Below are 72,089 nucleotides of genomic sequence, written 5' to 3' on the forward strand. Positions count from 1 at the left end.
GTGTTCTTTCTTGATTGCTTCTATTTCCATTTTTAATTCATTCACCTGTTTGTGTTTTCTTGGAATTCTTTCAGGGATTTTTGTGATTTCTCTCTATAAACTTCTACTTGTTCATTTATGTTTTCCTGCATTTCTCTAAGGGAGTTCTTTATCTCTTTCTTGAAGTCCTCCATCATCATGTTGAAATGTGATTTTAAATCTAGATCTTGCCTTTCTGGTGTGTTTGGATATTCAGTGTTTGCTTTGGTGGGGGAATTGGACTCTGATGATGCCATGTAGTCTTGATTTCTGTTGCTTGGGTTCCTGCGCTTGCCTCTTGCCATCAGGTTGTCTCTGGTGTTACCTTGTTCTGCCATTTCTGACACTGGTTAGACCGTCTTATGGTCCTGTTTGTCAAGAGTGCTGTAGACCTTTTTTCAGCCAGTTATGGGTACAGAGTGTTCTGCTTTTGGGTGTGTAGTCTTTCCTGTTTCCTGATCTTCAGCTGTTACTGTGGGCCTGTGTCCTGAGTCCAACAGGCAGGTCACTTGGAGCAGAAAAGTTGATCTTACCTCTGCTCCCTTGGCTGAAGTTGCTTGTGGGGGTCTGCTTTTGAGCTCTTTGTGAGTGCAGCAACTAGGAGGACTTGTGCCATCTTTTTCCCGGGCCCCTGTTAGGTGTTTTCCTCTGGAGCCAGAAATGTGGGCAGAGTGTAGTCTCTTCTGGCTTCCTAGGCGTGTCTGCCCCTCTGAAGGTTTACCTCTCCCTCCCACAGGAATTGGGTGCATGGAGCTTTTCATCAGGTCCCTTCAGTTCTGGGCGGTGTCTGAACTGCAGGGGACATGCCCCTTGAGTGCCCCTATCTTCAGGTTCCCAGATGTAGAGGGCCGCAATAACATTCGCCACCACAAGATGGCTCTGGCTTCCACTGCACCCCACGTGGAAGGCCAGGATAGCCTCCACCATTACAAGATGGCGCTGGCCTCCGCCGCGCCAGCCGACTTCCTTTCAGGAAGTTAACTGTGAGCATGTGCAAGAGTCCCTTCGTGCCAGGTCTTTGCCCACTCCGGGGCGTGCCTTATGAGATCATGGGTGAGCAACCAATCAGGTGTGGATGCGCCACGCTAGGGTGTATAAAAGACACACCATGCAGGCGTGCAGGGCTCTCTTTAAGATTTAATAAAAGGTTTTGGCTGCCGCAAGGATTCGTATGTCCCCGCGTGTTTTCTTGCTGGCGAGGTCACGCGTGGGACATTTGGTGCCGAGAACTCGGGACAAAAGCCTCATCATTGCTGGCGCCAAGGGGAGCCTCCATTTCACAGAAGAAATCCAGAAACTGGGATGCGGGTAAGACTCTGAGAGACTATGTTTAGCCTTGATCTCTTCCAACTCACTCCTCTGCCGGATGCGGCAGGAGCCTCGATGGTTGTTCTGGCTGCCCTAGGGTTGTTTCTATTAGCCTTTGGGTTTCTAGTTACCGCCAGACAATGTCAGAGGTCGCGTGGGAACTGCCCAGCTGTAACAGCAAAGCGGAGAGTGTTGGGGGAAGGGCAAGGCAGCGGCGTGTCAGAAACAGAGCAAAGTGAAAGGTTGCAACGAAGAAATGAAACTGATCGATCTCAAGCACCAGGCCCCTCTGCGGTCTTACCACCACCAGAGGCGAAAGGTTGGGGAAAGAACGCCCCGGGTGAGAAGGGAGGAGATAAAAGGAACACAGCATTTTGGGAGAAAAATTTTGTCTTTGTGCCTGTAAAAGGTGTGCTTAAGCTCTGGCACCGGCTCTCGGGACGTCTGTGCGCTGACACGACAGCTTTACAGAGTCATACTGATCAGATTTGATAGAAGCAGACTGCCTGAAAATTTATTCAGGAGAATCAAACAAAAGGACATCTCAATGCCCATGCACAGCTTGATGGAGTTAATGTAATTGGGTTGTGAGTGAAAATACTCAGGACTGTGTTTCACTTCCATACCATTGGCGAATGTCAGTCATGCTGCTCAGATAATATATCTCAGTATCTTATAGGAATTGGGTTTCAACACGTTGATGGACTAGTCCAGGAATTGAGACAATCCATCGTCCATATCGACTCCACTCGAGTGGATAGTCACCGTGAACACCATCTGGTTTTTTTCCCTCTTTGTCTATTGTTTGTCCCTGGTGCACCAGGATGTCCCCATGTCTGTCAGTGTATGTCTGTGGTTTTTGTTTCTCGTTGTTTAAATGTTTTATGTTTCATGTTCAAAAGAAAAAAATGGTAAAAACTTTATCTGCCGGTCGTTTACACCTTGATTTGGTTTTAACTCATTTCAAAAAGGGAACAAATGAATAAAAAACAGTTTCAATCAGGCCTTTAGAGCCCTACACTTGCAGCCAGGAGTCTAGGTTAGCTGGAGAAGCTGCCCAGAGGCTAAGCGTCTGCACGAGCTGATCTTAAAGGCGCCAGCAGCTTCTCAGCTTCTTTGGTACAAGAGCTGAGAGCTGTTTCTCTTAGAGAAATCCCTGACTTATTATTTTACTCAACAAGTGACAAGGTGCTTCTCTTAAAATCATAGCTAAAAAGGTAAAAATGGTGTTTGGTCTAAATATTAAAGATATGTGTAGCCACTTCAATTTTGTTTCTCATTGGTTTAAATGTGTAAATATGCTCTACTTGCCTTGGTTATGGACTATTGGCTTTCAAGTTATTAGATATGGTTGAAAAGGTATAATATTGGTAATAGAAAGTTGACATAAAGCTGGTAATTTCGATGGAGTAATTTCTAGACAACATGTGGCATTAGCCAACCCAGGGAAACAGGTCTAAATTGAGATAATATTTTTATGGAATTCTTATCCTAGAAACCAGGCTTCTAAAAGAATTTAGGACAATGTCTCTTTGTTGAGGTACTAGAGACTATGCCACCGTGCATTCATATATAGGAATTGACAGTCAAACTTTGTACTAGTTTGTTGGAGGTTGAGTTTTGCTCCCTAGTCGTGGTTTTCCCTGAGGCTATCTGTATTTTAATGCTAGTTCCACTGCCCCAAGGACAGCTGCCTAGTCAGGTACTCAGAACTCAGGTGACCTTGTGGCTGTGCTCTGGTGTTACAAAGAGAACTTAAAGATTGTGATTAAGGATTGCCAGTGTTAAATTGACTAACTCAAACTTATTTGTAATTGAGAAAAAATCAAACAGGTAAAATCAAACAGGTAGAGATTGTTACAAGATTCACGAAGGATTGATGAGGTTATGGAATTTGTGAGAACATTACAGCCAGTTTACTTACTCCAACTGCCATTTCAAGATAGATTTAGAGGATTGATTTTGAGTTTTCATTTCGTGAGCCTGCTTATAATTTTAGAGAGCCCATAGAGTGATATCATTAAGAATGGTGAATAGCCTTATATTATGTAATTTTGTTGCTTCTTCAATATAAGAAGTTATAACTTTAAATCTTTCAATGTATATGGAAATTTTTACTACAAACCTTTGCTCTCAAAATGAGCTTTAATATTTGGGGAGTAGCTGTTGCACTACTCCAGAAAAGAATATTTGAAACTAATTTCAAGCTTCTAAGGATATGTTAATTGGCTAAGTACCTCACCTTACCAGAGGACTTAGGTCTTTGTTATGCACATTGGAGATAAAGCTTCACCTGTGTTAATACAGAATTGTAAACTACAGTTATGGAAGTATTTTAAAAAGAAACCTGATGAAACATATCTTATTCCAAACAACAGTTAACTGGTTATTACAAAATACTGATATTTGGCCTATTACATATACAAATTTTTCAGGCAAAATTGATAATTTTACTCTTTGCATGCTTTTGTACTTCCTGTATATTTGTACATGCAACCCATAGGAAATGCGCTTAGTGTATTTATAGGTGGTTCATCTAATGAAAAGGCTACATGTATGATTGGATCACTTGTTTATTCTCTTGAGTTTCTATTGCTTCAACACAGATTATTAAATTCCGTGCTTTAGCCACTATTTTTAAATCAAGCTTTCAATTCATATACTGATAGCCAGTGTGTGGCTTGTGGTTTACAATTGATTTCAATTACTTAATGCTTTATTAGAGGCAAGTTTTCTACATGAAATCAGTGAGTGATGATTTCAGTGTGAATTGTCTGACAACTCACTGTCCTTTCAGTGCTCTGGCTCAGACAACTAAACAAAACCATAGACCCACCTCTTTGAAAATGGTAATGGAGTTGATATGAAAAGAGGAAGACTCCATTTGCTTGCTTTCTATTCCCAGCCTCACCCTGCCAGTTCAGGGATTTCTAGTAAGACTGAAATTGGACGATATTTACAGGATTTGACATTTCTAATTAATGCTTATGTTTAGGTAAATAAAGTTTGTGAGGTGCTAGAGAAATGGCTTAGTGGTTAAGAGCACTAAGTACAGTTCCTTTATAGGACATTTAAGAACTGAAACTGGATTGCCTGGGCTCTTTAGCAAGGGAGGACAATGATACCAGACAGATTATAGTCCTTACATAGGAACAAAAAAATCTCATTCTTTATATATCCAAAACAATAATGCTGGAGACAATAATTTGGTATACAAGTCAATTTATAAATACAAGTGCTCAGTGTCCTCAATTTAATCCTCGAGGAGTTACCTTAATAAATAATATTCTTACTATATCTTAATAAATAAATAGGGGGAGTTATTCCTGTATGCTAAATAATGCTCCTTTTATTTCAATTTTAAAATTTGGATGCCAAAGTTTATGGCACCCTACAACTAGGCATACTTCTGCCTAGGTGAAATAGAAAGATCCACATATTGACATGATCCTGTCTAGATATTTTATATGGGGAAGAGGGAATGTTTGTGTTTTTTCTACAGGATGCTACAAGAGTGTGCCAGCTGCCTGAGTGGTTGCTGAGACTTGCTGATCCTGGTTGCATGAAGATTCAGCTTTCGTGGTTCGGGTCCCTGGAGTCATTCCTCTGCCCTGAGAGGAAGATAGAAGATTCCTCTTCACCTTTTGTCATCACAGAGATTTTGGCGTTGCTTCAGTCAGTGTTACCGCTGCGTGTGTCCCGTCCCACTATGGCCCGCTCTCTGACCCTCTGGGCACTGCTGCTTGCTGGAGAAGACTGGACTCCAGCCGTTGCTGCCCCCTTCATTCCCTGGTGACTCTTGCTGCCTTAACTAGTCATTTTACAGACTGTAGCTTCACAGGAATGCCACCTGCGTAAAGCTGCTGTGGACTGGGGAACTCTGCCCTGGTTGTACAGATCTCAGAAATGGTTCCATTGTCTGCTGGTTGTTCCAGAGAAAAATGACTGATCCTGAACTGTCCTGGAAAAGACCTTGACACTTTCGCTGCTATTGTAGCAGCCATTACTGCTGCAGACATTGTGTCTGCAGTGTCTGGAGTTATCCTCCCCCAATCTATTGTTAGACAAGCACAGTGGGTGAACTTTCTGGAGTAGTTGCTAACAATTGGGAATTCTAAATTTTATTATAAGAGCGGCTTGACTACAGCCCTTGGTGGTAACAGCTGAGGAGAACCAGATGAGGTGCCCACTACTTATCGGGAGTGGCTCTGTTTGGTGCAGCCCTATGCTGTGGATTAGTGTTCATGCTATGGTTGGTTTGCAAACTCAGATCTCAACAGAAACATGACAATGCCGTTATCACTCAAGCACTTCTGGCCATTTGAACAAGGGGCCTCCCCTAAAATTTGGTTATCTATCTTCAAAAATTAGTCGGTATCTGAGTTCTCTGCTCTTGCACCCCATGGATCTGTGGATCCATTGCACTGGGATGAGAGAGACTCAATGATTCTTTGATCAGCCCTTCTACATCGCTGAGGTTTCCTCATTGCACGCGATAGGGTGATCACGATCTCCCCACTAACTCACCTTCTGGCTGGCCTCTTTTTAGAGTTCGCCCTAGGTCATTATCAGTTACTGTCACACAGCACTGTGGTATCCAGAGACGGGCAACTTTCCTCATGCACAGACCAATCTAAGACACGGGGCCCGGTGGTGATAGGGTTACCCTTCGATGGATAAGGCTGTGACATAGAGGAACGACCTAAGACAGGAGCCACAGCGGATGGACGGAACTACAGGGACCTAGACCAGCCTAGACAATACTTTACTGTTATTAATTAATAAAATGATAAGGGGGAGATGTAGAGGGCCACAATAACATTCGCCACCACAAGATGGCGCTGGCTTCCACTGCGCCCCACGTGGAAGGCCAGGATAGCCTCCGCCATTACAAGATGGCGCTGGCCTCCGCCGCGCCAGCCGACTTCCTTTCAGGAAGTTAACTGTGCGCATGTGCAAGAGTGCCTTCGTGCCAGGTCTTTGCCCACTCTGGGGCGTGCCTTATGAGATCATGGGTGAGCAACCAATCAGGTGTGGATGCGCCGTGCAATCATGCGGGCGCGCGGGGCTCTCTTTAAGATTTAATAAAAGGTTTTGGCTGCCACAAGGATTCGTATGTCCCCGCGTGTTTTCTTGCTGGCGAGGTCGCGTGTGGGACACCCAGAGACCCTATACAGATTCCTCTTGGGCCAGAAATGTGGGCAGGGGTGGGCAGTATTGGTGTTCACTCCTGCTCCATAGTCTCAGGAGTGCCCACCTGTCTGTGTGGTGAGAGCTCTCTCCCAAGGGGTTTGGGAGCAGGGAACTGTGGGCCGGGATCAGTGAGATTGGGGCTCAGCCTAAAAACAGGAAGTGTCCAAACCCAGAGGAATTTTGCTTCTGTGTGTCCTGCATCCACCAGGCAGGTTGCGTGGAGCAGAAAAGTTTGCCTTACATGTGGTCCCGCAACTGAAGTTGCTTGTGGGGGCGCTGCTTTTGAGCTCTCCATAAGTGCGGCAACCAGGAGGGCCTGCGCCTCCTTTTCCTGGGTCCCCCATGCACAGGGGTCCCAGATGGTGTTAGGTGTTTTCCTCTGGAGTCAGAAATGTGGGCAGAGTGTAGTCTATTCTGGCTTCCCAGGTGTGTCTGCTCCTCTGAAGGTTTAGCTCACCATCCCACGGGATTTGGGTGCAGGGAGCTTTTGATCAGGTCCCTTAAGATCCAGGTGGTGTCTGTACTGCAGTCCTTGTAGTTCTTAAGGGATTGCAAGCCCCTTCAATCCTTTCTCTAATTACTCCAACAGGGACCCCATTCTCAGTTCAATGGTTTGCTGCTAGTATTCCCCTCTTTAATTGTCATGTTTTGGATCAGGCTCTCAGGAGACATGTATATCAGTCTCCTGTCATCATGTACTTCTTGGCTTCATAGATATTATCTAGTTGTGGTGTGTATATATATTCCCAGGTGCGGCAGGCACTGAAAGGCCATTCCTTCAGTCTCTGCTCCAAACTTTGTCTCCATATCTCCTCCCATGAATATATTTGTTCCCCCTTTTAAGGACTGAAGTATCTGCATTTTGGGTGTCTTTCTTCTTGAGCTTCATGTGGCCTGTAGATTGTAGCTTGGATAACTTGAGCTTTTAGGTTAATACCCACTTATCAATGAGTGCATACCGTGTGTGTGTGTGTGTGTGTGTGTGTGTGTGTGTGTGTGTTTTGTGATTGGGTTACCTCACTCAGAATGGTATTTTCTAGTTCATCCATTTGTCTATGAATTTCATGAAGTCATTGTTTTTGATAGGTAAGTAGTACTCCATTGTGTAGATGTACCACATTTTCTGTATACATTCCTCTGATGAAGGGCACCTGGCTTCTTTCCAGCTTCTGGCTATTATAAATAATGCTGCTATGAACATAGTGCAACATGTGTCTTTGTTGTATGTTGGATCATCTTTTGGGTGTATGCCCAGGAGAGGTATAGCTAGTTCCTCAGGTAGTGCAATGTCCTATTCTCTGAGGAACCTCTAGACTGATTTCCAGAGGGGTTGTACTAGTTTGCAACCACACAAATACTGAAGGAGTGTTCCCCCTTCTCCACATCCTTGCCAGGATCTGTTGTCACCAGAGTTTTTGATCTTAGTCAATCTGACTGGTGTGAGGTTGAATCTCAGGGTTGTTTTGTTTTTCATCTTTGTGATGATTAAGGATGTTGAACATTTCTTTAGGTACTTCTCAGCTATTCGATATTCCTCAGGTGAGAATTTTTCGTTTAGCTCTGTGCCCCACTTTTTAATAGGGTTATTTGATTCTCTTGAGTCTACCTTCTTAATTCCTTTGTGTATTTTGGATATTAGTCCTCTAACAGATGTAGGATTGATAAAGATCTTTCCACAGTCTTTTGATTGCCATTTTGTCCTAATGATAGTGTCCTTTGCATTATAGAAGCTTTGCAGTTTTATGAGGTCCCATTTGTCAATTCTTGATCACAGAGCATAAGACATTGGTGTTCTTTTCAAGAAAATTTTCCCAGTATGTGTGTGTTTGAGGCTCTTCCCCACTTTCCTTCTATTAGTTTGAGTGTATCTGTTATTATGTTAAGGTCCTTGATCTACTTGTTCTTGAGCTTTCTCCAGAGCAATAATAATGGATAAATTTCCATTCTGCTACATGCTAAACTCCAGTACTATCAGCAGCATTTGTTGAAATGCTATCTTATCTTCACTGGATGGTTTTAGCTCCGTTGTCAAAGATGAAATTACCATAGGTGTGTGGGTTCATTTCTGGATCTTCAATTCTATTCTACTAATTTACCTGCCTGTTTCTGTACCAATACCATATGGTTTTTATCACAATTGCTCTGTAATACTGCTTAAGTTCAGGGATGGTTATTTCCCCAGAAGTTCTTTTGTATTTGAGGATAGTGTTTGCTATCCTTGGTTTTTGTGAATCCAAATGAATTAGCAATTTGCTCTTTCTAACTTTATGAAGTGTTGAGTTGGAATTTTGATGGGGATTGCATTGAATCTGTAGATTGCTTTTGGTGAAACGATCATTTTTACTTTATTAATCCTGCAAATCCATGAGCATGTGATGTCTTTCCATCTTCTGAGATCTTCTTCAATTTCTTTCTTCAGAGACTTGGAGTTCCTGTCATTCAGATATTTCACTTGCTTGGTTAGAGTCACCCCAAGATACTTTATGTTATTTGTGATTATTGTGAAGGGTGTCATTTCCATAATTTCATTCTCAGCCTGTTTATCCTTTGAGTAGAGGAAGGCTACTGATTTATTTCAATTAATTTTATACGCAGCCACTTTGCTGAAGTTGTTTATCAGGCTTAGTATTTCTCTGGTCGAACTTTTAGAGTCCCATAATTATACTATCATATCATCTTCAAATACTGATATGTTGACTTCTTCCTTCCCAATTTGTATCCATTTGACCTCCTTTTGTTGTCTGATTGCTCTGGCTAGGACTTTGAATACTATATTGAATAAGTAGGGAGAGAGTGGGCAGCCGTGTCTAGTCCCCGATTTTGGTGGGTTTGCTTTAATTTTTTTTCCATTTAATTTGATGTTGCCTACTGATTTGCTTTATGTTGCTTTTACTATGTTTCGTGTGTGCCTTGAATTCCTGATCATTCCAATTATTTTATCATGAAGGGGTGTTGAATTTTGTGCAATGATTTCTCAGCATCTAATGAAATAATCATGTTTTTTTTTTTCTTTGAGTTTATTTACATAGTGGATTACATTGATGGATTTCCAAATATTGAACCATCCCTGCATCCCTGGGATGAAGCCTACTTTATCATGATAGGTGATTGGTTTGATGTGTTCTTGGATCCAGTTTGCAAGAATTTTATTGTGTATTTTTGCATCAATATTTATAAGGGACATTGGTCTGAAGTTCTACTTCTTTGTTGGCTTTGTATTTTTTACGGATAAGTGTAAATGTGGCTTCATAGAAGAAATTAGACAGTGCTCTTTCTGTTTCTATTTAGAGGAATAATTTGGATAGTGTTGGTACTGGGTCTTTTATGAAGGTCTGATAGAACTCTCCACTAAACGCATCTGGTCCTGGTCTTTTTTTTTTTTGTTTGGAGATTTTTAATAACTGCTTCTATTTCTGTAGGAGTCATGGGTTGTTTAGATGGTTTATTTGTTCCCGATTTAACTTTGGTACCTGGTATCTGTCTAGAAAATTTTCCAGTTCCTCCATTTTCCAGTTTTGTTGAATATAGTGTTTTGTAGTAGGATTTGATGATTTTTTAAAATTTCTTCAGATTCTATTGCTATCTCTTCCATTTCATTTATTATTTTGTTAGTTTAGATACACTCTTTGTGCCCTCAGGTTAGTCTGGCTACGGATTTATCTATCTTGTTGATTTTCTCAAAGAACCAGCTCCTGGTTTTGTTGAATTTTTGTGTAGTCCTTTTTGTTTTTATTTGGTTGATTTCAGCCCTGAGTTTCATTATTTCTTGTCTTCTACTACTCTTGAGTGTATTTGCTTCTTTTTGTTCTATAGCTTTTAGTTATGCTGTCAAGGTGCTAGTGCATGTTCTCTCCAGTTTCTTTTTGGAGGCAGTGAGAGCTATGAGTTTAACTATTAGCACTGCTTATATTTTTGTCCCATAAGTTTGGTTATTATATTTTCCCTTCATTTTCATTAAATACTAAAACGTCTTTAATTTCTTCCTTGACCAAGTTATCATTGAGTAGACCATTGTTCAGCTTCTATGAATATGTTGACTTTCTGTCATTATTGTTATTGAAGACCAAGCATAGTTGGTGGTGGTCTGATAGGATGCATGGGATTATTTCAATCTTCTCGTATCTGCGGAGGCCTGTTTTGTGACCAATTATATGTTCAATTTTGGAGAAGGTAGCATGAGGTGCTGAGAAGAAGCTATATTATTTTGTTTTAGGATTAAATATTCTATAAATATCTGGTAAATCTATTTGGTTCATAACTTCTCTTAGTATTTCTATGTCTCTGTTTATTTCCTGTTTCCATGATATGTTCAATGATGAGAGTGGGGTGTTGACATCTCCTACTATTATCCTGTCAGGTGCAATGTGTACTTTGAGCTTTAGTAAGCTTTCATTTATCAATGTAGGAGACCTTGCATTTGGAGCATAGGTAATTAGGATTGAGAATTTGTCTTGGTAGATTTTTCTTTTGATGAATATGAGGTGTCCTTCCTAATCCTTTTTGATAACTTTGATTGCAAGTCGATTTTATTTGATACTAGAAAAGCTATGCTAGCTTGTTTCTCGGGATCATTTGCTTGGAAAATTGTTTTCCAGGCTTTTACTGTAAGTTAGTGTCGGTCTTTGTCTCTGAGGTGTGTTTCCTATATGCAGCAAAATGCTGGGTCCTCTTTACATATCCAGTGTTAGTCTATGTCTTTTTATTGGGGAATTGAGTGTGTTGATGTCAAGAGATATTAAGGAATAGTGATTGTTGTTTCCTGTTACTTTTGTTGTTAGGTAGAATTATGATTGTGTTGCTATCTTCTTTTGGTTTTGTTGCAAGATTTCTATATTGCTTATTCTAGGATGGAGTTTTCCATATTATCCTTTGTAGGGCTGGAATTGTAGAAAGATAGTGTGTAAATCTGGTTTTGCCATGGAATATCTTGGTTTATCCATCTATGTTAATGAGAGTTTTGCTGGATATAGTAGCCTGGGCTGGCATTTGTGTTCTCTTAGGGACTCTAAGACATCTGCTTAGGATCTCCTGGCTTTCATAGTCTCTTGTGAGATGTTTGGTGTAATTTTGTTAGGTCAGCCTTTATATGTTACATGACCTTTTCCCCTTACTGCTTTTAATATTTTTTCTTTGTTTTGTGTATTTGGTGTTCTGAATATTATGTGACAGGAGGAATTTCTTTTCTGATCCAATCTATTTGTAGTTCTGTAGGCTTCATATATGTTTATGGGCACCTCTTTCTTTTGGTTAGGGAAGTTTTCTTCTATGATTTTGTTGAAGATATTTACTGGCCCTTTACATTGGGAATTTTGACTCTCTTCTATACCTATTATCTTTAGGTTTGATCTTCTCATTGTGTCCTGGATTTCCTGGATATTTTGGGTTAGGAGCTTTTTGTGTTTTATGTTATCTTGGATGGTTGTGTTGATGTTTTCAATGGTATCTTCCACACCTGGGGTTTTCTCTTCTATCTCTTGGATTCTATTGGTGATACTTGCATCTATGTCTCCTGATCTCTTTTCTATTTCCAGGGTTGTCTCCCTTTGTGCTTTCTTTACTGTTTCTCTTTCCATTTTTAAATCCTGGATAATTTTGTTCTATTCCTTCACCTGTTTGTGTTTTCCTGTAATTCATAAAGGGATTTTTTGTTTCCTTTTTAAGAGCTTCTACTCGATTACCTATGTTGTCCTATATTTCTTTAAGGGAATTATTTATGTCTTTCTTAAAGTTCTCTATCATCATCATGTGATTTTAAATTCACATCTTCTTTTTCCTGTGTGTTTAAATATCCAATATTTGCTTTGATGGGAGAACTGGGTTCTGATGACCAAGTAGTCTTGGTTTCTCTTGCTTCGGTCCTGTGTTTGGCTCTCACCATCAGCTTTTCTCTCATGTTAGCTTGTCTTGCTGTCTCTGACAGTGGCTTGACCCGGCTGTAAGCCTGTGTGTCAGTACTCCTGTAGACCTCTTTTCTTTCAGCCGGTTCTGGGAACAGACAGCTGCTCCTGGTTTTGTGTGTCCTAAAGCCTTCAGCTAGGTCACTTTGAGCAGAAGAGCTGGTCTTACCTCTGCTCTCAGGCCTGTCAGCACTCTACGAGATTGGCTTTCAGCTCTGGGTTCAGGCAGAAACTAGAAAGTTCCTGCCAATGACTGCTCCTGTATTCCCATATCCAGAGGGCAGGTTCCTCTTGTGCCAGGAATGTGAGATGTGGAGGTCTTGTCTGAGCTCTCAGAATTGTCCGCACTTCTAGAGTCTAGCTCTCTCCCCCATAGGATTTGGGTAGAGAGGGCTGTTGTATTCAGAGGAGCAATTCTGCTCTTGGTTCAGCCAGAAACCAGAAGTGTCCTGTCTCAGAAGACTCTGTGTGTTTTAAGGCCACCAGGTATATTGCTTGGACCAGGAAAGTTGGTCTTACCTCTGTTCTCAGGTGTGGAGGGGCTCCTGGCGACTGGCTTTTAGCTCTGAGTGCAGGCAGAAACCTGAATGGTCCTACCCCTTGACTGGTCCTAGGTCCTGCCATTTAATTCTTAGTCATCTTATCAGTCCCCAGATTTACATTTCTGGTGCATGACAGAGCCAGTATATAAACTGTAATTTTCTATTTGTTGAAAAATAAAAAATAAAAAATAGTAATTATTTATGCAAACTACAATTCTGTTAGATGATTGAGCTGAAGTAGTGAAGAAGAGGAGAATTTACAAGATTCAAATTTGTTTTCTTTTATTATTTTGGTTTTCAAAATAGAGTGTCCCTGTGTAGTCTTGGTTATTCTTTAACTAGTTAGGTTGACTACACTGGCCTCAAACTCAAAGAAATCTGCCTGCCTCTGCCTGCTGAGTGCTGGCCATTACTTGCCAAAGGCAAGTGCCCTCAGTATCTGTGAGTAAAACAAATGTATTAAGCTGAGTAAAAAGTGAATTAACTCTTCACTAATTTGAATGTATTGTTGCTTAAGAACTTGGCTCAATTTAAAAAAATGAATTGGGCTGGGCAATGATGGTAGTTGTGCTCCCAGGGGCTGTGGAGCTTTGGGAAGGAGGGTCCCTTACCAGTTGCTGTATATGCAGCAAAACTCACAGGATACCTTCTGGCTGTAGTATCTTCAGGAGATCAGACAAGCTGGTCATCTGCCAAGGTAGAAAGCACCAGGCAGAAGGGGAGTGTAATTCAGGAGGTGCAGATTTTGCGGGTCATGGGTCATGAATGCATTGAGATCCCAGTGGCTGTGGGCCTTTGGGAGGGCCTCTTATCAGTTGCCCTTCATTGAGCAGAACTCCTGTGATTGCTTTAAGGCCATGGTGTCCTAAGGAGTCCAGACAAGCTAGTGATCTGCCCGGCAGAAGGCACAGGCCAGAAGGGCTCTATATCACTTTCTTATGCTTCAAAAAACTATTTTTTTTTATTAACTTGAGTATTTCTTATATACATTTCAAGTGTTATTCCCTTTCCCGGTTTCCGGGCAAACAACCCCCTCCCCCCTCCCCTTCCTTATGGGTGTTCCCCTGCCAACCCTCCCCCCATTGCCGCCCTCCCCCCATAGTCTAGTTCACTGGGGGTTCAGTCTTAGCAGGACCCAGGGCTTCCCCTTCCACTGGTGCTCTTACTAGGATATTCATTGCTACCTATGGGGTCAGAGTCCAGGGTCAGTCCATGTATAGTATTTAGGTAGTGGCTTGGTCCCTGGAAGCTCTGGTTGCTTGACATTGTTGTACTTTTGGGGTCTCGAGCCCCTTCAAGCTCGTCCAGTTCTTTCTCTGATTCCTTCAACGGGGGACCTATTCTCAGGTCAGTGGTTTGCTGCTGGCATTCGCCTCTGTATTTGCTGTATTCTGGCTGTGTCTCTCAGGAGCGATCTACATCCGGCTCCTGTCGGTCTGCACTACTTTGCTTCATCCATCTTGTCTAATTGGGTGGCTGTATATGTATGGGCCACATGTGGGGCAGGCTCCGAATGGGTGTTCCTTCAGTCTCTGTTTTAATCTTTGCCTCTCCCTTCCCTGCCAAGGGTATTCTTTTTCCTCATTTAAAGAAGGAGTGAAGCATTCACATTTTGATCATCCGTCTTGAGTTTCGTTTGTTCTAGGGATCTAGGGTAATTCAAGCATTTGGGCTAAAAGCCACTTATCAATGAGTGCATACCATGTATGTCTTTCTGTGATTGGGTTAGCTCACTCAGGATGATATTTTCCAGTTCCAACCATTTGCCTACGAATTTCATAAACTCGTTGTTTTTGATAGCTGAGTAATATTCCATTGTGTAGATGTACCACATTTTCTGTATCCATTCCTCTGTTGAAGGGCATCTGGGTTCTTTCCATTTTCTGGCTATTATAAATAAGGCTGCGATGAACATAGTGGAGCACGTGTCTCTTTTATATGTTGAGGCATCTTTTGGGTATATGCCCAAGAGAGGTATAGCTGGATCCTCAGGCAGTTCAATGTCCAATTTTCTGAGGAACCTCCAGACTGATTTCCAGAGTAGTTGTACCAGTTTGACATCCTACCAACAATGGAGGAGTGTTCCTCTTTCTCCACATCCTCGCCAGCATCTGCTGTCACCTGAGTTTTTGATCTTAGCCATTCTCACTGGTGTGAGGTGAAATCTCAGGGTTGTTTTGATTTGCATTTCCCTTGTGACTAAAGATGTTGAACATTTCTTTAGGTGTTTCTCAGCCATTCGGCATTCCTCAGCTGTGAATTCTTTGTTTAGCTCTGAACCCCATTTTTTAATAGGGTTATTTGTTTCCCTGCGGTCTAACTTCTTGAGTTCTTTGTATATTTTGGATATAAGGCCTCTATCTGTTATAGGATTGGTAAAGATCTTTTCCCAATCTGTTGGTTGCCGTTTTGTCCTAACCACAGTGTCCTTTGCCTTACAGAAGCTTTGCAGTTTTATGAGATCCCATTTGTCGATTCTTGATCTTAGAGCATAAGCCATTGGTGTTTTGTTCAGGAAATTTTTTCCAGTGCCCATGTGTTCCAGATGCTTCCCTAGTTTTTCTTCTATTAGTTTGAGTGTGTCTGGTTTGATGTGGAGGTCCTTGATCCACTTGGACTTAAGCTTTGTACAGGGTGATAAGGATGGATCGATCTGCATTCTTCTACATGTTGCCCTCCAGTTGAACCAGCACCATTTGCTGAAAATGCTATCTTTTTTCCATTGGATGGTTTTGGCTCGTTTGTCAAAAATCAAGTGACCAATGGTGTGTGGGTTCATTTCTGGGTCTTCAATTCTATTCCATTGGTCTATCTGTCTGTCTCTGTACCAATACCATGCAGTTTTTATCACTATTGCTCTGTAATACTGCTTGAGTTCAGGGATAGTGATTCCCCCTGAAGTCCTTTTATTGTTGAGGATAGCTTTAGCTATCCTGGGTTTTTTGTTATTTCAGATGAATTTGCAAATTGTTCTGTCTAACTCTTTGAAGAATTGGATTGGTATTTTGATGGGGATTGCATTGAATCTGTAGATTGCTTTTGGTAAAATGGCCATTTTTACTATATTAATCCTGCCAATCCATGAGCATGGGAGATCTTTCCATCTTCTGAGGTCTTCTTCAATTTCTTTCCTCAGTGTCTTGAAGTTCTTATTGTACAGATCTTTTACTTGCTTGGTTAAAGTCACACTGAGGTACTTTATATTATTTGGGTCTATTATGAAGGGTGTCGTTTCCCTAATTTCTTTCTCGGCTTGTTTCTCTTTTCTATATTGGAAGGCAACTGATTTATTTGCGTTAATTTTATACCCAGCCACTTTGCTGAAGTTGTTTATCAGCTTTAGTAGTTCTCTGGTGGAACTTTTGGGATCACTTAAATATACTATCATGTCATCTGCAAATAGTGATATTTTGACTTCTTCTTTTCCGATCTGTATCCCCTTGATCTCCTTTTGTTGTCTGATTGCTCTGGCTAGAACTTCAAGAACTATATTGAATAAGTAGGGAGAGAGTGGGCAACCTTGTCTAGTCCCTGATTTTAGTGGGATTGCTTCAAGTTTCTCTCCATTTAGTTTAATGTTAGCAACTGGTTTGCTGTATATGGCTTTTACTATGTTTAGGTATGGGCCTTGAACTCCTATTCTTTCCAGGACTTTTATCATGAAGGGGTGTTGAATTTTGTCAAATGCTTTCTCAGCATCTAATGAAATGATCATGTGTTTCTGTTCTTTCAGTTTGTTTATATAATGGATCACGTTGATGGTTTTCCGTATATTAAACCATCCCTGCATGCCTGGGATGAAGCCTACTTGATCATGGTGGATGATTGTTTTGATGTGCTCTTGAATTCGGTTTGCCAGAATTTTGTTGAGTATTTTTGCGTCGATATTCATAAGGGAAATTGGTCTGAAGTTCTCTTTCTTTGTTGTGTCTTTGTGTGGTTTAGGTATAAGAGTAATTGTGGCTTCGTAGAAGGAATTCAGTAGTGCTCCATCTGTTTCAATTTTGTGGAATAGTTTGGATAATATTGGTATGAGGTCTTCTATGAAGGTTTGATAAAATTCTGCACTAAACCCGTCTGGACCTGGGCTCTTTTTGGTTGGGAGACCTTTAATGACTGCTTCTATTTCCTTAGGAGTTATGGGGTTTTTAACTGGTTTATCTGTTCCTCATTTAATTTCGATACCTGGTATCTGTCTAGGAAATTGTCCATTTCCTTAAGATTTTCAAGTTTTGTTGAATATAGGTTTTTATAGTAAGATCTGATGATTTTTTGAATTTCCTCTGAATCTGTTGTTATGTCTCCCTTTTCATTTCTGATTTTGTTAATTTGGACGCACTCTCTGTGTCCTCTCGTTAGTGTGGCTAAGGGTTTATCTATCTTGTTGATTTTCTCAAAGAACCAACTTTTGGTTCTGTTGATTCTTTCTATGGTCCTTTTTGTTTCTACTTGGTTGATTTCAGCTCTGAGTTTGATTATTTCCTGCCTTCTACTCCTCCTGGGTGTATTTGCTTCTTTTTGTTCTAGAGCTTTTAGGTGTGCTGGCAAGCTGCTGAAATATGCTCTTTCCTGTTTCTTTCTGCAGGCACTCAGCGCTATGAGTTTTCCTCTTAGCACAGCTTTCATTGTGTCCCATAAGTTTGGGTATGTTGTATCTTCATTTTCATTAAATTCTAAAAAGTTTTTAATTTCTTTCTTTATTTCTTCCTTGACCAGGTTATCATTGAGTAGAGCATTGTTCAATTGCCACGTATATGTGGGCATTCTTCCCTTATTGTTATTGAAGACCAGTTTTAGGCCGTGGTGGTCCGATAGCACGCATCGGATTATTTCTCTCTTTTTGTAACTGTTGAGGCCCGTTTTTTGACCAATTATATGGTCAATTTTGGAGAAAGTACCATGAGGAGCTGAGAAGAAGGTATATCCTTTTGCTTTAGGATAGAATGTTCTATAAATATCCGTTAAGTCCATTTGGCTCATGACTTCTCTTAGTCTGTCGACATCACTGTTTAATTTCTGTTTCCATGATCTGTCCATTGATGAGAGTGGGGTGTTGAAATCTCCCACTATTATTGTGTGAGGTGCAATGTGTGTTTTGAGCTTTAGTAAGGTTTCTTTTACGTATGTAGGTGCCCTTGTATTTGGGGCATAGATATTTAGGATTGAGTGTTCATCTTGGTGGATTTTTCCTTTGATGAATATGAAGTGTCCTTCCTTATCTTTTTTGATGACTTTTAGTTGGAAATTGATTTTATTTGATATTAGAATGGCTACTCCAGCTTGCTTCTTCTGACCATTTGCTTGGAAAGTTGTTTTCCAGCCTTTCACTCTGAGGTAGTGTCTGTCTTTGTCTCTGAGGTGTGTTTCCTGTAGGCAGCAGAATGCAGGGTCCTCGTTGCGTATCCAGTTTGTTAATCTATGTCTTTTTATTGGGGAGTTGAGGCCATTGATATTGAGAGATATTAAGGAATAGTGATTATTGCTTCCCGTTTTATTCATATTTGGATGTGAGGTTATGTTTGTGTGCTTTCATTCTCTTTGTTTTGTTGCCAAGACGATTAGTTTCTTGCTTCTTCTAGGGTATAGCTTGCCTCCTTATGTTGGGCTTTACTATTTATTATCCTTTGTAGTGCTGGATTTGTAGAAAGATATTGTGTAAATTTGGTTTTGTCATGGAATATCTTGGTTTCTCCATCAATGTTAATTGAGAGTTTTGCTGGATACAGTAACCTGGGCTGGCATTTGTGTTCTCTTAGGGTCTGTATGACATCAGTCCAGGATCTTCTGGCCTTCATAGTTTCTGGCGAAAAGTCTGGTGTGATTCTGATAGGTCTGCCTTTATATGTTACTTGACCTTTTTCCCTTACTGCTTTTAATATTCTTTCTTTATCTTGTGCGTTTGGTGTTTTGACTATTATGTGACGGGAGGTGTTTCTTTTCTGGTCCAATCTATTTGGAGTTCTGTAGGCTTCTTGTATGTCTATGGGTATCTCTTTTTTTAGGTTAGGGAAGTTTTCTTCTATGATTTTGTTGAAGATATTTACTGGTCCTTTGAGCTGGGAGTCTTCACTCTCTTCTATACCTATTATCCTTAGGTTTGATCTTCTCATTGAGTCCTGGATTTCCTGTATGTTTTGGACCAGTAGCTTTTTCCGCTTTACATTATCTTTGACAGTTGAGTCAATGATTTCTATGGAATCTTCTGCTCCTGAGATTCTCTCTTCCATCTCTTGTATTCTGTTGGTGAGGCTTGTATCTACAGCTCCTTGTCTCTTCTTTTGGTTTTCTATATCCAGGGTTGTTTCCATGTGTTCTTTCTTGATTGCTTCTATTTCCATTTTTAATTCCTTCAACTGTTTGATTGTGTTTTCCTGGAATTCTTTCAGGGATTTTTGTGTCTCCTCTCTATGGGCTTCTACTTGTTTATTTATATTTTCCTGGAATTCTTTCAGGGATTTTTGTGTCTCCTCTCTATGGGCTTCTACTTGTTTATTTATGTTTTCCTGGAATTCTTTCAGGGATTTTTGCGATTCTTTCAGGCATTTTTGCGATTCCTCTCTGTAGGCTTCTACTTGTTCTCTAAGGGAGTTCTTCACGTCTTTCTTGAAGTCCTCCAGCATCATGATCAAAAATGATTTTGGAACTAGATCTTGCTTTTCTGGTGTGTTTGGATATTCCATGTTTGTTTTGATGGGAGAATTGGGCTCCGATGGTGCCATGTAGTCTTGGTTTCTGTTGCTTGCATTCCTGTGCTTGCCTCTCGCCATCAGATTATCTCTAGTGTTACTTTGTTCTGCTATTTCTGACAGTGGCTAGACTGTCCTATAAGCCTGTGTGTCAGGAGTGCTGTAGACCTGTTTTCCTCTCTTTCAGTCAGTTATGGGGACAGAGTGTTCTGCTTTCCGGCGTGTGGTTTTTCCTCTCTACAGGTCTTCAGCTGTTCCTGTGGGCCTGTGTCTTGAGTTCACCAGGCAGCTTTCTTGCAGCAGAAAAGTTGGTCTTACCTGTGGTCCCGAGGCTCAAGTTCGCTCGTGGGGTGCTGCTCACGGGCTCTCTGCAGCGGCAGCAACCAGGAAGACTTGTGCCGCTGTTTCCGGGAGCTTCAGTGCACCAGGGTTCCAGATGGTCTGTCTCTTCCGCTCTGCAGCCTCAGGAGTGCCCACCTGGCCAGGCGGTTGGGTCTCTCTCTCACAGGGTCTGGGGGCAGAGAGCTGCTGCGGGCCGGGATCCGAGGGTGTGGGACTTCCGGTAAACACAGAACGTGCCCGGTCCTAGAGGAATTCTGCTTCCCTGTGTCCCAAGCTCACCAGGCAGCTTTCTTGCAGCAGAAAAGTTGGTCTTACCTGTGGTCCCGGGGCTCAAGTTCGCTCGTGGGGTGCTGCCCACGGGCTCTCTGCAGCGGCAGCAACCAGGAAGACCTGTGCCACCCCTTCCGGGAGCTTCAGTGCACCAGGGTTCCAGATGGTCTTTGGCTTTTTCCTCTGGCGTCCGAGATGTGTGTGCAGAGAGCAGTCTCTTCTGGTTTCCCAGGCTTGTCTGCCTCTCTGAAGGTTCAGCTCTCCCTCCCACGTGATTTGGGTGCAGAGAACTCTTTATCCGGTCTGTTTCCTTCAGGTTCTGGTGGTGTCTCAGGCAGGGGTCCTGCCGCTCCTGGGCCCTCCCACACGGGAGCCCAGAGGCCTTATACAGTTTCCTCTTGGGCCAGGGATGTGGGCAGGGGTGAGCAGTGTTGGTGGTCTCTTCCGCTCTGCAGCCTCAGGAGTGCCCACCTGACCAGGCGGTTGGGTCTCTCTCTCACCCAAAAAACTCTTATATAGCCAGACTCACGAGGAGACAAAAAACAGTGTCTCAGTTCTAAGACCACTGAAAATATGTGTTTTCTTATGTTTAAGTAACCCCTGTGAGAATTTCACTCCAGCCTCAAAGGGGTTGCTACCAATAAGTTGACAAACATTGGTAGAATATTCATTTTATGTTACAAGTTTGCAGAAAATATTAATAGGTACAGCACATTTTTTGGGGGGGGGAGTCAGACATTTTCTAGAGAGACGCAACCTACCTGTTCATCTACCCAACCCAAATGAAAATCGAAAACAACCAATTCCAACTTGTTGAACCAATGAGCTTTATTGGAATTATATAGAGGAGTACATGAATGAGTTAGGAAATGAGTCTCAGGGACTCAAAGACAATTGCTATTCTGAAATTTAAAACCAGCATATGATACAGAATATGAGTATTGGACACTAGTAGCAAACTGCCTAGCTCTAGGCATATTTACAGGATAAAGAGCACCCTATCTTTGTGGCTCACTTTGTCAAATCCTCTTTTAAGAAGTATAATGTGTCTGAGTATCTTCATTTGAGTAAAGTATACCGAATGCTGTCAGTTTCATTAGCAAATTTGAGGCATGTATTTCATAGCTTCTCTTCGAAATAGATCATTTTAGTCTCCAAGAAACTTTATACAATTCCATACTCTTCTAGCTTCTCAACTGTGTTTTCATTATGATATAATTGAAAGTGAACAAGTAAAAACTTTTAATGAAATTTTTCCTTCATTGTCATACTTTCAGTTTCTCTCAGTGTAAACTCTGGGTAGTTTCTAAGATTTGAGCAGTAATTAATACCTTCACAAGTTTCATACACACACACACACACACACACACACACATATATATATAAATATATATATATATGTACATATACATATATATATGAATATATATATACTAGTTATCTACTCAAGTGTTGCAAACAATAGCACATGCCACATTTTTCCAGTGGACACATTTTTTTCTGTCTAAATATGTCCAGGTATTTTTTTAGATCTGAGATCTAAGTAAAGACCTTTCCTCATGCATTACATTTCTGTTTTTTTTTCCTGTATGCATTCTTCGATGTATTCTAATCAATGAGTCAACAGTAAAATATTTGTACATTTACTACAATTGTAAGGTCTCTCCTATATGTATTCCTTGATAAATTATAAGATAACCTCCCTTGAGAATGAATTTTTCTCATTTAGTTCATTCATGAAGTTTCATTACTGTATGAATTCTCTGATGTGTGCTAAGATTGTTTCTGGCAAAAGAATTCATCACATTCACTATATTTTTAAGGTTTTTCTCCTGCATAAATTCTCTAATGAATTCTAACACTGCTTTTGCAGGTAAGCACTTGTCTACATTTGTAAGGCTTCTCTCCTGTATGAATTCCCTGATGAGTAAGAAGACTAAATTTTTGGGTAAATCATATGTCACATTCACATTTGTAAGTTTTTTCTCCTACATGAATTCTCTGATGTTTTCTAAGATCGCATTTGTAGGAATAGCATTTTTTACATTCACTACATTTGTAAGGTTTCTCTCCTGTATGAACTCTGTGATGTAAATTAAAACTGCTTTTGTAGGTAAAGCATTTGTCACATTCACTACATTTGTATGGTTTCTCCCCTGTATGAATCCTCTGATGAACTGTAAGACTGCGTTTTTGGGTAAATTGTTTGCCACAATCACTACATTTGTAAGGTTTATTTCCTGTATGTATTCTCTGATGATTTCTAAGACGATGCTCCTTAGTAAAGTATTCGTCACATTCACTGCATTTGTAAAGTTTCTCTCCTGTATGAATTCTCTGATGAACTATAAGACTGCTTTTCCGGATGAAGCATTTGTCACATTCACTACATTTGTAAGGTTTCTCTCCTGCATGAATTCTCTGATGAAAAATAAGACTACATTTTTGGGTAAAGTATTTGCCACATTCACTACATTTGTAAGGTTTCTCTCCTGTATGAATTCGCTGATGAATTGTAAGATTGCTTTTCAGGGTAAAAGATTTGTCACATTCACTACATTTGTAAGGTTTCTCTCCTGAATGTATTCTCTGATGAATTCTAAGACGATATTTCTTGGTAAAGCATTTGTCACATTCACTACATCTGTAAAGTTTTTCTCCTGTATGAATTCTTTGATGAATATTCATATCACTTATGAAGGTAAAGCGTTTGTCACAATCACTGCATTTATAACCTTTCTCTCCTGTATGAATTCTTTGATGAATGATAAGACTGCGTTTCTGGAAAAAGCCTTTGTCACATTCACTACATTTATAAGGATTTTCTCTTGTATGAATGCTCTGATGTCTTCTAAGATCACCTTTACGGGTAAAGCATTTTTCACATTCACTACATTTGTAAGCTTTTTCTCCTGTGTGTATTCTATGATGACTCCTAAGGCCACTTTTGAAGGTAAAACATTTGTCACATTCGCTACATTTGTAAGGTTTTTCTCCTGTATGAATTCTCTGATGTTTTCTAAGATCACCAATTTGGGTGAAGCATTTGTCACATTCAATACATTTGTGAGGTTTCTTTCCTGTATGACGTCTCTGATGTTTTCTAAGATAACTGTTGTGTGTGAAGCATTTGTCACATTCACTACATCTGTAAGGTTTCTTTCCTGTATGATTTCTCTGATGAATAATAAGACTGTATTTTTGGGTAAAGTGTTTGCCACATTCACTACATTTGTATGGTTTCTCCCCTGTATGAATTCTCTGATGAATTGAAAGACTGCCTTTTTGAGTAAAGTGTTTGCCACATTCGCTACATTTATATGGTTTACTTCCTGTATGTATGCTCTGATGATTTCTAAGACGATACTCGTCAGTAAAGCATTTGTCACATTCACTGCATTTGTAAAGTTTCTCTCCTGTATGAATTCTCTGATGAACTATAAGACTGCTTTTCCGGATGAAGCATTTGTCACATTCACTACATTTATAAGGTTTTTCTCCTGCATGAATTCTCTGATGAATAATAAGACTACATTTTTGGGTAAAGTATTTGCCACATTCACTACATTTGTAAGGTTTCTCTCCTGTGTGAATTCGCTGATGAATTCTAAGATTGCCTTTCAGGGTAAAAGATTTGTCACATTCACTACATTTGTAAGGTATCTGTCCTGTGTGAACTGTCTGATGCTGTCTAAGCTTGCATTTCTTGGGAAAGCATTTGGCACATTCACTACATTTGTAAGGTTTCTTTCTATTATAAGTTTGTTTGAGCATGAATTTTTGTTTAGAGTCAAAAACTTTATCAAGCTCTGTACCATTGTATTCTTTCTTTCCTCTGAGGTTTCGCTGAGTTAAGCCCATGGTAGAGCATGAAGTTAAACAGTTTACACAGTTTTTACATTTGCAAGGTTCTCTGTTGTTTCCAGTTTCATTTCTGCTTAGGTTTGATGATTCAACCGATGTATCCCTGAGGTTAGTTTTATAAGGTGTACTTTGGATGGATTCATGAATGATTTTGCCAAGCTCATGACATTTATAAGACTTCCCTTGGATATTTACATGCTTCTGGACAATATGCTGTGTGTCTCGATCCAAGATGTTCTCATATTTTTGACACCTGAAATGATTCTCTAAAAAGAAAGTACAATTAGAGTTGGCAGGAATTAGCGGATAAGTAAGACAATATCCCATGTTCTCTGAAAATTTCTAATGTAAATTAGTGATTCTCAAGGATAGAGCTCTCAAAAGTCGTCTTTCTGGTTTCACAATCACCACATAGATTCTTAGAACAACCTCAAATCTCATCGAATGATAGGAAAACAGTAGCCTTCTATTTCTTATTTAAACACTGTGCTTTGCAGAAGCTAAAGAGTAGGTGATAGAGGAGTAAAGGGCTCTGAGAACGTATCTCTCTAAAGGATCCTGTAAAGAAATGTTTCTCTATTCTCTTGATTATATTTTGTGACAGAGTAGTATAGTGTGCCTTTGGTCAGCTAGGAACTCATTATGAAATCCACATTGGCATGGAACTCATGATACGAAAGCCATGCTGTACCAAATTAAACATAGAAACAATAGGTCAAAATTAAATAAATATGCAAGAAGAAAATTCTCTATTTAGAACCTCCTGCATTTTAAAAATTCATAAGCAATTCAAGACCAATTATCACAGGTATGGCAATATGTTTTCTTGCTCTGAATATTCAATTGTTTTTGAACTTTGAAGTTTGATTAAAAGTCTATATGATATTTTAAGAGAGAACACAGAATACAACACTAGATCCTCTTCCAAAGAATGGAGAGAAATATAAAGGAAACATAATGAAGAACTTATGTTGGTAGCCAGAATTTCCCTTATTCTGGGAGTCTCTAGATATGTCTGAGTGTTTATATAAGCACACAGTAGGTAATTTCAAATAATGAGTCAGGAATTCTTAAAAAAAAATGTTCTTACCCACAAAACCCAGATTTTTGTAATTCTCCAACATCACATCCATGTACAACACCCTCTGAGCATAGTCAAGACGTTCCCATTCTTCCAGTGAGAAGTCCACAGCCACATCCTTGAATGTTATCTGACCCTGTAATGAAAAACTATCCATTTACCATGTGCTTCTGGATGAAAGTGTTTTCCTAGGGAAAAAAGAACTAAAGAGTAGGAGACATGTAATTGAAAGATCCCACGCAGAGAGACCCTTACTCAAGTCTTGGGAAATCGCGGACCCCAGACACAGAGAGACCATTTTGGATGTAATAAGCAAAGGTGAGGTTTATTACGGAGACCTATTACAGAGATCTCCGGGCCGACACATATCCCACGCAGGAGACAGAGGTATCGACCCCGAGAGGCTGGGAAAAAGAGTATTTAAAGGCAGAGGCTGTGAGCACCAGGGGATGGGGGATGTCAAAGGGGAATGCACCACAAGTTACAAGATTGTTTTATGGCTCTAGGAGATAAGGGGACGCCAGAAGGTTTTATGGCCCCCTGGTTCCTGGAACAGAGCTACTAAATCAGGAGAAGGGTAGGGTCTTCAGGTCCTCATTATTTTTAAAAGTTTGTCAAAATTGATGGAGCATTTGTATTTGAAACACCTCTGGTTAGGCTTGGGCTGCCAGGTTTCCTGGAATGCTCTCTGTAGGACACAATGGCTAGAAAGCACAAGTAGGGGCTTATCAGGGTCTGGAGGACATCTGGTTAAAGTATGACTCTGAGTAAGCTGGGGGGATGTCTCTGGATGGTTTATGGGTCAGTCCTCGATAGCCTGAGCTGGTTTTTGCATTCCTTTTCTTTATCTTTATGGCCTGCTCTTCCTGGCGGCAGGGCTTAGCCCTGAGTTTGTGGCTTTTGGGGCTAACTCTTTTAATTTTATATTTCTAAACCTAGAATTCGTATAATTCTCTTTTCATAATAAGTATAAGTCATAGCAAATATTCAAGGACAAACATCTATAGGTGCTATAGAAATGTGTGAGAAGTTAAGCATTGCTGGAGTTATTAGATAGTGCACAGAATGACATACTATATTACGTACATTCCTAAAGTCTCTCTCCATCATGAATTTTCTGACGTTTTCTAAGATCTTAGCAACCAATAAACATGCCACCATCACTTCATTTTAAAAATTTTTGTGGTTTGGATTCTGTAATCCTTAATTATCTACCAGCACCCACATGAATTAAACAATAGAGTTTTATTTCTAGTCCTTTAAAATCTAATTCTCTCTTCTAATTTCTATAGGCTGGAGGAATATACAGCACACATACATACATTCAGGCAAATGTACAAACATATATGAAGAAAAACTGAAATTTAATTTTAATAAAGTATGTTACCTAAAATAGTCATAGTCTTTATTTCCCTTTTCTCTGCAACAGGATTACATAATAGAATCATAAACATCAAACTTTCAGGGAACATAACACACCGTGTAAGGTCTAGATGCAGGAATGTTCCATTATGAAGTATAGGGCTGTTATTAAACAGGATTCTAGTGTCATAGCACAGATGGTCAAGACATAACGAGTAAGACTGTGCTTTAAAATTGTATAGCTGTCAGCCTTGCTCTACTATGGACATGGTATCAATCCTGTCTGCAGCTGGATCTCATCGGAGTCTATCCTAAAATACTTAGTTGACATCCTGAGGCCTATGTACAATGCTGCACCATGTCCAGATCAAAGAGGTAGAATGTGAAATGCAGGATTGTTGGATGAATTAAAACCACAGCTTTTTCTTTAAACAGAAAAAGAGTGCAATATTAATGAACACACTTAACATTCCAAAGGAAACACAATCAAGTACTTTGTAAAGATGTTTTATGAGATTATATTCACACCAGTAAAATGAGTAAACAAAAACTGTATTAAAGAGTATTAAAATTATTTAAAGGTTTTTCAAAGTGGACATATCCAATACACATAATAACAATTCCATAACTTTCATATGGTCTTTTACTACAGAATAATTAGACATGTATGTGTAAATAACTGGTATATGTAACAATGCACTCAGATGAAGTACAACAATTTCCATTGATCAAATTGTGTTTTAAGTTGATGTAATTAAACTAACTTTTTAAAATATATTATTGCTTGTGAGATTGACTTAAGTGAATATTTAAACCTTCTAATTTTAACTTTCTTGTCTTTTCTTTCTATGCCCATCGCTGCTAACTACCAGGCCTGACTTCAGTCCCAAGAGCTTGATGCTGAATTCATGGATTCAGGGGTATAACATGTCATTTATAAAAACATGCAGATGATCACTTATATACTTAATCACAAAATAAAATATATTGTACAAAAAGCAGCACTACGACCCTTCACAGTTTTTCCCTATATAATACATAGCTTACAAGAGAAGAAAAACACAGGAAGGATGGAGCATTCTTCCCATTAAAGAACAGAAGAAACAAATTAAGAGGGACATTCACAAATACTTGAAATTTCATGGCTTATAAAATGCCAGGACAATACTCTCCAGAAGAATTTTACTAATATATTCCATGTGCTTCAGTACAAAGGTCCATATTGCAATGTTTATACTACTTCTAAAAAATTGAACAAAGGACAAAAAGGAAATAATCATCTGCATATTGAGAACTGACGCCACTGAGCACTGGGCAGACTTTTCCAACAAATTTCACGTGTTGACACACCCATGATCACTCTGTGACATAAAATGCCAAAAAGAGATACCAGAATACTGCAATCTGCATCTCCTCACAAACCCATCGATGTTATGGTGAGAAAAAGCCACATATTCTTTACATCATCTATGCCTCAAAGGAACTGAAATAGTTATTTGGATTCAAGACCGGGTGTGTATTCTAATTCTTCTCTTCCATATGCTCTATACTTCCATACATTGCTCAATGATGTCAGTGTCCATGTATTTGCAGATCAACATTCATAAAGTTGTTTCTGCAAACCTGACTATTCCGGAAATGCAATTTATGTGGCATAGGAAACCTTCCTTTCCCACTAATATTAAAGGACACAGGTCCATGCAGTGTAGAAATTAGTCATCAAGATATTATTTGAGCACCATCTACAATACATTCTCTATCAGAACTGCAGCTCTTTAATCCTTGGAAACTCATGTCCTCACAGTATAAAATCCAGTAAAAATACAATAGGACAAGTATGTGCTTATCCCATTTGATGTAAAAGATCTAAAGGATTAAGTTTGATCACTGGAGAAGAAAAGAGATGAATTACAGACACCAAATACTTTCAATAACTTTACCAGAGGTAGACAGCTAAAGTCTCAAATGGTTTAAGTAATAATAGGAATTTCAAAGAAATGTGGACAGGACACTGACCTGAGGAGCATTTTCAAGAGAAGCATTCATTCTTCTTGTTACTTTTCTCTGAAAAATTCAAAGCTAAAATAAATACAACTCTATTATAAATAATACTAAACCACTTAAAAGACAGAAAAATGAAAATGATACCAGAGAACTTCCTACATTCCTACATAAAGGAGAGCATGGAATGATGTATGCAATATGGCAATGAAAATGACTACAATCTGAGGCTTTTTCTAACCTCAACAGGCACCAGGCAGAAACACAGAGCACATACATACCTGTTATAAAACATTACTGCTCAGAATTATTTTTGTAAACTTTTGAAGGTCTAGAGTCGGAGGCAAATGGCTACTGGGGACTCAAATGGATGCCTAGCAGTAAATGGAGGTTCATTAGTCATCAAACTAAAATATAGTATCTGACCCTTAGGGCACATTTCATTTCTTTCTACCTTGCAGACACAGTACCTCTATTTTCCATGTGTGTCCTGCTGTCTTGCTGTACAGACACAGATTCAGTCCACCAAATATATTGATTTTTCAAACTGATAAATCATCACCACGTCAAATTACAGTCATTTTCTTCATCATCTACAAAGGCTTTACATTGTTCCTGAGGTCAAATGTACCTTTTCAATTACTCTTCCTTTCAATGAGGAATTCTTTTCTAAGATGCATGCACACTTTTGTGTGAGAATATTGATCACTAAATCCATGTGAACGCAGTTATAAGTAGAATATTACAATTCAGGACACATCTGTATTTAAATGGAATGTCCATGTGCTAAATGTTCTAAGCCAGTGGTCTAGGCCTTTCTAATGCTGCAACCTTTTAATACAGTACAAGGAACTCATGAATTGATATTTGTACATGTGGCAGACACACATGTAGGTTGATGTAGCAGTGGCGCATCCTAAGACTATTAGAAATACATGATTAACAGTGGTCTTAGGTGACCCCTGTGAAAGAGTCAATTGACCCTCCAAGGGGTCACGATCGTCACGTTGAGAACTGTTCTAGACAATGCCAAGGGAGCATTATCAAGAAGCAGGCATGGTAGAAACTCTCTGATGGTTGCTACTCATAAGAGGATATGCATAGAGATAAAGTGAATCACTTCAGGGTATGTTCTTGGGAGGATTCATTCATTATGTCAGATCTATCAAAATTCTACAATGGATGAAAACATCTTCCTCAATATGCATAAATCTGTATATTAGTATTGTTCTAGGCAGCTCTTAGGTCCTCAATTATTAATTAATAAATATGACTCAATTGAGACCCTTCAGTACCTGGCTGTTAATTCCACATGAAAGCAAAAATGTATGACATAGATCTCCTGTCATGTATACCTATACATATGCATTCACACACAGGCATAAAAATACACGTATAAATACATACATATATACATATGTTTATGTATGTCCCCAAAATAGGAACTCATTCTGAATGTTAAAATATTATTTCAAAAAATGATCATGACCATTATACTAGCATATATGCAACTCTTTTTATGTATTCTTAAGTTTCTCTCATGTCAAATAATTCTCTAGACATTTAACAGACACTTGGATGGTATCTTTCTATGCCAATGCCCAGGTAGTTTAGTGTGACAGTGGTAAAGAGTAGGTGGTTAGCATACTGTGGAAAGTCAAACCATATTAATGAACATTGAGGAGAAAAATGATGATTTTTCTAGGAGCAAGTGGGTATCAATCTTTTATGTCATAAAACTAGGCCAGACAAGAGCAAGTGTTGACACAGCATCTCCACACTAACAATGTTTGAAGACTGTACAAACTGAGAAATGAATTCTCCAATACTTTTGGAAAAATCTATAATTATCTTGCACAGAGGATACTGCAGAACACTGAAAGAAAAGAGATGTTAGACAGCCGTCACACAAAGCTGACTTTACCCTGACTTAAAAAAACCAGATGAATAAAAAAAAACTTATGAAGGAACAAAATCATAGACCAGTTAAAAGGGTGTACACTGACGAAAAAGATTCTCTTTAATGGATAGAGAAAGGGGACAAGTTGATTTCATGCCAATGATGTAAGAGTGTTTCAAGACCAAAAGAAAAAATTCAAGACACAAAATACATATAATCATTGAGAGAAGACAGCCAACCCTGTCAACATATTCATGAAAGACCCAAGGCAAAACGTCACATTGGCTCACTATGAAAGCACTGAAGAATATGAAAACAGAAGGAACAGACCTCAGCATAATTAGATAGTAGCCAACATCCTAACCCATCACTACATAATTTAAAGACAACCTCCATCATTCTTCTGTACTCAAAAGAAAAGAATGTGCAATGCCTTTAAACTAACTCATAACAGTGTATCAGTGTTTATCAAGAGCAAGTAAGACTTAGAACATTTTGCATGAATAAGAAAACAAGGATGCATGTTTTCTGAAATTATAATTTCTGAAACATGATTTTTCAATTCAACAACTACAAACATCCCCCAAGGTATCTCCAATCTGATAATACTCTTTTCTAAATTTTATTTTTCTTGAATATTTTATTTATTTACATTTCAAATGTTATCACCTTTCTTCCCTCTCCCATACACCCTCCCCCTCTCATAATCTCTCCTGCTCCTCCTCCCCCTACTTCTATGAGGATGCTTCCACTCCCACCCACCCACTCTTACTTCAACACCCTGGCATTTCCCTACATTAGGGAAAGAAGCCTTTACAAAGCCAAGGGCTTTTCATCCTATTGATGCTGGACAATGTCATCCTCTGCTACATATGTGATTGAAGTCATGGGTTCCTCAATGTGTACTCTTTGGTTGCTTTAGTCCCTGGGAACTCTGGTGGGGTTTGGTTGGTTGATGTTGTTCTTCCTATGGTGTCGTAAAACCCCTTCAGCTCCTTCAGTCTTTCCTCTAACTCCTCCATTGGGGTCCCCTTGTTCAGTCAATGGTTAGCTGCAAGCATACTCATCTGTATCAGTAGGGCTCTGGCAGAGCCTCTCAGGAGACACCCATGCCTGGCTCCTGTCAGTAAGCAAGTCTTGGCATCAAAAACAATGATTGGGTTTGGTGGCTACATACAGAATGGATCCCCAGGTGGGGCAGTCTCTGGGTAACCTTTTCTTCAGTCCCTCCTTCACTCTTTGTCCCTGTATTTCCTCCCATGGATATTTTGTTTTTGCTTCTAAGAAAAAATCAAACAACCACATTTTGGCCTTCCTTATTCTTAAGCTTCATATGATCTATGAATTTTTTCTTAGGTATTCCAAGCTTTTGGGCTAATAGCCACTTAACAGTGAGTGCATTCCATGTGTGATCCTTTGTGACTAGGTTTCCTCAGTCATGATATTTTCTAGGTCCATCTATCTGCCTATGAATTTCATGAAGGTATTGTTTTTAATAGCTGAAAACTACTCCATTGTATAAATGTACCACATTTTCTGAATCCAATCCTCTGTTGAAGGACATCCGGATTCTTTCCAGCTTCTGGCTATTATAAAGAAGGCTGCTAAAAACATAGTGGAACATGAGTCCTTATTATATGTTGGAGCTTCTTTTGGGTGTATGTCCAGGAGTTTCATAGCTGGATTCTCAGGTAGTACTAGGTTCAGTTTTCTGACGAACCACCAGAACGATGTCCAGCTTGCAATTCCACCAACAATGGAGGAGTGTTCCTCTTTCTTTACAACCCCACTACCATGTATTGTCATCCAAGTTTTTGATCTTAGCCATTCTGACTGTTGTGAGGTAGTATCTCAGGGTTATTTTCATTTGTATTTCCCTGATGACTAAGGATGTTGTACATTTGCTATTCTTTAGCTGAGAATTCTTTTTTTAGCTCTGTGCCCTATTTTTAAATGGGATTATTTGATTCTCTGGAGTCTAACTTCTTGAATTCTTTGTATATGTCAGATATTAGCCCTCTATCGTAAGTAGGATTGGCAAAGATATTTTCTCAATGAATCTTTAATTTCTTTCTTTATTTCTTCTTTGACCAATTTATCACGGAGTAGAGAGTTGTTCAGCTTCCATGAATATATGGGCTTTCTTTTGTTATTGTTCTTATTGAAGTCTAGACTTAGTCCATGAGATTATATGCATGGGATTATTTCAGTCTTCTTGTATCTGTTGAGGCCTGTTTTGTGACCAATTATATGGTCAGTTTTGGAGAAGTTACCATGAGGTGCTGAGAAGAAGGTATATTCTTTTGTAATAAATATTCCAGAGGATTTATCCAGAAACAATTTAGGAGACATTAGACAATCTATACAGGAGAGAAGCCTTATAAATGCTATGAATGAGAAATCCTTTACTATTAACTCAGCTCTTAGATTACACCAAAACATTCATACAAATGAGAAACTTTACAAATGCAACGATGAGGCAACAACAGGAAACATCTGCCTCCACCTATGTTCTCTGCTTTCACCCTGAGCCTTCTGGGCCAAGACAAGCTGCCCTGAGCAATCTCAGGGAGACCTCAATTCTGCTACCCCTACTTGCATTAGACCTGCAGATCCTGAACCATACATGTAAGCTTCCTTTCCCGTGCCCATGTTCCATGTTGGCTGAGCCCTCTCAGCCAAGCCAAGATGCCCTTAGCAGCCTGTTATCCCAGAAGGTCCTCCATTCTCCCACCACCTCTGCTCTATCCTCATGAGACTCTTTCAACATACAGGTAAGCTTCCCTTACTCCGCCCTTCTTATCTATTCACCGAGCCCTCGGGGCCAAGCTAAGATGCTCTAAGCCTCTCCCCACATCTTCCACAAACCTGAACATCCTGATCCATACAGGTAAGCTTCCCTTTCTCCTTTCATCTTCCCTCCTTGCTGAGCCCTCTGGGCCTAGCCAAACCGCCCAGAGTATCCTGCTATTCCAGGAAAATATCCATTCTTCCATTACATCTCACCCCCATCTTCATCAGATCTGAGTCTCCTGAACCACACAGGTAAGTTCCCTTCCCCCATCCATCTTCCCTGCTCTATGAGCCATCCTAGTCATGCCAAGCTGTCCTGAGCAGCTTGCTGGCACAGGGGACACTTCCTGAAATACACAGATCAAGGATACCCATCAGAGGCTTGCCATACCAGGACCATCAAGATTCACCACATCCCAGTACCTACTACAAGAACATCTAGTGAGCAAAACTATCCTAAAAGCTAAAGGCCCTCTTATGAACACAATCAGTAAAAGCCAGGGCAATAAAAATACCTAAAAAGTATAATTAAACCAGTACAGCAAGCCTTGGATAAACAACATAACCAAAACCAAGGAAATGACCTAAAATCTAATCTTAGAAAGATGATAGAGGCCTGTAAAGAAGAAATGAAAAAAAAAAAAAACTTTAAAGAAATACAGGAAAATACAATCAAGCACATATAGGTCTTTAAAGAGGCAACAAATAAATACCTTAAAGGAAGAAATGAAACTACAATTAACCAGGTAAAAGAAATAAGTAAAACTGCAAGATCTGAAAGTGAAAATATAAGCAATAAAGAAAACACAAAATGAGGAAATCCTGGAGGTGGAAAACCTAGGGAAGAGAACAGGAACAACAGATGTAAGCATCACCAACAGAATACAGGAGATGGAAAAGAGACTCTCCTGGAAAAGATACAATAGAAAAAATTGATACATTAGTCAAACAAAATGTTAATTCTAAAAATTCTGGCCAAAAAAATCAAGGAAATTTGGGCTACCATAAAAAGACCTAACCTAAGAAAAATTGGAATAAAAGAAATTGCAGACTCCCAGCTCCAAAACACAGAAAATATTATCAAAAAAATCATAGGAAAAAACTTTCACAACCTAAAGAAAGCAATGCCTATAAACTTATGGGAAGCTTATAGAGCACTAATTAGACTGTACCAGAAAAGAAAATCCTCCTGCCACATAATAATCAAAGAACAACACATATAGGATAAAAAAATATTAAAAGCTTCAAGGGGAATAGACCAGGTAAAATAAAAAGGCAGACCTATCAGAATTACACCCCACTTCTTGACAGAGACTCTAGAAGCCATTAGGGCCTGGAGAGGTATCTTGCAATCTCTAAAAAACAATAGGTGCCAACCTAGACTACTAGACCCAGAAAAACTCTCAATCACCTTGGATGTAGAAAACAAACTACTTCAACACAAATCCAAATTCAAACATATCCAGATCAATTGGAAATACTAGAAGGAAAACCTCAACCCAAAAGGAAAACACAGGAAATAAGTAATTCCATACAAGCAAAACCAAGGAAACCACATAGAAAGGAACACACACACACACACACACACACACACACACACACACACACACACACATTAATAGCACCGACACCAAAATAACAGGAAATAACAGGCACTGGTCACTAATAGACTTTCAACATCAATAAACTCAATATCCTAATAAAAATAGACAAGCCAACAGAATGGATGTGAAAACAGTATACATTATTCTGCTCAACACAAGAAACACATCTCAGCAATAAAAAATAAGCATAACCTCAGTGTAAAGGGCTGGACAAAAAGGTTTCCAACCAAATGGACCCAAGAAGAAAGCTGAAGTAGGAATTTTTTTAAATATATTTCTTTACTTACATTTCAAATGTTATTACATATCCCAGTTTCCTTTTAAATAAGCCCCCATTGCCTCCCCTTCCCGTCCCCTATACATTCCCCTTACTGCCCCCCAATATTCCCCTGCACTGGGAGTTCAATCTTGGCAGGACCAAGGGCTTCCCTTTCCACTGGTGCCCCAACAAGGCTATTCTCTGTGAAGTAGCCATTTTTAATATGTAATAAAATAGAATTTCAACCAAAATTAATCAAAAGAGACAGGGAACAACACTTCATACATATCAGAAGAAAAATCTACCAAGATGATTTCTCAATCCTGAACATATATGCTCCAAACACAAGGTACCCACATTTGTAAAAGAAACATTTTTAAAGGATGCTTCCACTCCTTCTGAAAAGGGGAAACAAAAATATTCATAGGAGGGGATATGGAGGTCAAGTTTATAGTAGAGACTGAAGGAATGGCCATTCAGAGCCTGCCCCACATGTGAACCATATATATACAGCCACCAAAACTAGATAAGATTGATTAAGCTAAGAAGCACATGCTGACAGGAACTGGATATAGATCTCTCGTGAGAGACATAACCAGACCATGTCAAATAAAGAGGCAAATGCTAGCAGGAAATCACTGAATTGAAAACATGATCCCCTTTGGGATAATTAGAGAAAGGATTGAAAGAGGTGAAGGGGCTTGCAACCCCATAAGAACAACAATGCCAACCAAACAGAGCTTTTGGGGACTAAACCACTACGGAAAGACTACACATGGACTGACCCAGGGCACCAACTGCATATGTAGCAGAGAATAGCCTTGTTGGGCACCAGTGGAAGGGGAAGCTCTTGGTCTTACCAAGGTTGGACGCCCAGTGCAGGGGAATATATGGGGTGGTGGTAAGTGTGGATGGATGGAGCGGGGAACACCCTTATGGGGAAAGGGGAGGGGATATGGAGCTTATGGACAGGAACACCAGGAAAGGGAGTAACATTTGAAATGTAAATAAAGAAATATATACAAAAAAAAATTGCTAAAGCTTAAAGAGCACATGGAATCCCACACATTAATAGTGGGAGACTTCAACATCTGACAGGTCGTCAACACAAAACCTAAACAGAGAAATAATGAAACTAACAGACATCATAAATGAAAGGGACTAAACAGACATCTATAGAATATTTTACCCAAACACACACATACACAAAAAACACCTTCTTCTCAGTACCTCATGGATCTTTCTCCAAAATTCACCATAGAATAGGTCACAAAGCCAGCCTCAACAAATACAAGAAAATTGAAATAATGCCTTGCATCTTATCAGAACACCATTCATTAAAGCTGGACTTCAACAACAACAAAAACGCCAGAGGCACAGCATACCCATACTAATGGGACACAATGAAAGCACTGCTAAGAGCAAAATTCAAAGTACTAAGTGTCTCCATAAAGAAATTAGAAAGTTCTTATAGGAACAATTTTAAAGAACAACCTGAAAGCTACAGAAAATTAAAAATACAAGCAAGGAAAACAAAGAGGAGTAGAGGACAGGAAAAAATCAGGGCTGTAATCAATCAGATAGAAACGATGAAAACAATACAAAGAATCAATAAAACTAAGAGTGGGTTCTCTGAGAAAATCACCAAGATGGACAAATCCATAGCTAACCTAACAAGAGACAGAGTGTCAGTGTCCAAATAAACAAAATCAGTAGTGAAAAGGGAGCCACAACAATAGACACTGAGGAAATTCAAAGAATCATTAGGTCTTACTTCAAATACCAGTCATCCACAAAACTGGAAAATCTTAATGAAATCGGTAATTTTTCTAGACAGGTATCACTTACCAAAGTAAAATCAAGATCAGGTAAACTACTTAAACAGTCCAATAAACCCAGAAAAAAAAGAGAGAAGTAGTCATTAAATTTTTCCTAGCCAAAATACAAGGCCCAGGGCCAGATGGTTTTAGTGCAGAATTCTATCAGACTTGCAAAGAAGTGTTAATACTGAGAGTTCTCAAACTACTCCATATAATAGAAAGCAAAGGAACACTGCCAAACTCATTCTATGAGGCCAAAGTCACCTTGATACCTAAACCACACAAAGGATCAACAAAGAAGGGGAAGTTCAGATTGATTTCTCTTATGAACATTAATACTCACAAACTGAATCCATGAACACATCAAAGACATCATCCCTCAAGATCAACTAGGCTTCATCCCAGGGATGCATGGATGGTAAAATATACGGAAATTCATCAACGTAAACCACTATATAAGCAAACTGAAAGAAAAACAATCACATGATTATTTTACTAGATGCTGAAAGAGCCTTTGATAAAATGTAACACCTGTTCATGTTAAAGGTATTAGAAAAATCAGGGATACAGGGCATATACCTAAACATAATCAAAGAAATATACAGCAAGCCAATACCAAACTTCAAATTAAGTGGAGAGAAACTTGGGACCTTGTTAGTCTCAGAGTGTGAACCACCAACAAAAGAATATACACAGGCTGGACATAGGCATCCTCACTCACATGCAGCAGATGTCATGTGTGTAACAAACAACTGGAACAGAAGCTGCCCAGAAAGCTATTGCCTGTGCGTGGGATATATTCTTCTAGCTGGGTTGCCTTGTCTGGTCTCAGTGGGAGAGGACGCTCCTAGACTTGCAGAGACTTGAAGTACTAGAGTAGGGGAATACCCTGTGTGGTCCCCACCTGCTCAGAGAAGGGGAAAGAGGACATGGAAAGAATTGTGGGAGAGGGTGACTGGGTGGGAGACAGTGAGCAAGATATAAAGTGGATAGGTTAAAAAATAATAAATGAAGTAAAATTTAGAGAGAATTATCTTAGGACACATCAGACAATTCATTCAAGAGATAAACTTTATAAATATACTGGATGAGAGAAGTCCTTTCAGTTGGTTCAGCTCTTAGAAGCCATCAGGATATTCACCCAGAAGAAAAGCCTTAGAAAATCAGGGAATGTGACAAATTGTTTAACAATCCATCATCTATTAAAAAGATCAGATAATTGTAACAGAAGAGAAATCTTACAAATGTAGAGAATGTACAAAATCCTTTATCTCTGCCTTGTATTAGAATGCATGAGAAAATTCAGAGGTGAGAACACATAAATGTATAGCATATGACCAAATGTTGAGCTAATATTTATGCCTATGAAAACATCAAAAAAACTTATACCATGAAGAAAAGTATCCATAGTAAATAATGTGGCATGAGCTCATCCAAGCTATGAACTTATGGACCACTAGAGGCTCCACAATAGAGAATCATTGTGAACATAAGAAACTAGTGCAAACTTTTTATGTAATGATCAAATCTTAGGAAATATCAAAAGTTCACACTGTGAAAAGTTCTGAAAACAGATGCCATGCAGGAAGAACTGCAGTGGGCAAGTGAGCTTTTTGGGAGACAGCCCACTCTATTAGACAATTTTTCTATAGATCAATATGAAAACAAACTTTCATTAAAAATATTGTTTAGAACAATTAATGATTTTACAAAATTCCTCATTTGATTTAAATACTTTTTGAAAGTTGGCGGTAACTGATAAAGTTTAAGGAGCTGGTTTAAGTTACAATAAACTTAGAATTAAATAAGAGTGTGCCCCCTCCTTTGTAGTGAAGGCTGAATTACTTAGAATAGGAGTACAGTGAACTTTCATGAGTTACAAGCATGGAACTATACTTGGATTAGAAAAATGTGAGTGTGAGTTCATGGATCTTGTGATACAGGGATATGGCCCTAAGTGTTAGTGTGTACCAGGAAATGGCAGGGTTATGAATTAAAAGCAATACATTCTGAAAATAAGAGTAGACAATAGAGGATTGGCCAGGCTAGCCGAAATAGAGTTCAAAAATATGTTATAATAGATAATGATCTGATTGTTGGTAAATAAATACCAATTGTTTTCCAGTAAGCTTAGGAAAAAACTTGGTACTATAGACTGGCTTGCTTAAACTTTGTTAATCAACGACAAAAGAATTACTGCTTTAGGGTTACAATGAACTTATGGAAAGAAACATAGGTGGAAAATGACTAGTTAGGTATGAGGTTCAAATGAAGAATACATAATCCATAATTCTGTTGTAATGATTTAAAGCTGTTTTTGAAGAATATGTTTTGTGGTGATTGTTTTTAGAGAATATGTAACTTGTGGCAATAAGGAACTAATTTTGCTTGAAAACAGTGTTAGGTGGTTACAAAGGCTAACAAAATATAGTTGTTGGAGCCAGCTCTTTAGAGTTTGCTCCATCCACCAAATGTATGTATGTATACGTGTATATGTGTAAAATGGTTGGAGCGAGCTTGGTGGAACTTTACTCTATCCATCCAATATGCCTGTCTGTCTGCCTGTATAAGTATGTATGTGTAAAGTTACTGGAGCTTGTCTTCCTTCATTCACTCAATGTGTACGTATGTTGTGTGTGAGTGTGTGTGTGTGTGTGACTGTGTGTGTGTGCATGTGTGTGTGTGTGTATGTGTTTATAATTTTTGGAGTTTTTCTCTTTTCATTATCTTTAGCCTCCAAAGATTTTAAAGAGTTTAGCCAACTTCTTGCTGGTTTCAGGGAACGCCAGCCCGAGTAAATCAAGCTTACTCCCTCGGAGAAAAGTCTGGAGAGTGATCAATTGCTTACTCCACAGTCAGTACTCCCCAGTTTACCCTGTGGTTTTGAAGCTAGTCTTTGGCACAAAAATATGACAATGTGGAATAAATGTCCTAATTTATTTTTCCAACGTTAAATATATCAGGATGGATACAAAATGGAGAATCTGAAGAAAGTGCTGTTGTGTAGCAATTTCCTGAAGACTGAAATATTCCCTCCTGACAGGAAGCTGATTAAGATAGCTAAAAAAAAAACCCACTAAACATAGCTTCAATGAAATCTCTCAATCTGACAAGATTCACTATGTTTAACTGCCATGAAGAAACTCACACTAGTCAAGCTGACTAGATGTGGCTTTTAGGACCTGAAGCCAGGAAGATAGGATACCATTTAAATTGTGGGTATGACTTCAGATGAGCAATGTGCTCCAGGATTCCACTGTACATAGGCTATATCCAGTGGTAGCTTAGAGTTTCATGATGGCAATTATCTGTTGAGTCCCTTTTGTTCTTGAACATGGCTCTTCCCCCATAATATTGTTAAGTAACTCCAATAAAACTCATTGGTTCAAAAAGATGGACTTCAGTGGCATGCATATTTGGTTCTGTTGTCAATTCCAATACTGAATGAGTATGCATTTTGCCTCTTCCCAGGAAAGGACCCTCATGTAACATGTGATGATCACATTTATATTTTTCCTTGAATTTCATGTACGCCAAAAAATTGGTATTATAGAAACTATGTCAACTAAATTAGAGAAGAGTGTTAGTGCTCACTGTTCCAGGCTTACTGCCATAGTAGTACCTGGTCCTGTTATAGGGCCTCAAAACAAACAGAATGTATAGGCTTAGGGGGCCTTAGAGAGGAGGCTGGTTTCTTGGTTGTATTCAAGGAGGAGAGATGGCCGAGTACAGGGAAATGAATGAAACTATACCCACAAAACTGTAAATGAGAGACATCAGCTGAACTGAGCTATGTGTATTCATGCCTCTGAACTAAACCTAAGACCCAATGATGGAGTCATACTCCTTTGAATCTCTGAACACTGCTGCCCAAGGCAAATACTGAACACCTTATGATGTCCTTATCGCTTGTGTTATCTCAGAAATTCCAATACAAGTCCCTCAAAAACAATTAAATTTCAAATGATTCTTAAGTTCTTTAAACAAAGCGAGTATTATAGCATACCGGAAAATTCAAAATGGAATAAAACTTACACAAATGTTTTAAGAAAATTATCTTCAACTTAATTCCTTGTGAGTCCATTATACAAATATTAAGAAAGCATGTAATGTTAAGAGATAACATATGAATAAGACACTGTATACATGTGCTTGTAAAGGTTAGAACTATTCAAGAGTATGTGAAGATCATTTTGACATACTGAGAAATGTTCAGGAAATATTTATTCAAACACCAAATTAGAATATTAATACTAAAAATAGTGGGATTCGGGGTTGGAGATTTAGCTCAGCGGTAGAGCGCTTGCCTAGCAAGCGCGAGGCCCTGGGTTCGGTCCCCAGCTCCAAAAAAAAAAGAAAAAAGAAAAAAAAAAAACATTCACCAGGGTTGGGGATTTAGCTCAGTGGTAGGGCGCTTGCCTAGGAAGCGCAAGGTCCTGGGTTCAGTCCCCAGCTCCAAAAAAAAGAAAAAAGAAAAAGAAAAAGAAAAAAAAAACAGTGGGATTCAGAAATTCTAGACCTTAGAAGGGGTGGTGTGCTACAAAGAATGAAACCATATCATTACATAAATTTCTCAGGGATTTCAGTGCAGGAAGACAGTCATATTCAACAAATAGGAAAAGGTTATGAAAACCCACACATCTTATCAACTGGCTATGACAGTGTATCACTGTGTTCTCAACTGTTAATTGCTGTGCTGGGGGTACGAGGGTAACAGGGTGTGTAAATGTTTGCTACTTTCTCACCTGCCCAAAAGAAAGGCAATCTGCTATGGAGGAAGAATCTCTTCAACTCCTCTAATAGCTGTTCTGTGGGAGAAGTGTTTCATTAGAGTAAAAAAGGCTGTAGGCTGGAGCTATGGATGGCTGAAAGAAAGGAAGAGTGAGGGAGAGTTGGACAGAAGCAGAGAAGAAGAGCAGGGAGGTAGGGCAGTGAGAGCCACATGGAGAGATACAATGGCAGGTTAAGGACATCAATCCCGTAATATACAGATGCCTCCATTTCTTTATTAGTAAAATCCAAGGTGGACCCCAAAAGCCCTGCAATAAGAAAATACCATTTGCAAATATTAAGGTATTCTTAGTATAAGAGTTTGTTGAAACATGAACTTAAAATATTATCAATGATACAATGATCACATAGCAATATGTATCAATTGCTGCTGAAGCAAGAATAATGAACGTGAGACAAGAAACTGGAAACCTAGGTATCTGGACTGCCCCTTAAGAGCCCGGAGATTGGACTGCCTAGATGGTTTACCTGTTCCTGATTTAACTTTGGTACCTGGGAGCTGTCTAGAAAATTGTCCATCTCATCGAGATTTTACAGTTTTGTTGAATATAGGCTTACTATTGCAGATGCCAAGAAGTGCTTCCTGACAAGATGCTGACATAGCTGTCTTCTGAGAAGCTCCAACAGGACATGACAAATTCAGAGGTGGATGCTCACAGCCAACCATTGGACTGAGCACAGGGTTCCCAATGGAGGAGTAAGAAAAAGGACTGAAGGAGCTGAAGGGGTTTGCAACCCACAGGAAGAACAACAATATCAACCAACCGGACCCCCCAGAGCTCCCAGGGACTAAACCACCAACCAAAGAGTATACATGGAGGGAGCCATGGCTCCAGATGCATATGTAGCAGAGAATGGCCTTGTTGGACATCAATGGGAGGAGTGGTCATTGGTTCTGGAAAGGCTCGATGACCCAGTATAAGGGAATGAGAGGGTGGTGAGGCAGGAGTTGGTGGGTGGGTAGGGAAGTACCCTCATAGAAGAAGGGGGAGGGAGGATGGGATAGGACGGTTGTGCAGGGGAAACCAGTAAAAGGGAAAACATTTGATATGTAAATAAATATTTAAAAAAATCCCAAAGTATCTGGAGATTGAAACCCACTGGAAAGACTCCTAAGATGCCAATTTCAGGTATTCCATGAATTGAGGCTCTTCTGCTTGATGACATTTATATGACTTTCCTAATTATTCACAGACATTCACAAATTTGTGAACATGGACAACGAAAAGACAGTTCACATTGTACACTTCAAGTACTAATGTCATATACAATTCTGGTCTCTGATGGCAGCAGGCATGAGACGTCTATGTGGAGCAAGTCCACATCAGCCTGACAGCTGGAGCTGTGTGTAAAGTGCCCTGTTTACTCTAGACTGATGGGTACCAGTGGGACAGGGACAATCAATTTTTCAGAGCAAGGATAGAGAAATGGAGCAGAGCCTATGCAGGCTTAAAAAATTTGGCAGCATATCCAGACTTGCATGCTGAGAGCAAGATTACAGCAGCCTGAACCAAGGGTAGTGGTTTGAATATGCTTCACCGAGGGAGAAGATAAGAGAGCTGCAGATAGAGGCACAGCAGTAGCAGGTCCCCTGCCTCTGAGACACCTCCGGAACCTGAAGGGACCAACCGAATAAACAGTTCTCTGCACCCAAATCCAGTGGGAGGGAGAGCTAAACCTTCAGAGAGGCAGACACGCCTGGGAAACCAGAAGAGACTGCACTCTGCACACATTACTGATTCCAGAGGAAAACACAAAACGCCATCTGGAACCCTGGTGAACAGAGGCTCCCACAAGGGGCAGCGCAGATCTTCCTGGTTGTTACCCCCGCAGAGAGCTCGTAGGCAGCACCCCACGAGCAAACTTGAGCCTCGGGACAACCAGTAAGACCAACTTTTCTGCTCCAAGCGACCTGCCTGGTGATCTCAAGACACAGGCCCACAGGAACAGCTGAAAACCTGTAGATAGGAAAAACTACACGCCCGAAAGCAGAACACTCTGTTCCCATAACTGGCTGACAGAAAACAGGAAAACAGGTCTACAGCACCCTTGACACGAATGCTTATAGGACAATCTAGCCACTAGTCAGAAATAGAAGAACAAAGTAACATTAGAGATAATCTGATGACGAGAGGCAAGTGCAGGAATCCAAGCAACAGAAACCAAGACTACATGGCATCATCGGAGCCCAATTCTCCCACCAAAGCAAACAAGGAATATCCAAACACACCAGAAAAGCAAGATTTAGTTTCAAAATCATATTTGATCATGATACTGGAGGACTTCAAGAAAGACGTGAAGAACTCCCTTAGAGAAACACAGGAAAACATTAATAAACAAGTAGAAGCCTACAGAGAGGAATCGCAAAAATCCCAGAAAGAATTCCAGGAAAACATAAATAAACAAGTAGAAGCCCATAGAGAGGAGTCACAAAAATCCCTGAAAGAATTCCAGGAAAACACAATCAAACAGTTGAAGGAATTAAAAAGGGAAATAGAAGCAATCAAGAAAGAACACATGGAAACAACCCTGGATATAGAAAACCAAAAGAAGAGACAAGGAGCTGTAAATACGAGCTTCACCAACAGAATACAAGAGATGGAAGAGAGAATCTCAGGAGCAGAAGATTCCATAGAAATCATTGACTCAACTGGCAAAGATACTGTAAAGCAGAAAAAGCTACTGGTCCAAAACATACAGGAAATCCAGGACTCAATGAGAAGATCAAACCTAAGGATAATAGGTATAGAAGAGAGTGAAGACTCCCAGCTCAAAGGACCAGTAAATATCTTCAACAAAATCATAGAAGAAAACTTCCCTAGCCTAAAGAAAGAGATACCTATAAGCATACAAGAAGCCTACAAAACTCCAAATAGATTGGACCGGAAAAGAAAGTCTTCCCGTCACATAATAGTCAAAACACCAAACGCACAAAATAAAGAAAAAATATTAAAACCAATAAGTGAAAAAGGTCAAGTAACATATAAAGGCAGACCTATCAGAATCACACCAGACTTTTCGCCAGAGATTATGAAAGCCAGAAGATCTTGGACAGATGCCATACAGACACTAAGAGAACACAAATGCCAGCTCAGGTTACTGTATCCTGCAAAACTCTCAATTAACATAGATGGAGAAACCAAGATATTCCATGACAAAACCAAATTTACACAATATCTTTCTACAAATCCAGCACTACAAAGGATAATAAAGGGTAAAGCCCAACATAAGGAGGCAAGCTATACCCTAGAAGAAGCAAGAAACTAATCGTCTTGGCAACAAAACAAAGAGAAGAAAAGCACACAAACATAACCTCATATCCAAATATGAATATAACAGGAGGCAATAATCACTATTCCTTATTATCTCTCAACATCAATGACCTCAACTCCCCAATAAAAAGACATAGATTAACAAACTGGATACCCATCGAGGACCCTACATTCTGCTGCCTATAGGAAACACACCTCAGAGACAAAGACAGACACTACCTCAGAGTGAAAGGCTGGAAAACAACTTTCCAAGCAAATGGTCGGAAGAAGCAAGCTGGAGTAGTCATTCTAATATCAAATAAAATCAATTTTCAACTAAAAGTCATCAAAAAAGATAAAGAAGGACACTTTATATTCATCAAAGGAAAAATCCACCACGATGAACTCTCAATCCTAAATATCTATGCCCCAAATACAAGGGCACCTACATACGTAAAAGAAACCTTACTAAAGCTCAAAACACACACTGCACCTCAAACAATAATAGTAGGCAATTTCAACACCCCACTCTCATCAATGGACAGATCATGGAAACAGAAATTAAACAGAGACGTACACAGACGAAGAGAAGTCATGATCCAAATGGACTTAACAGATATTTATAGAACATTCTATCCTAAAGCAAAAGGATATACCTTCTTCTCAGCTCCTCATGGTACGTTCTCCAAAACTGACCATATAATCGGTCAAAAAATGGGCCTCAACAGGTACAGAAAGATAGAAATAATCCCATGTGTGCTATCAGACCACCACGGCCTAAAGCTGGTCTTCAATAACAATAAGGGAAGAATGCCCACATATACGTGGAAATTGAACAATGCTCTACTCAATGAAAACCTGGTCAAGGAAGAAATAAAGAAATTAAAGACTTTTTAGAATTTAATGAAAATGAAGGTACAACATACCCAAACTTATGGGACACAATGAAAGCTGTGCTAAGAGGAAAACTCATAGCTCTGAGTGCCTGCAGAAAGAATCAGGAAAGAGCATATATCACCAACTTGACAACACACCTAAAAGCTCTAGAACAAAAAGAAGCAAATACACCCAGGAGGAGTAGAAGGCAGGAAATAATCAAACTCAGAGCTGAAATCAACCAAGTAGAAACAAAACGGACCATAGAAAGAATCAACAGAACCAAAAGTTGGTTCTTTGACAAAATCAACAAGATAGATAAACCCTTAGCCAGACGAACGAGAGGACACAGAGAGTGTGTCCGAATTAACAAAATCAGAAATGAAAAGGGAGACATAACTACAGATTCAGAGGAAATTCAAAATATCAGATCCTACTACAAAAGCCTATATTCAACAAAACTTGAAAATCTGCAGGAAATAGACAATTTCCTAGACAAATACCAGGTACCGAAGTTAAATCAGGAACGGATAAACCAGTTAAACAACCCCATAACTCCTAAAGAAATAGAAGCAGTCATTAAAGGTCTCCCAACCAAAAAGAGCCCAGGTCCAGACGGGTTTAGTGCAGAATTCTATCAGACCTTCATAGAAGACCTCATACCAATATTATCCAAACTATTCCACAAAATTGAAACAGATGAAGCACTACCGAATTCCTTCTATGAAGCCACAATTACTCTTATACCTGAACCACACAAAGACCCAAAAAAGAAAGAGAACTTCAGACCAATTTCCCTTATGAATATCGACGCAAAATACTCAATAAAATTCTGGCAAACCGAATCCAAGAGCACATCAAAATAATCATCCACCATGATCAAGTAGGCTTCATCCCAGGCATTCAGGGATGGTTTAATATATGGAAAACCATCAATGTAATCCATTATATAAACAAACTGAAAGAACAAAACCACATGATCATTTCATTAGATGCTGAGAAAGCATTTGACAAAATTCAACACCCCTTCAGGATAAAAGTCCTGGAAAGAATAGGAATTCAAGGCCCATACCTAAACATAGTAAAAGCCATATACAGCAAACCAGTAGCTAACATTAAACTAAATGGAGAGAAACTTGAAGCAATCCCACTAAAATCGGGGACTAGACAAGGCTGCCTACTCTCTCCCTACTTATTCAATATAGTTCTTGAAGTTCTAGCCAGAGCAATCAGACAACAAAAGGAGGTCAAGGGGATACAGACCGGAAAAGAAGAAGTCAAAATATCAGTATTTGCAGATGATATGATAGTATATTTAAGTGATCCCAAAAGTTCCACCAGAGAACTAACTACTAAAGCTGATAAACAACTTCAGCAAAGTGGCTGGGTATAAAATTAACTCAAATAAATCAGTAGCCTTCCTCTACACAAAAGAGAAACAAGCCGAGAAAGAAATTAGGGAAACGACACCCTTCATAATAGACCCAAATAATATAAAGGACCTCGGTGTGACTTTAACCAAGCAAGTAAAAGATCTGTACAATAAGAACTCCAAGACTCTGAAGAAAGAAATTGAAGAAGACCTCAGAAGATGGAAATATCTCCCATGCTCATGGATTGGCAGGATTAATATAGTAAAAATGGCCATTTTACCAAAAGCGATCTACAGATTCAATGCAATCCCCATCAAAATACCAATCCATTTCTTCAACGAGTTAGACAGAACAATTTGCAAATTCATCTGGAATAACAAAAAACCCAGGATAGCTAAAACTATCCTCAACAATAAAAGGACTTCAGGGGGAATCACTATTCCTGAACTCAAGCAGTATTACAGAGTAATAGTGATAAAAACTGCATGGTATTGGTACACAGACAGAACAGATAGACCAATGGAACACAATTGAAGACCCAGAAATGAACCCACACACCTATGGGCACTTGATTTTTGACAAAGGAGCCAAAACCATCAAATGGAAAAAAAGATAGCATTTTCAGCAAATGGTGCTGGTTCAACTGGAGGTCAACATGTAGAAGAATGCAGATCGATCCATGCTTATCACCCTATACAAAGCTTAAGTCCAAGTGGATCAAGGACCTCCACATCAAACCAGATACACTCAAACTAATAGAAGAAAAACTAGGGCAGCATCTCGAACACATGGGCACTGGAAAAAATTTCCTGAACAAAACACCAAGGGCTTATCCTCTAAGATCAAGAATCGACAAATGGGATCTCATAAAACTGCAAAGCTTCTGTAGGGAAAAGGACACTGTGGTTAGGACAAAACGGCAACCAACAGATTGGGAAAAGATCTTTACCAATCCTACAACAGATAGAGACCTTATATCCAAAATATACAAAGAACTCAAGAAGTTAGACCGCAGAAGACAAATAACCCTATTAAAAATGGGGTTCAGAGCTAAACAAAGAATTCACAGCTGAAGAATGCCAAATGGCTGAGAAACACCTAAAGAAATGTTCAACATCTTTAGTCATAAGGGAAATGCAAATCAAAACAACCCTGAGATTTCACCTCACACCAGTCAGAATGGCTAAGATCAAAAACTCAGGTGACAGCAGATGCTGGCGAGGATGCGGAGAAAGAGGAACACTCCTCCATTGTTGCTGGGATTGCAGACTGGTACAACCATTCTGGAAATCAGTCTGGAGGTTCCTCAGAAAATTGGACATTGAACTGCCTGAGGATCCAGCTATACTTCTCTTGGGCATATACCCAAAAGATGCCCCACATATAACAAAGACACGTGCTGCACTATGTTCATAGCAGCCTTATTTATAATAGTCAGAAGCTGCAAAGAACCCAGATGCCCTTCAACAGAGGAATGGATACAGAAAATGTGGTACATCTACACAATGGAATATTACTCAGCTATCAAAAACAATGACTTTATGAAATTCGTAGGCAAATGGTTGGAACTGGAAAATATCATCCTGAGTGAGCTAACCCAATCACAGAAAAACAAACATGGTATGCACTCATTGATAAGTGGCTATTAGCCCAAATGCTTGAATTACCCTAGATGCCTAGAACAAATGAAACTCAAGACAGATGATCAAAATGTGAATGCTTCACTCCTTCTTTAAAAGGGCAACAAGAATACCCTTGGCAGGGAATAGAGAGGCAAAGATTAAAACAGACAGAGAAGGAACACCCATTCAGAGCCTGCCCCACATGTGGCCCGTACATATACAGCCACCCAATTAGACAAGATGGATGAAGCAAAGAAGTACAGGCCGACAGGAGCCGGATGTAGATCGCTCCTGAGAGACACAGCCAGAATACAGCAAATACAGAGGCAAATGCCAGCAGCAAACCACTGATCTGAGAATAGGACCCCCGTTGAAGGAATCAGAGAAAGAACTGGAAGAGCTCGAAGGTGCTCAAGACCCCATATGAACAACAATGCCAAGCAACCAGAGCTTCCAGGGACTAAGCCACTACCTAAATACTATACATGGACTGACCCTGGACTCTGACCCCATAGGTAGCAATGAATATCCTAGTAAGAGCACCAGTGGAAGGGGAAGCCCTGGGTCCTGCTAAGACTGAACCCCCAGTGAACGTGATTGTTGGGGGGAGGGCAGCAATGGGGGGAGGGTGGGGAGGGGAACACCCATAAAGAATGGGAGGGGGAGGGATTAGGGGGATGTTTGCCAGGAAACTGGGAAAGGGAATAACTCTCGAAATGTAAATAAGAAAAACTCAAGTTAATAAAAAAAAAAAAAAAAAGAGAGCTGCAGAGAACATGCAGAATATAACACTGGTCACACTTCCAGAGAACATTGAAATAATAGGAAGGAAGGAAGCATTGTGGTAGGACTATGTTGATAACCAGGATTTCCCTCATTTCTGGGAGTCTTAAGACAGTACACAGTTTTACACACACACACACACACACACACACACACACACACTAAGCAGGTAAATAGAAAGGATGTATCAAGAATTCTATAAGAAGAGCATCCTTACCTACAAAAAGTAGATTGCTGTAATTCTCCAACATCACATCCATGTACAATGTATTCTGAACACAGTGTAAATGCTCAATTCCACATCACAATTCCTAAATATTAAGAGACCTTGCAATTGACAACTACCTATTTATTATATGCTGTGGGACAAAATGCTTTCTGAGGTAAAAGTGATCTAAGGTATTAGAGATAGGTTTGTGGTATAGGTGAGGTATGGCATTATTTCAAAGATCAAAGTTTTCTTGAAGTGCTACAAAGAATTCTCAGCAGTTAAGCATTGCTGTCCTTTAATAAACAATGTATAGAATTATTACACTGCATACATTCAGAAGGTCTTTCTCCACCATGAATTTTCTGTGCAGCAGATAAAGGATTGGCCACCACCTCTACATTTTTAGTTTCCCTCCAGTTCAGATCTGTAATGTTGTTTAAAATGCAGCCGGGGCTAAAGAGACGGTTAAGTGGTTAATAGCACTGTCTACTCTTCCAATGGTCCTTGAGTTCACTTCCCAGCAACTATATGGTGGACCAAAACTATACACAATGTGATCCGATGGTCTTTGTCTGGCAGGCGCATGTGCAGGTGTGATGTAGAGAGAATAGTCATATACAAAAAATAAATTAATGTTTTTTTGAAAAGTAAAAATACAAATAAAATTTAAAAAGATATTTCATGGGTTATATGGAAATTAATGAAATTGACTCAAAAATAATACAATACAATAGATGTGTGTCTCAGTAGAGATTAAACTACTGACAAAGCAATGTTCACCTACTAGAAACTGAAAGAGTGACTCTCTGTATTAGAACTAGAGCTAAAAGTAGAACAGTGCAACATATGACAATGACATCAGTGTTACCATATCATATGCAGCACAGAAGAAGGTCATATACAAGTGAATCACAATTGAAAAGTTCCTAGAAATAAGTGAATAAATCAACCTCCTACACTGCAAAATGAGAAATTGCATCAAGCAATGCTCAGAGTGAACCAGGAAGAGTATTCTCTAACTGTGAGAGGACTGGACAGATTAGCATGGAATTCTCCTTTCCTTAGACAAAGCTTATATTAAAGGCAAAAGGAGAATAATGCCATAAACACAGAGAGAACCATTAGAAACTCATCATACAAAGCTGGTGTTATCTGGACAGGCAACACAGGTGACCCCAAACAAACATGTGGAGAGAAAAATCACACACCAGTTGCCATGATATACAGACACAGAGATTGTTCTAAGCTACACTGAAATAGAAGGAAAGCTGAGTTAACACCAAGACTGAAAGATTGTTTCAATACTTAAAAACAAATCAATGTCAGACATCACATACATAGACTCAGTGAGAGAAGAAGAAAAGGGACTATGACAAGAGATACATGAGAGCCCTGTGCTAAACTATGGTATTTGCACAGTTCGAAAGCTCTTAAGAATGTGAGGACAGAAGGAACATATCTCAGAATAATAAAGATAAAAATTTGAGAACAGAAGGAACATAACTCAGAATAATAAAGATAAAAATGTGAAGAGAGAAGGAACACACCTCAGAATAATAAAGACAAAGAGACACAAAGCTGAAGCGAATAGTACAAAATAATCCACTCTAACTAGTCCTAACTCAACACAGTGCATCAATTAGCACACAATTCAAAGACAGAGAAAATGTTAAAGAGGACAATATTGAATAGTCAATATTTGAAACTTCTTGAGAAAACAACAACAAAAACAACAACAACAACTCAGATCAGACCACTCACGCAGTCTACAAATACCTAGGACTCACTGTTCATAACATTCAAAGCCTCAAAAAAACTGCTATGCACACCCGGGCAGGGGGCAGAGGTAACAAGGCCATACCCAGATTTGGATCCTGTGTGCTACAATCCCAATCTACCAGGCAAGGCCTACCCGATGGTGGAATAGTGGTGTCAGATTATTTTGTGTGTAACAGACAGTTTTCTTGTGCAATCTGAAGTTAGCTGTACAGAAAAAAAAAAAGTGTGACCTATTCAGAAACCAGGCCAAAAGTCAACAATATCATAGGTCAAAAATGTCAAAGGAATCATTACTGATCTTTGTACATGTTCATATGTTTCTGTTCACAACCATAGTCTGGTGCTAATTTCAGTTTGGGTAAAAGACACTTTACCTAATAGGCAGCAGTCGTTTCAGAGCCTGCAAACTAATCAAATACTGAGAATGCCTGACTGTTTCCTGTATAGCCTACAACTGGAAATCTGTATTACCACACACAATATTATTCTCAATGAAATTTTCTAGAACCATTAATGAAAAAAAGGTGGAAAATCTAATTTCATATCCACTTTCTACTGTCACTTCAGCCCCACCTCTCTCTGAATTCTAACATACCTGTATCCTTGGCAACATTGTCCTCTGTCTTTGCCAACCATGGCTCTTAGTTCTGATTCACAGGTGAGCAGATCTGGTTGGGCAGTGGGAGATCTGCATATGGGAAGAAGATGCTTCAGAAAGTACCTGGAACTTTTCATGGAACAAAAATGAAAGAAGCACACATTTGCCAAAAGGATAAAGAGAAAATATCATGGAAAATGTTTCCGCAAGCAAGTGAAAGGCTTGCATAATAAAACCTTCAATTTTTTGAAGAAATTGAAGACAACATTAAGAGATGGAAAGATCCTCCATGCTCATGGATTAAGAGGATTAAGATACTAAAAAAGGTCATCCTACCAAAAGCAATTTTCCGATCCAAGGTATTCCTCATTAAAATTTTAACACGATTCTTTGTGGATTTTAAATGGGCAATTCTACTTTCTTATACATAAACAAAAAAATGCACAATCGCTAAAAATTCCTGAACAATAAAAGAACTTCTAGAGATCTCTCAACATTCCTAATTTAAAGTTTTCTACAAAACTACAAGATTAAAAATCCTCAAAAATACTGGCAGAAAAAGATACACTAATCAGTGAATAAGAATTGAAGACCTAGACATAAATATATATGGCCACCTGATTTTTGATAAAACAAAAATACAAATTGAAAAAAATCTTCAACAAATGCTGCTGGTCTAACTGGATTTTTGCATCCAGAGGAATGAGAATGGATCCATGCTTATTGTTATGCCCAGACCAACAGAGACCACCATGAATCCAACCCATATACAAAACCGAAGCATCTAAAATTTCTATAAGGCAAAGGACACTGTCATTAGGACAAAACAGTAACCAACAGATTGGGAAAAGAACTTACCAATCCTACATCAGATAGAGGGCTAAGATCCAATATATACAAAGAACTCAAGAAGTTAGACTTCAGAGAACCAAATAACCCTACTGAAAATAGGGTACAGAGCTAAACAAAGAATTCTCAGCTGAGGAATACTGAATGGCTGAGAAGTATCTAAAGAAATGTTCAACATCCGTAGTCATCAGGGAAACGCAAATCATAAGAACCCTGAGATTCCACCTCACACCAGTCAGAATGGCTAAGATAAAAAAACTCAGGTGATAGCAGATGCTGCTGAGGATGTGGAGAAAGAGGAACATTCCTCCATTGTTAGTGGGATTGAAAGCTGGTACAACCACTCTGGAAATCACTAGGGCAGTTCCTCACAAAATTGGACATAATACTACCTGAAAACCCAGCTATGCATATACACAAAAGATGCTCCAACATACACCGAAGACACATGCTCCACTATGCTAATAACAGCCTTATTTATAACAGACAGAAGCTGGAAAGAACCCAGATGTCCTTCAACAGAGGAATGGATACAGAAAATGTTGTAAATTACACCACAATTGAGTACTACACAGCTACTAAAAACAATGACTTCATGAAATTCATACGCGAATGGATTGAACTAGAAAATATCATCCTGATTGAGTTGACCGAGTCACAAAAGAACATATATGGTATATACTCACTGATAAGTAGATATTAAGCAAAAAGCTGTCAATACCCATGATACAACTCAAAGACCATATCAACCTCAAGAAGGAAGACCAAAGTGTGGATGCTTCAGCCCTTCTAAGAAGGGGGAAAAAATACTCACAGGACATAGAGGGTGAGAGAGACTTGAGAGGAAAAGAGGAGGGAAGTCAAAAAAAAGGGGGGAGCAGGATCAGGTATGGGAGGAGACACAGATGATACATAGAGGGTCAGGAAATTGAACAAAGGTTTATAAGATTGGGGGATGGGGAGCTGGGGGGTAGTCACCAGAAAGTGGCAAGGGCCCCCAGTTGGGGGATGGGATCAACTACTCATCTCCAACTTTTTAATCCAGAATTGCTCGTGTCTAAAGGAAATACAGGGATGAAGTGTGGAGCAAAAACTGAAGGAAAGGCTATTCAGAAACTGCCCCACCTAGGGCTCAATCTCATATACAGAAACCAATCACAGACACTATCACAGAGACCAAGAAGTGCTTGCTGATCTCCAGAGTTCCCAGGAACTGAATCATTAAGCGAAGAATACACATGGAGGGACCCATGGCTCCAGCTGTATATGTAGTAGGATGACCTCATCTGGCATCAGTGGGAGGGGAGGCCTTTGGTTCTGTGAAGGCTTGATGCCCCAGTGTAGGGGAACACATACTAGAGCAGTAAGGCAGGAGTGGGTAGGTGGTTAGAGGAGCACCCTCATAGAAGTAATAAAGGAGGGCAGGTGACATAGGGTGTTTTTTGAGGAGAAACCAGGAAGGGGAATAACATTTGAAATGTAAATAAATAAAATAACCAATAAAAACATTTTTAAAAAAAGAATACTAATTGCTAAGACTCAATGAAGTTTTTTAAGCATTTGCTGTCAAGAGAGTTGGAAACAAGTATGGTAGGTAAGAGGAAAAGCAAACTCTATGAATTAAAAAAACAAAGAATATTAACAAATGATCAGATGGTTTATTTCCAGAAAATTATATGATCAACCTGAATGCATTTCACAAAAGTTTCCAAATGCATTAAACAATCATGGCATGACTGTAGGAAGCAGAGAGATGGTGATACAGATAAGTTTCAATATCAACCATTTAGAAAGACAAACATGAACACTACTGAAAACCACTAATGAGGTGGAGGCCTCCAGAAAACCATAAACACAACAGCAGTAGATACACAGTCTTCTCAAACTTCATGCAGAATTCTCGAGTGTGGCCATATCAGAAAAAGTCAGCAAGGCCAGGTGGTGGAGGCCTTTACCCCATCACTGGAGAGGATGGGACAGCAGATTTTTCAGTTCGAGGATAGCCTTAGGGTAGGCTTATCTACAGAGTTCCAAAACTGCCAAGACTATCAAGACTGTCTCAAAAAATAAAAATATCAAAGAAAAAAATTCTTCAAACCTAGTAAAGATTACAGATTTAAAAATGTCTTCTCCACAAGTAACTCTCATGAGACTTGAGGCCTCAGAGAGTGGGGAAGTCTAATAAGGTGGGGGTGGGGGTGGGAATGTCCTCTTGGAAACTGTGGAAGGGGAGGGGTACTGGGAGCAGTCTGAGGGCGGACCAGGAAGGAGATGGCAAGTAGACTGTGAAAAAAACGTAAGGAATAGCAATAATGAAAATTTTAAAAATTGAAAAGAAATGTCTTCTCTAAGAACCTGCATGCTGACATCAATAGAAGACACAAGAACACATAAAAGACGTGAATACTGAGTCACTGCTAACATGTTCTCATTCAAACATGTAAATAAATATAGATGGATGTTTCAAAGATTGAATATACCAAAATATACAGACATTTTTAAATATAGAGAAATCATTCCAAAAATTAAAAAAAAATGAGAAACCAAAAATATTTTTAAATATATGAGAAGGATGAAACCCAAGGATGATTTCAAAATATATTAAAATTATAGCAGTACAAATCTTACACAGTTGACAGGAAGACAGACAATAGCAGGAATCAGTGGGAAGGTAATACGGAGGTTAATACTATGCAAAGATATTAAACAAATCTTATCAAAATCCTACTGGCATTATTTTAGGGAAAGAGATAAATTAACCATAAAAGATAAGACAATTTAAAGGAACTACAAAATTCTCCAAAACTTTATGAGGAGAAAAAACTAAAAGGCATCAACTGTTCTGACTAAACAACATATTAAAATGATAACAGAGAAATTACTTAATATTGGTAAGAAGTTATGATAAGTGATGTATGTGAATGGGAGGGGGACAGCAACCCTCATATTCAAAACTAATTAAATTAGATAACCAGGAAAAAATTCTTAAAACCTACTAAAGATTACAGATTTAAAAATGTCTTCTCCATAACTAACTCTCATGAGATTTGAGGCCTCAGAGAGTGGGAAAGTCTAATAGGGTAGGGTGGGGTGGGGGTGGGAATGTCCACTTGGAGACTGGGGAAAAGGAGGGGGACCGGAAGCATCTGAGGATGGCCCATGAAGGAGATGTCGACTGGACTGTGAAAAAAGCCTAAAGAATAACAACAATACAAATTTTAAAAATTGAAAAAAATTCTTCTCTAAGAACCTGGATCCTGACATCAATAGAAGACACAAGAACACATAAATTCTTGCAAAGACAGTCTTCTAATACCAACAATGGGAATATTCTGATGTTAAGATCACTGCAGTTGTCTAGAAATATTTTAAAGGAAATAGAATCTGGCAAAACAAATCTCATATACTCTTTCTACTGTGACTTGAGCCCCTCCCCATCCCTTCTTCAATCCCTCTAATATACCTGGATAAGTTGCTACAGTTTCCTGTCTTCACCATCCAGGGCTCTCAGAATCACCATCCAGGGCTCTCAGAATCACCATCCAGGGCTCTCAGAACTGGCTGAGGAGCATGACCCCTGCATATGGGAAAGAGTCTTCAGAAAGCACCCAAAACTTGTCATGGAACAAAAATAAATGATGCCTCCAAAAGGGTAAACAAGAAAGAGAGAGAAACTATCACAAATAACAATGTCCCTTTTCCCCTAAGCATGTATTCTCAGACACATGCATAGCCATTCTCCCTCCAGCCCTGAAGAGGAGCTAGGGAGACTGCAAGCAAACTATGATCACCCACAGAAACTAGACTACTGCACTTGTCCAAAGGGAGATCTCCGCGAAATAAAGAAGGAAGGAAGGAAGGAAGGAAGGAAGGAAGGAAGGAAGGAAAGAAAGAAAGAAAGAAAGAAAGAAAGAAAGAAAGAAAGAAAGAAAGAGAGAAAGAAAGAAAGAAAGAAAGAAAGAAAGGAAAGAAGAAAGAAAGAAAGAAAGAAAGAAAGAAAGGAAGGAAGGAAGGAAGGAAGGAAGGAAGAAAGAAAGAAAGAAAGAAAGAAAGAAAGAAAGAAAGAAAGCCCTGTCAGCAGGGTCTAGGCATTCCCACTGCTCATACAATACGTCCAAAGGTAAAGCACTGAATGTAAACAAACGCTAAAATAAAAAACAATTTGGTCACATGTGTAAGAGCAGAGTGGTTTTCTTCAACCAAGGAGACGATATTCTGATACAAGGGAGCGATCATAATTATTCAAAAGATGCTTTCTAAAACTTTATTTTAATCTATAGTGAGTTTTCTAAATATACAAATAGTGTGGTGTGACACAGTCACACAGCAATACTGGCCTGGACTTAAAGTGTAACATAAAAACTCAGCATATGAAGACACATTTCTGAATGTTTTACATACATCCTAAACTGCACAGAACTCAAATGAAACCTTCATACCAACTAAAAAGTCTGCTTAGTAAATATTAGTGTTTATACCCATAAACAGTAGTGCTCGATTAAGTGTGTTTTCTGGTTCAATAAATCTACACTGGTTCATCATATAATACTATATACAAAGCTCTCTGGGGATGCCTATTAACCAGGGCCAAAGGTATTCATTCTCCTGAATAAGCAATTAGTAAAGCAAGGCAGTGAGAAAGCAAGAATGAATTTACTTTCCATGATCTTTGTCACTGACACATTAGGAAATAGGAGATAATGAAACTGCTTTTTTATAAGTGATGTTATGACTGAGTATTCTGGTAAATGCAGGATAAAAGAAAAAAAGAGTCACGATAAATCCCAGTTCACAGAATCTCAATCTTCCCAACAATGTAAGATACCCAAAACGGAATAGTGAGAGCAGCGTGCTTAAGAGCAGCTTTGGAAAACACCCCACTGCTCTGCTCCTCTCAATCTTCCCAACAATGGAAGATACCCAAAACGGAATAGTGAGAGCTGCGTGCTTAAGAGCAGCTGCGGAAAACATCCCACTGCTCTGCTCCTCTGAATCTTCCCAACAACCTAAGTTACCCACAACAGAGTGGTGAGAGTGGCTTGCTTAAGAGCAGCTGCGGAAAACACCCCCCTGCTTGCTCCCTCCCGTGTCCCAGCCCCGCAGCTCCTCTGACCTGGGAGGTTCCAGGGACTCCAGGCCGCGGTTCCCGCTGCAATTCTGCAGACTGCTGACACTACCAAGCCCACAACCAAGGAACTGTGTCTGAGGAAACTTTTCCGGGTCCAGAGAGAATTAGGACGTACAAACCGGAAAGTAGCAAGACGATTGGTAGATGCTCCTGTCACTCTGGCCTGGATCTCTTGAGTTGGTCGCCTAGATCCGCCCACCAAACCATTGCTTTGGTCACGTGGTTCTCCTAAATACTTTATGCTCAAAAACTTTCTCCTCCATAATTACTCCTGCAGACTCCTCCCTGTTTTTCCTGTTGCTGTCAAGGTCCTGCTCCTGCCAGTACCAGGGACTTTGTTCCCTCCCTCTCAGTCTTAGGCTTCCTGCCACAGGGCTCCAGATGTTAGGCTTCCCTGGAACTGCTTGCACAACCTCCCTACATACTTTCTGACAACCTAGACTGAAACTGTTCTGGGAAGACACTGCACTCTGATATCTGATACTGAGTTCTGAAACCCTCAGATAATAGGTAGGCAGCCTAACTTCTTAGATTGGAATACAAGCCTCCTGGGCTACAAACTCACAGCAAAATACAGCTAACACCCAGGATTCCAATACTAAAAATGAGTCAAAAAGTTTGGCTCCCTTCCAATGCATGTGTCAAAACATACATGAAATATGAAAAGGACCACTGAGATGAAAATGTGGATAAAAAGGGGTGGGACAGAGAATGATGAGAGGGGAGCTGTGCCAACTCTAGGGAGCACCAGGGACAAAGATCACTCAGAAACAACAAACAGTAGAACAGGGCAGTTGGAAAGCAAGGATGAAGGTAAACTCCACCAGATTTATCATGGTCACAATAATAAAGAAAATAGATAATGCAAATATTTTGAATGAATATTTTCCTGTAAATAGTCGGATAGCCATAACATCAATGAAAACATCAGCTTAAGCCCCAGGTCATGTAAGTGAAAATATAGTGATAGCACAACAGAATTTCAATAGCCAGGAAAAATAAAATGCTGTGAAAGAATAAAAAAATACAGCCAGTCAGAAGTTTAGAAATGCTATCTCACCCCTAAGAAGCCCGAAATTCCTCAAATTCCAGACCCTGCTCTCTACCTGTAAGTAGGTTAAAGGTCACATTTCTTGAGCCTGCTCTCCCAGAAACTAGATAAAAGGGCTTAAGATAAGGCCCCTAGATATGTGACCTCAGAGAGGGGATTTTAGAGTAGTTTAAAACTTATAGCAGCAGAGTCTGACTCATGAGCACAAACAGTTAAAAATGCAGGAGGGCAGGTTGACTCATTATCCCTAGGCCCCAGGGCTTCAGATGGGCTGGGGAAAGAAGGAGATATTCCAGGGACCAGCAGGCCATTGAAGATAGGGAGGACACACAATGGCAAGCACGGCAAATTCCTGAGAAAGACATTCACCGGACATGTTCAAGTGAGTAATGAGTCCAGACCCCTGCCCCTGATCTTATGATATTTGCTTAAGCCCTCATTGTGTCCTACAGGTAATGTTCCAGGAAACCAAGATTGGAGTTTAACCAGATGTTTCATCAACTCAGATAAACATCCACCATAGAGAACAGGAACCAAGGACTGTTCCCAGAAGATTAAGCCTGACCTCCCCCCAGACCCCCAGATCTGCTTCCTGTTTGCACAATAAGCTGATAGTGTCATGGCCAGCGCTAGGAACCCCCGTACCCCCCCAAACCTCTGCCTATATAAACCCTAAGTTTCTGAGCTTCAGGGTCCAACGCCTGTGCCCCTGCGTGGGATACGAGTCTTGATCCCAGTGCCCTGGTTCTTATCGATAAACTTCATGTGATTACAGCAAGGACCGTCCTGTGTGTATTCTTGGGGGGTCACGTCATCCTGAGACTTGAGTGAGGGTCTCCCCACTCCAGGGGTCTTTCAGTTGTTGTGATTTATAGTACTTAAAATTCCATGCCCAGGGGACTTATGGACAAGATAAGGATGGTAAGGATAATGGATATAGTAGTGCATGCAATTTGAAAGAAAAGGGCATTTGTGCCAGCACGTCACTTTATTACTCTGCCCTGTAACATGCATGCTGATATTTTGATAAAGAACGCATTGAGTATGGATATATCTTTTGGTAGGATGGCCAATTTCACCATCTTAATCCTCCTGATTCATGAACATGGGAGATCTGTTCACATTCTAATACCTTCTTCAATTTCTTTCTTCAAAGAAAAGACTTTCATTTGCTTGCAATGTGTTGTGGAAAATATTTAATCCCAACTATTGTGTCTACCCAGCTTTTCATTATTCACTTCCAAGGAAACACACACACACACACACACACACACACACACACACACACACACGATCTTTTTTTTTTCTACGTAATATTCTTTTTTATTGGATTTTTTTATTTGCATTTCAAATGTTATCCCCTTTCCTGGTTTCCTATCCATAACCCCCCTATCCCCTCCTCTCTCCCCATTCTTCTATAAGGGTGTTCCCCCAACTATCCACCCCTCCCCCCGCCCTGACATTCCCCTACATTGAGGGGTCCAGCCTTGATAGGATCAAGGTCTTCCCCTCCCATTGGTTCCCAACAAGGCCATCCTCTGCTACATATGCAGCTGGAGCCATGGGTCAGTCCATGTGTACTCTTTGGGTAGTGGCTTAGTCCCTGGGAGCTCTGGTTGGTTGTTCTTTTGGAGTTACAAAGCCCTCAGGTCCTTTAGTCCTTTCTCTAACTCTTCCAATAGGAACCCCATTCTCAGTTCAGTGGTTGGCTGCTAGCATTCGCCTCTGTATTTCACGTGTTCTGGCAGAGCCTTTCAGGAGACATCCATATCAGGCTCCTGTCAGCAAGCACTTCTTGGCCTCAGCAATAGTGTCTGGGTTTGGTGGCTGCATATGGGCTGGATCCCCAGGTGGGGCCATCTCTGCATGACCTTTCCTTCAGTCTCTGCTCCAAACTTTGTCTCTGTATTTCCTCCTATGAATATTTTTGTTCCCCTTTTTAAGAAGGACTGAAGCTTCTGCACTTTGGTTGTCCTTATTCTTGAGCTTCATGTGGTCTGTGGATTGTATCTTCGGTAATTCAAGCTTTTGGGCTAATATTCACTTATCAGTGACTGCATACCATGTGTGGGGTTTTTTTGTTTGTTTGTTTGTTTTGTTTTTTTTGTGATTGGGTTGCCTCACTCAGGATGATATTTTCCAGTTCCATCCATTTGCCTATGAATTTCATAAAGTCATTGTTTTTGATAGCTGAGTAATATTCCATTGTGTAGATGTACCACATTTTCTGTATCCATTCCACTGTTGAATGGCATCTGGGTTCTTTCCAGCTTCTGGCTATTATAAATAAGGATGCTATGAACATAGTGGAGCACGTGTCTTTGTTATATGTTGGGGCATCTTTTGGGTATATGCCCAAGACAGGTATAGCTGGATCCTCAGGTAGTTCAATGTACAATTTTCTGAGGAACCTCCAGACTGATTTCCAGAATGGTTGTACCAGTCTGCAATCCCACCAACAATGGAGGAGTGTTCCTCTTTCTCCACATCCTCACCAGCATTTGCTGTCACCTGAGTATTTTATCTTTGCCTTTCTGACTGGTATGAGGTGAAATCTCGGGGTTATTTTGATTTGCATTTCCCTGATGACTAAGGATGTTCAACATTTCTTTTGGTGCTTCTCGGCCATTCGATAATCCTCAGCTGAGAATCCTTTGTTTAGCTCTGTACCCCGTTTTTAATAGGGTTATTTGATTCTCTGGAGTCTAACTTCTTGAGTTCTTTGTATATATTGTATATTAGTCCTCTATTGGATGTAGGGTTGGTAAAGATCTTTTCCCAATCTGTTGGTTTTCGTTTTGCCCTAACAACAGTGTCCTTTGCCTTACAGAAGCTTTGTAGTTTTATAAGATCCCATTTGTTGATTCTTGATTTTAGAGCATAAGCCATTGGTGTTCTATTCTGGAAATTTTCCCCAGTGCCCATGTGTTTGAGACTCTTCCCCACTTTTTCTTCTATTTGTTTGAGTGTATCTGGTTTGATGTGGAGGTTTTTGATCCACTTGATTTTTTTTTTATTTAGAGAATACTTTATTAGTTTTTGTAATCAATCCCACGTAGATAAGACCTTACATATTTAATACAGTGTGTTACCCCTGTACAAATGGAAAAAACTTAAGTTCAACATTTCTAGACCAATATGGCTGTTAATTTCTGTACAGTGCCAACTCAACACAGTAAACGGGGATACTTTTTTCGAAAGTTGACAGCACAGGTAAAGTTTCAAAAAATTCAAGTTATATATCTGTATATATATATATATTTATATTTATATAAAAAGACCAATAATAGCAGTGTGTTATGCATCAACAGCAGCAACAGCTTTTCCAGGTTCTGCAGTCATCTGAACAAAACTGTAGAGACATCCAGCACACTCCATTAAAAAAAAAAAAGTAAAAAAACAAAACCCGAGAAAACAGCACAGTTCTGTTACTCTTGTGGTACCTGGCACCATTTTTTTTTAAATTAGCTTCTCAATCATCATCTGGAAAGAAAACATTCTGAGCAACATCATTAAAAACAGCTCTGATAAAGCACGGTCACTACTACGTATCATAAAGCAGGTACAAGCTATTTTACATCCACAGAGGTATGATACAGTACTGTCCTACATCTATAATACTAGAGGATACAATTTAAAAGGCATTATTTGAGACTTGATTCTACTTTTCCAGCAGAGGGCCCAAAGGATGGTGTGACACAGCTTTGTAAAGAAACATACTCTAGACAGGATTTCCTTTCACTAGTGGCACACTTCTAAGGATTCATTCTCTCCATGAATGTCAGCTAAAACCATTATTAAAAAAATGAAATATCCCTAGAACAAAACCGTATAACCACCGGATTCACATGAAGATGACCTAGTGGAGACAAGCTGGACCTCACCTTACCAACAAGCTATCAAATCTGTTATGTTTAAACAGTGAGACCTCCAAGGAAGGAGATGCCAAGTAGTGCTTCAAAGCTTCGGACCACAATCAAACACAGCATCCTTTTCAACAGAAGCAGAAGCTCATCTGAATATGCTCATGGATGCTGACATCAACATTTAATCATCTCCTCACTCATCCAGGAAGAGGGGGAGATCAGTTACTACTGTACTTTAATGTGTTCAACCAAATCACCATATTACAAAAATAGCAAGCTGCCATAATAAAAAATAAGGCTCCTCTATCCAGCACCAGATAGCATCATTTTACTTTCAAGCCTAGAAATTGCACACTTGTATATAAACCAACCGAAGATGAGGATTGAGAGTTCATCTTGGTGGATTTTTCCTTTGATGAATATGAAGTGTCCTTCCTTATCTTTTTTGATGACTTTTAATTGAAAATTGATTTTATTTGATATTAGAATGGCTACTCCAGCTTGCTTCTTCTGACCATTTGCTTGGAAAGTTGTTTTCCAGCCTTTCACTCTGAGGTAGTGTCTGTCTTTGTCTCTGACGTGTGTTTCCTGTAGGCAGCAGAATGCAGGGTCCTCATTGCGTATCCAGTTTGTTAATCTATGTCTTTTTATTGGGGAGTTGAGGCCATTGATATTGAGAGATATTAAGGAATAGTGATTATTGCTTCCTGTTATATTCATATTTGGATGTGAGGTTATGTTTGTGTGCTTTCATTCTCCTTGTTTTGTTGCCAAGACGATTAGTTTCTTGCTTCTTCTAGGGTATAGCTTGCCTCCTTATGTTGGGCTTTACCCTTTATTATCCTTTGTAGTGCTGGATTTGTAGAAAGATATTGTGTAAATTTGGTTTTGTCATGGAATATCTTGGTTTCTCCATCTATGTTAATTGATAGTTTTGCAGGATACAGTAACCTGGGCTGGCATTTGTGTTCTCTTAGGGTCTGTATGACATCTGTCCAGGATCTTCTGGCCTTCATAGTTTCTGGCAAAAAGTCTGGTGTGATTCTGATAGGTCTGCCTTTATATGTTACTTGACCTTTTTCCCTTACTGCTTTTAATATTCTTTCTTTATTTTGTGCGTTTGGTGTTTTGACAATTATGTGACGGGAGGTGTTTCTTTTCTGGTCCAATCTATTTGGAGTTCTGTAGGCTTCTTGTATGCCTATGGGTATCTCTTTTTTTAGGTTAGGGAAGTTTTCTTCTATGATTTTGTTGAAGATATTTACTGGTCCTTTGAGCTGGGAGTCTTCACTCTCTTCTATACCTATTATCCTTAGGTTTGATCTTCTCATTGAGTCCTGGATTTCCTGTATGTTTTGGACCAGTAGCTTTTTCCGCTTTACATTATCTTTGACAGTTGAGTCAATGATTTCTATGGAATCTTCTGCTCCCGAGATTCTCCCTTCCATCTCTTGTATTCTGTTGGTGAAGCTCGTATTTACAGCTCCTTGTCTTTTCTTTTGATTTTCTATGTCCAGGGTTGTTTCCATGTGTTCTTTCTTGATTGCTTCTATTTCCATTTTTAATTCCTTCAACTGTTTGATTGTGTTTTCCTGGAATTCTTTCAGGGATTTTTGCGATTCCTCTCTGTAGGCTTCTATTTGTTCTCTAAGGGACTTCTTTATGTCTTTCTTGAAGTCCTCCAGCATCATGATCAAATATGATTTTGAAACTAGATCTTGCTTTTCTGGTGTGTTTGGATATTCAGTGTTTGCTTTGGTGGGAGAATTGGGCTCCGATGATGCCATGTAGTCTTGGTTTCTGTTGCTTGGGTTGCTGCGCTTGCCTCTCGCCATCAGATTATCTCTAGTGTTACTTTGTTCTGCTATTTCTGACCGTGGCTAGACTGTCCTATAAGCCTGTGTGTCAGGAGTGCTGTAGACCTGTTTTCCTGTTTTCTTTCAGCCAGTTATGGGGACAGAGTGTTCTGCTTTCGGGCGTGTAGTTTTTCCTCTCTACAGGTCTTCAGCTGTTCCTGTGGGCCTGTGTCTTGAGTTCACCAGGCAGGTTTCTTGCAGGGGAAAAGTTGGTCCTACCTGTGGTTCCAAGGCTCAAGTTTGCTCGTGGGGTACTGCCTAAGTCCTCTCCGCGGCGGCAGCAACCGGGAAGATCTGCGCCGCTCTTTCCGGGAGCCTCCGTGCACCAGGGTTCCAGATGGCGTTTGGTGTTTTCCTCTGGCGTCTGGATGTGCACAGAGTGCAGTCTCTTCTGGTTTCCCAGGCGTGTCCGCCTCTCTGAAGGTTTAGCTCTCCCTCCCACGGGGTTTGGGTGCAGAGAACTGTTTATCTGGTCTGTTTCCTTCAGGTTCTGGAGGTGTCTCAGGCGCAGGGATCCTGCCGCTCCTGGGCCCTCCCCTACGGGAACCCAGAGGCCTTATACAGTTGCCTCTTGGGCCAGGGATGTGGGCAGGGGTGGGCAGTGTTGGTGGTCTCCTCTGCTCTGCAGCCTCAGGAGTGCCCACCTGATCAGGTGGTGAGGTCTCTCTCCCACGGGGTTTGGGACACACGATCTTTATAACAAGCCTTTATCAGCACTAGATTTAGGAAGATATCTATCCTTTATGCTATTATTATGTCTAATTCCCAACTATTAATCCTATTATATTTTGCTATGTTATATCTGGGCTGCTTTTAACTCCAACTAGCCAGCCAACATAACCATTATCTTGATCTCCTTGATCTTCAGCTGTTACATTGCTCTAGCTAAGACTTCAAGTTCTATGTGGAAGAAATGTGCAGAGTGTGGATATCCTCAGCTTGTTCATGATTTTATTGGAATTGTTTGAGTTCCTTTCCATTTAATTTGATCTTGCTTCTAGGCTTTCTGTATGCTGTCCTTATTATGTTCAGTTATATCCCTTGAATATTTTATCTCTACAGCACGTTTGTGGAGAAAAGGTGTGTTTGATTTTGTCAGAGGACATTTCTGCATATATTGAGATGATCATGTCTATTTTTCAGTTTTTTTTCAGTATGGTGGATTATGTTTATTGTTTTTTGTAGATTGACGTATCTCTTCATCTATGATACAAAGCCTGCTTGATCATGTTTGGTGATCTTTTTTCATGTGTTCTTGGAAGTATTTTATAAGTATTTTTGCATGTATATTCATAAGGTTCTATAATTCTCTATAACAGCATTTTGTGGTTTGGTATCTGAGTAACTAAGGTCTCATAAAATAAATTGGGTGATGTTATTTCTGTTAATGTTTTGTGGAACTATTTGAGGAATATTAATTTTAAGTATTCTTAGAAAGTTGTAGAATTCTGTACTAAGACTATGTGACCATTGGATTTTGTGATTGGAAGACTTTCAATGACTACTTTTATTTCACTATGGGTTAAGTAGGCCTATTTGTTTACCTAATGTGTTGTTTTTCACTTTGGAATAGGGTACCTATCAACAAAAACCATCATTTCCTTTTGATTTTTCCAATTTGTTGAGGTAGAGGTTTTTCAAGTATGTCTTACAAATCTCTGGATTTTCTTAATGTCTGTTATTATGTCCCTTCCTTTTGTGTGTGACTACTTTTCCGTGTGTGAAAGTTTCATTTGTGCTAATCAGTTGCTAGCATGACATCTCTTCAGTTTTAGTTTGTTTTTATATTTCTGTCTTGGCCTAGTTTTAATTCAATATAGAGGTGTTCACTATCCATATGTCTGTGAGCATGATGTAACTGAATTGTTTTAATTTTATTTTTCTTGGCCATTTTATGTCTTTATATGTTCAAATGTTATCCCCTTTCTCCCTTCTTCCATACCCCTTCTCCCACCTCCCTGCTTCTAAGAGGATGCTCCCACTTCTACCCACCCACTCCAACCTCAACACCCAGCTGGCATTACTCTACATGGGGAACTGAGCCTTCACAAGGCTAAGGGATTTTCCTCCTATTGATATTGACAATGACATCCTCTGCTACATATGTGGCTGGAGTCATGGGGTCCCTTCATGTGTACTCAGTGGTTGGTGATAACTGAATTTTTTAATGCTGCATGAAAACACACTGGTTATTTCCACATCTTAGACAGCCCCAAGCTTCAACAGGAATTTTCTGTTCCTCATATTTGGCATATTTCCCAGGAGACAAACTTGTTTCTGACTTAGGAAAATCACAATATCTCCATCTAGCAGTGAAAGCATGATAGGACAGGATGAATTCATCATTAGGTTGGTAGCAATGGACTGACCGACAACTGATATTATGAGAAAGCTAAATCCTTTCAAAATCATGAGTTTGTGAAATGTCTTCCCTCAAGTCAATATTGCTAATAGTGTAATTCTACATATCTTACTTGTAATATATAATATAATACATAAGGAAAGGATAAAGGATGCCACTTAATTTTTATAGTGTAGAAAATGGTTTTATTCACCTTCCCACTAAATCTCTCCAAAAAGACTTACCCTGTCAGAAATTTGAAATATTTTATATAAGTATATACTATGCAGGAGGAATAGCACTTTTCCCTTAATTAGTACTACCCCACTAATTTCTTTTTTTATTCACTTTACCTTCAGATCTAGGTACCCTTCCTCCTCTATTACCAGTCCCACTACCTCTCCCACCAGTTCCCTCTTTCCATCCATTTCCATATCTATTTTCTTTCCTCTGCTTAGTGAGATGCAAGCATCCTCCCTTGAGCCTTCCTGGTAACTTAGCTTCTTTGGGTCTGTGGATTGTAGCTTGGTTATGAAAGAATAAAAAAAATACAGCTAAGAAGTTAGAAGTTTAAAAATGCTATCTCACCCCTAAGAAGCCTTAAATACCTCAAATTCCAGACCCTGTCCTCTATCCTGAAAGTAGGTAAAAGGTCACATTTCTTGAGCCTGCTCTCCCAGGAACTAGATGAAAGGACTTAAGATAAGGCCCTTAGATATGCGATTCCTGACCTAGTAAAGATAACAGGAAGCTTCTCCCAGGAAATAGCGGACCATAAAGTTAAATTAAAATCTTAGAGAACAATCTTGAGAAACAGGAAGCTCCTCCTTGTGATTTTTCACTGGTTTTCTCAGCACTTTCCAATGAGGCCATCCCTGCCCCCGTTGGGTTGTGGTTTCTCCCTTTAAATACCCTTTCTCCCAGCCTCTCAGGGTCGAACCGCCCCTGTGTGAGATATGAGTCTCCACCCCAGTGCACTGGTTCCTATCCATAAACGTCATGTGATTACAGCAAGGATAGTTTTGTGTGAGTTCTTGGGGGGTCGCATCATCCCAAGACTTGAGCGAGGGTCTCCCCACTCCAGGGTCTTTCAGTTATCCTGTACCTTATGGCTAATATCCACTTATAAGTGAGTACATACCATGTTTGTCTTTCTGAAACCTCATTCGGGATGATAATTTCTAGTTCCATCCATTTGCTTGCAAGTTTCATGATGTCTTGTTTTTAAACAGCTCAAAAGTATTTTGTTGAGTATTTTTGCATCATTGTTCATAAGGTAAATTCGTCTGAAAATCACTTTATTTCTGAGTTTTCGTGTGGTTTAGTTATCACGGTGATTGTGGCCTCATAAAATTTTTAAAAAATATTTTGAGGAATAATCATATTAGCTTTTCTTTGAAAGTTTGGTAGAACTCTACACTAAAACCTTCTGGCTCTTGGCTTTTTTTGGTTGGAAGACTTTTATTGACTGGTTCTACTTCTTCTTCTTCTTTTTTTTTTTTTTCATCATTATTAACTTGGGTATTTCTTATTTACATTTCGATTGTTATTCCCTTTCCCGGTTTCCAGGCCAACATCCCCCTAACCTCTCCCCCTCTCCTTCTCTGTGGGTGTTCCCCTCCACATGCTTCTCCAATTACTGCCCTGCCCCCAACAATCACGTTCACTGGGGGTTCAGTTTTGGCAGGACCAAGGGCTTCCCCTTCCACTGGTGCTCTTACTAGGCTATTCATTGCTACTTATGAGGTTGGAGCCCAGGGTCAGTCCATGTATAGTCTTTGGGTAGTGGCTTAGTCCCTGGAAGCTCTGGTTGGTTGGCATTTTTGTTCATATGAGGTCTTAAGCCCCTTCAAGCTCTTTCAGTTCTTTCTAAGATTCCTTCAATGGGGGTCACGTTCACAGTTCAGTGGTTTGCTGCTGGCATTCGCCTATGTATTTGCTGTATTCTGGCTGTGTCTCTCAGGAGAGATCTACATCCAGTTCCTGTCAGCCTGCACTTCTTTGCTTCATCCATCTTACCTAGTTTGATGGCTGTATATGTATGGGTCACATGTGCGGCAGGCTCTGAATGGGTGTTCCTTCTGCCTCTGTTCTAAACTTTGCCTCCCTATTCCCTCCCAAGGGTATTCTTGTTCCCCTTTTAAAGAAGGAGTGAAACGTTCACATTTTGGTCATCCTTCTTGAGTTTCACGTGTTCTGTGCATCTAGGGTAATTCGAGTGTTTGGGCTAGTATCCACTTATCATTGAGTTCATACCATGTGTGTTTTTCTGTGATTGGGTTAGCTCACTCAGGATGATATTCTCCAGTTCCATCTATTTGCCTATGAATTTCATAAAGTCATTGTTTTTGATAGCTGAGCAATATTCCATTGTGTAGATGTACCACATTTTCTGTGTCCATTCCTTTGTTGAAGGGCATCTGGGTTCTTTCCAGCTTCAGGCTATTATAAATAAGCCTGCTATGAACATAGTGGAGCATGTGTCTTTGTTATGTGTTGGGCTTCTTTAGAGGTTATAGGACTATTTATATTGTTTATGTGATCTTGACATAACTTTGGTAAATTAAATCTATGTTCCAATTTGCTGGACTAGAGCCGTTTGAAGTAAGATCTAATGATTGCTCGGTGTCTGGTGTTATATTGCCTTTTAAAATGATTTTGTTAATGCAGATATTATCTCCTGCATGCCAGGTTCCAGGAACACCTATCCTATCCCTGCCTTCCTGATCCTCCTGGGGCACAAGCAGCAGTTGTGAGCTGCATTCTGTCCCATAATCTCCATTACCAGTGTCAGGGCTCTACACCAATTACCTAGGACACCTGTGTGACAACAGGAACATTCATTTCCATCTGGGTACAGCAAGCAGTGGTGATCATAAGCTGTACCCTGAGTTCTACTGTCCAGCTTCACGGGTCTTCCTGTCTCCTATAGGAGCTCTTTTGACATCAAGAATATCCAGTCAACGCTCGGGACCATTGGATGGCTAAAGGACAGTGTGAGAAGACAACAAAAACCAGGGCAATATGACACCATCAGAGCTCAGCTATCCCACTACAGAAAGGCCTAGATATCCTAACATAACCACAGTAGAAAAAAATGACCTTAAGTCCACTCTTACAAAAATGATAGAGGTCTTTAAAGAGGAAATTAATAAATCCCTTAAAGAACTACAGGAAAATGAAACAGGTGGAAGAAATGAAGGGAACTGTCCAAGACCTGAATATGAAAATAGAAGCAATAGAGAAAACATAAACTGCAAAATCCTGGACATGGAAAACCTAGAGAAGAGAACAGGAACTACAGACACAAGTATCACCAACATAATAAAGAAGATGGAAGAGAGAATCTCAATCATAGAAGATGCAATTGGAGAAATTGATACATTAGTTAAAGAAAATGTTAAATCTAAAATGTTCCTGACAGGAAACATCCAAAAAAATCTGGAACAGTATGAAAAGACCAAACTTATGACAAATAGGAATAGGAGAAATCTCTCATCTCCAAGACCCAGAAAATATTTTCAACAAAATCACAGAAGAAAAATTTCCAACCTAAGGAAAGACACGCCTGTAAACATGCAAGAGGCTTACAGGATAGCAAATACATTGAAGTAAAAGGAAAATCCTCCTGCCACATAATAATCAAAGCAATAAATGTGTGGAGCATTTTACTGAAATTAAACATTTTCTTTGAATCATCCTTCTCTTTTATCTTGTCTTTAAGCTTGACATTCTGTCTCTGAGTTATAGGCTTATTGCATCTTTTTAATTTCTTGCTCCATCTCAGTTTGTGTTCTATGCTGTTCCTATTTCATTTCAGTTTTCTTATCCTACCCTGTGCTCATTTCATTCAGCTGTTTGTTCATGTTTTATTGCACATCAATCACTTCACCTATAATTAGGCCCTTCAGGACTCTGAGTTTTGAATGGGATACTATTTAAATTGCTAATTTTAGGGGATACAGCTATGACTGTGATCTGAGTTCAATGCATTTTGACTTATTTTTAGTATTTTGTGTTGGGAATGAGATGAAAAGAACTCAGAGTTTAGTTGGTTGTCTTTTGTGCCTCTGTAGCCCAGTAGGCTTGTCTTCCAAGCTGCCTATCTTTTATCTGATGGGTTCAGAATTCACTATGAGTCTCAGATATCAGCATGCTACTATATCCATTTGAGGTCTAGGCTATGAAAGGCATGTGGGGAGGCTGTGCAGGCAAGGTACAGGGCAGTGTGGCAGCTGGAGCTGTGTGGCAGGAAGCCCGAGGGTGAGTATGAGGGACTGGTCTCTGCTGGGGAAGGATTCTCACAGGACCAGGAGAGAGAAGTGGAAAAGAAAGTAGCAGGATGGACTTTTGAAAATAATTAAGGAAGAGAAAGCACTTGGCTTGTAAAAGTTTAGAACTAACATGTTTCAGGAACAGAGGTGTAGTGGGTGAGTCTAGGACAGCTACTCCTAAGATACAGGCCCGATTGACAGGAAAATCCACCATTTGCTTCTCTACCTGAGGAGCCAAGTGGTCCCCCAACTGCAGGTGAGTTACCCAGGCCTGGTTCTCTAGGAATCTGAAAACTATTTTAAGAGGTAGTTTCTGGCTGCAGGCTTGAGAGAGTCAGTAGTCAGCTGCTCAGTGGTCAGAACCCCAGCCTGATCGCCCTGGAACCTCCCAGGCCAGACAAGCTACAGGGCTGGGAAATGGATTGAAGTGGAGCAGGGGTGTGTATTCCTCAGCAGGTCTTAAGGATGTTGCTCTCACAGGTCTGGTGTGGATATCTATC

At 39.7% G+C, this 72,089-nt stretch overlaps 1 pseudogene across 1 annotated transcript; it reads right to left on the bottom strand.

The window, feature by feature from the left end:
• Positions 1 to 21,059: 21,059 nt before the first annotated feature.
• On the bottom strand, positions 21,060 to 58,426 carry Znf845l-ps1 (zinc finger protein 845 like, pseudogene 1; annotated as a pseudogene). Its single transcript, XR_005498278.2, has 6 exons — positions 58,187 to 58,426; positions 56,537 to 56,650; positions 52,222 to 52,314; positions 28,580 to 28,627; positions 25,211 to 25,337; positions 21,060 to 24,386 (listed from the first exon to the last, which is right to left on the bottom strand). The product of XR_005498278.2 is annotated as a zinc finger protein 845 like, pseudogene 1 (transcript).
• Between the last annotated feature and the right edge of the window lie 13,663 nt (positions 58,427 to 72,089).

The sequence above is a fragment of the Rattus norvegicus genome, chromosome 1 (assembly GCF_036323735.1).
Source record: "Rattus norvegicus strain BN/NHsdMcwi chromosome 1, GRCr8, whole genome shotgun sequence".
NCBI lineage: Eukaryota > Metazoa > Chordata > Mammalia > Rodentia > Muridae > Rattus > Rattus norvegicus.